Source organism: Hipposideros armiger, unplaced genomic scaffold (genome assembly GCF_001890085.2).
Source record: "Hipposideros armiger isolate ML-2016 unplaced genomic scaffold, ASM189008v1 scaffold_307, whole genome shotgun sequence".
NCBI lineage: Eukaryota > Metazoa > Chordata > Mammalia > Chiroptera > Hipposideridae > Hipposideros > Hipposideros armiger.
In genome coordinates, this window is record NW_017731657.1 from 1,707,479 (window position 1) to 1,771,260 (window position 63,782).

General features: G+C 37.6%; 2 protein-coding genes across 4 annotated transcripts in view; both read right to left on the minus strand.

Annotated features, from left to right (window-relative positions):
- Positions 1-10,718, minus strand: part of SH3GLB1 (SH3 domain containing GRB2 like, endophilin B1) — a 41,620-nt gene extending 30,902 nt beyond the window's left edge. Inside the window, exon 1 of one of the 3 annotated variants that reach the window (XM_019659921.1) lies at positions 10,351-10,718. In XM_019659921.1, coding sequence (XP_019515466.1) covers positions 10,351-10,422 — 72 coding nt within the window. In that variant the 5' untranslated portion in view covers positions 10,423-10,718. The remainder of the gene's footprint in view (positions 1-10,350) is intronic. The other 2 variants (XM_019659919.1, XM_019659920.1) reach the window with 2 other exon arrangements.
- A 23,750-nt stretch (positions 10,719-34,468) lies between these two features.
- On the minus strand, positions 34,469-56,261 carry LOC109391940 (epithelial chloride channel protein-like). Its single transcript, XM_019659915.1, has 14 exons — positions 56,017-56,261; positions 54,104-54,244; positions 53,760-53,907; positions 53,307-53,415; positions 51,025-51,202; positions 46,472-46,699; positions 45,350-45,574; positions 42,539-42,716; positions 41,466-41,566; positions 40,894-41,118; positions 40,328-40,598; positions 39,595-39,762; positions 38,392-38,631; positions 34,469-35,006 (listed from the first exon to the last, which is right to left on the minus strand). Exons 1-14 carry the CDS (start codon positions 56,173-56,175, stop codon positions 34,666-34,668), a joined length of 2,712 nt encoding a protein of 903 aa, XP_019515460.1. The 5' UTR covers positions 56,176-56,261; the 3' UTR covers positions 34,469-34,665.
- Positions 56,262-63,782: the final 7,521 nt, after the last annotated feature.

The window sequence follows — 63,782 nt, forward strand, 5'->3', positions numbered from 1 at the left end:
TTCTGCTAAAATGTATGTGTTTTATAGAAAACCTAGTATACTGCCTGATATATAAGGTTATATAAATATTTCTTACTTATAAAGGTAGATTAGTATAGTGGTAAAGAGTAAGAGCTTTGAGTCAGTTTAATTTGAATTCATATTCTGACTGCTGTGCTGTGTGACCTGAGCAAGCTTTTGAATATTTTTTTCTTAGGTATACTCTATTGTAAAAGAGACAATACATATCTTACAGTGCTTTGAGCATCAAGTAAGAGTATATATGTAAATCACTTTGTTCAGTGCCTAGTAATTATTATGAATTTAAAAAGGACTGTTTATATTTAACGTGGCTTTGTATTATTGACATTTTAATCACACCTAGTTAGACAGGCTTTTATGGGATGTTCTGGGAAACTATCATTTAAGTTGTTTCTTCAGGATATGTTCCAGCAACAGATCTGTCGACTAACTTTTATAATATATCCTATTCAAACTATGGAGGTGTCTTTTAAGGATCATAAAACATGGTTAAGCATACTCAAAGTATCTATTTTTATTATCTTGAATGTGCTGGTTTTTGAGGAAAGAAAGAATTGTTCCTACAGTAACAAATAAAAAGATTTCCATGTCGATTTTATGGAGAATTCTGGAACTTACAATTAAATACTAGAAGTGATGATGACTCAGGCTGCTTATCAGGCTTAATTTTTTTTCTAGAATATGTGGCTTTCCCCCATCATAACAGAGGTATATCACTAACACTAATTCTATGCTCATCAGTCATTTCTGGCTAACAAAATATAATGTTCACCTTACTTTCTGTTTTTCTTCTCTCATTTCTTAAAATATCTTCTGCTGCAGGGGTCGGCAAACTTTTGAGATGGAAGAGCCAATCCTGTCCCTCACAACAATTTAAAAATTATTCGAGAGCCATAAAGCAAATGAAATCACCATTATGTGAATAGCCTATAAAAATTTTATAAATGAAACTGATAGTTTTATTTTTATTTTCAATTTTACTTTAGAGCCACATGTACGTGCCCAAATAGCCGCATGTGGCTCGCGAGCCGCAGTTTGCCAACCCCTGTTCTGCTGCTTCATTTTTCTGAGTTTTATTATCTGTTTCTTCCAGCATCCTTCTTCTTCGTCTAATACTTTCAACTGATTATCAGTTAGCACTTTTAGCTGAAAGGTCCTCTAGAATGTTATTCTTAGACTTCTGGTTACAATCCCCCACCAAAGGTCTTATTTAGGGGCTAGAAATAACATTTTTAATAGTTTTTGTAAAGTCTTAGGTCTTTTTGAGACTGGCCTGTAGCCAAGACCTGACCCAATGGGTGGGACTGAGAAAAGCAGTTCCAAAGCTATTGCCTAAGCCCAGAAACCTGCAGTATACTGTAACTGAGGGTAGGAGAGGCATTGGGCACAAGATCAAAACCCTGATCCCAAGGTCAGCCGGGTAACTGCAATCTCATTCTTAAGAGAACTCTGGTCTTCTCTACTGATCCCTGAGATTCTAAACAGCAACTCCTACAGAGGTATAGATTAGAATTTTCCATGTTTGAAGTCTACTATTTCCAATGGTTCAATAGATTATCTCCCAGATAAAGTAGCCAATAGCAGGGGATAAAAAGGAAAAAACATAGACCTCGGTAAACATCATCTACGAGTATACATGGTTTCTACCAATAAAATTCTTCACTTAGCACCTCAATATGTTCATTCCATTTATTCCTTCATAAATACTTATTAAGCACCTACATATGTGCTAGACACTATTCTAAGCACGCAGGTTTCAGCAACCAGAAAAACAGATAAGGTTTCCACTCTTAGGAGCTTAAATTTTAATGAAGACAGACAATAAACAAGTACATAAATAATCTGATAATGATAGAAAGATAAAAAGATGGCAGAGATTTAGGACCAACATAGGTGGTCCTATTGTTTCTTGAGTGAGTTACTGAATGATTAACTGAGTGAATTAATGAATTCAAGTGTAGAGGAAGGAAGAATTCATTCTACAGGGGGAGGAGGGAGCAGGAGAATCAGGGAAGGCTTTAAAGTGGGGAAGGATATGCAACCTGGGCCTGGAAGAGGGAGCAGGAGTTTAAGGGTTGAGAGATATCAGTGGTTAGAAAAATGGCCTCCCTGAGCAAGTAACAACTAACCTGAGACCGAACGATAAGAAATGAGTGATATAAAGATCCAAGGGAAGAGGATAGAGTCCTCTGATGATTTATCTTCTAGTTGCATTTCTAGAGGATCATTAGTATCACCTTTATGCATATTAAATATTAATTTTTTGGTAGAAGTCCTTAATTTTATTTAATACCCAAGAACAGATTAATACAACAATCAACAGATCTATAATTTAAAAATCAGTATTTATTAGGTCAGTCTTTGTGCAAGGAACGCTGTTGAGAGCTAGAAGACGTGGCTTCTGTTATAGGAGAACTAAATGAAAAATATTATCTAAACAGTATAAACCTGCAGGCCTACTTTTTTCAGTACATAAAATCATGTTAACCTTTATCTAACAGATGTTTTGAAACACACTGGAATTAAACATATGGGCTAAAAATTACTGAACAATGTTTATAAGCAGTGATTAAAGAAATAATCACTGAGTTTATCTGATACAGTTAGGTTTCAGGGCAACTCTTCTCCCAATATTTCAGAGAACCAACAATTAGAAAGTTAATTATTTAGAAAATAAAATATTTCAATCTTCAGGTCAAAAGGCCTGTTTACTTAATTATTTAATAATATTTCCTCTGTGATTCTCATGACGCTAACCTACAGGTATCTCTCATTAAATACACTTTTTTTTTTTTTTTAGTGAAAAAAGGCAAATAAGAGTGTGAAAGTGTAATATAGCAAGGATGAATATTTGTAACAAGTCATTTATTTGCATGAGTTTGAGCAATAAAATATGTAAGCTGACTTACAAAGTAAGATTCTACAAACAAACATAGTAGGTTTTTACTATTTTAGTTCAGAAGGATAAAAACAAAAAAACAATAAGGAATGCTTAAGTATGAGTGAGCTATTATAGAGAACTTGTTTAGAAAACAGCGCTTCTGTAGAAAGGCCCACATGGACAATGTATTTAAGTACCAGTAGTAAATTCTTTGTGATGTTTCGTTATACTGTCTGAGAGTGAAAACAGTTGTAATTTTTTTACTCTACCTACATTTGTGCTTCACATTTCAGTATGTTATATATGGTCATTTTATCCTCTATTTTTTTAATGTTTTTTCCCCCCATCAATAAAACCATTTATAAGACCTTTCTCATACCTCTGCATTCTTAACAGTGTCAGGGCTTAGTATATGTTGGAAAATGCCATATACTAAGCCGTGCATTTTATATCAAACTCTCAAAAAAAACCTGTTATATAGGTAAAAATCATTCTCTTAGTGATGAAGAAGTTGAAGCTCAAAAGGTTAAACATTTTCCCCAAGGTCAGTTGAGATTCAATCTCACAGCTACGTATTTGAATCATAGTCTTTTTACACTATACTACCTACCCTTCTAGTAAATACTTGATTTCCAAAAATTAACACTTTTTATCACCATTATCAAAACATATTCTGTGCGTCCTTGCCCTGTGTCTTTGTTCATGCACTCTGGTCAGCTGTATCCTACAGTCCACATCTGCTTCCTACATGATAATGAATAATCATCAAATTAAGGATAACCTAACCTTAACCCTATGTAGAATGAACAAAAACAAGGGTGGGAGGAGACATAGACTATTGCTAATGTTATATACTTAAGTTGAAATTGTAAATTTAAATTTTATTATTTAAATGTATAATTGTAAAAGGTATATTTCCCACGATTTTATCATTGTGGGGGGGCTCTTCAGAATTTTTTCCATTGTTAATCAGAAGGTACAACTTGTTAAGATATAGTACAATATTTAATCACGTATTTTTCTCTAAAACATTTTTAAAAATGCATCTACTGCAGAAAATGATGTTATATAAAGTAAATTAAGGTTTAAATTATTAATAAAAATATTGATGGAGAATATAGTACGTATTTTCTTCTACTGTATGATCAGCATATGACATGTTCTTGCCCTCAAGGCTTTTATGATCTTAACAATACTGCCTAAACACAAACATAGAATTATAATAACAGTACTGAAGGACAAAAGGCCTATCAATTCTTTCTTTTTTTAAAAAAGATCCCTTTCCTGATTACCAAAAATTTTGAATTTTACTCTTAAAAATTTGTTTTCAACATCTTTAATTCCAAAATCATTGCTGACTTTGTAGCTTCTTGATAATAGATGTTAATTAGAAACTAAAGTTAATTTTAAGCATGCATTTTAATGAATGTACAGCAGTATCATTTAATCATTAAAAATATTTGTGAAACCTATATTGAAAGTCAGAATGCAAATAAGTCATGGAAATCCTAATCCAGTGTTCTCTAAAATGTATTTGATGTATAATTCTTTCTAATATTTCATTAGTAACACAGTAAAATGACATGAGAACAGAAAGTTTAATCCTCTCTCTTTATAAATTTTCTCTAAATACTGCTTTAAGGAAAGGACTGACTTTGAGTCAGCCACATTATGCCAGGCATTGTAATCCTTTCTTTACTACAGGATAGGAATATAGCCTACAGTATGAAATAATGAGCCCAGATGCCATGCCCTGCCTTACTAGAAAGCTCACTACAAGTAAAAAAGATTGTGTGATTAAAGACTTCTATTTGATATAAATTCTAAGCATCAATTCTTTGGGTAAAGTAATATTTTAAAAGTAACAAACTTCTTGGGGGAAAATGTGTAACAAATTCTGAATACAACATACCAGTAAACTTTAAAGCAGATCCTTCTCAACTGGTTGTCAATTTTGGCTGCTCTTTGGAATTATTTGGGGGAGCGTTCAAAAATCCCCTTTTACGTCAAATCTAACCCTAAGGATTCTAATTTAATTGGACTGGGGTGTAGCCTGTAAAGATTCCTCCGGTAATTTTAAAGCGCAGCTAAGACTGAGAACCACTGTTCTAAGCTCATACATGATTATTTTAACACCAGGTTAATAAACCATCTTCTATCTAGTGTTTACTGAATTAACGTCAATAGCATCAATGGATGTGAATAGCTTGGGGTAACACTAAATACACAGTTTTTACATAATGAGAAAACATATGGACTTGAATGTGACATGTTTTATTTATCAGAATTTGAGAGACATGGTGAAGTTATTTGTAGTTTAAATTCTATAAAGGAAATAGGGTTTCAGGAGGGCTTGAAGAATATTTGGCCAAGTTGAAATTCCACCCAGATAGCACCTGACAGGAGCTAGTTAAGGGTGGCATAATAGTCATCTTTACATCTCCAGCTTAGACACACCATTAATGCTTGCTAAATTAAATGGGAGATCAAGGCCAAGCTTGAAACTAAATTTTAAAGAATATCCTCTTCAGGAAATAGCTGGCAGTCATGAAGTTTATAGTGTAACTTTAGTAGTCAGTTCAAAGAAAATGTTAGAAATTTAAAATAAACTCTCTCTCTAAGTAATGTAATTTGACAATATATTTTTAAGAACATTTACACTTATTTTAAAGATGGTGAGCAAAGTTTTGCTTCAATATCAATTCTGAATTAAAAATGTGGCCACTTGAAAGATTTATAAAACAAAGAAAATTAATAATTCACAAAATGGATATTTACTAATAGTTAATTATGACAAACTAGGACTAGGCTATGAAGTCCTTGAGGACAGCAAGTAGGCCTCATTCATCTTAGTAGCCTTCAATGCCAAGCACCTAGCAGGTACTCAATAAATACAGGTTGAATTAAACAGTTCAATATTTTAGACTGGCATCAATCAATTTCAAGGTCAGCAAATACAATGTTAGAAAAATATTAATAAAAATAACAAAATTATTTAACATGCTAAATGATTCAAAGAGTGAAATTTGCTCATGGATACTACCTAGCCTGGCTAAAATGGCATAAAAAATGTTGTGAGAAGGGAATATGAGTTGATTCCTTAGGATATTCGATCTTATTAGAGATGTGAAAACCATCGAGTAACAGAATTTTAGAGCTCCAAGGGACCTTACATAACAACTCATTAGAAGAAAAAGCCACACAATCATACAGAATTGAAAAATGACACAGGATTTCACACCAAGCTTCTGTGGTCTGAGATGGACTTGAAATTGTATTATGAGGGAAGGAAAGACTACACAGAGGCGGCAGAGGGCATTCAAGATGAGTTTAGCTTATGAACAAAAGTCTAGAGTTGGACAAGTACAAGATATTTTTGAAATTAAAAAATAATTTGATAAGAACAGTGTTTATATGTTAAGTGAGAAAAAAGACAAGGCCAGAGGGAGTATTTAATGCTCAACTACAGACAGATTCTAAGGACTACACAAATGGCTTTTAAGACTAATAAAGGAACAACTGATCAAGGATAAATTGCCTGATGCTTTTGTATTCTATTGTTTTGAGGGAGTTAAGAACAACAAAAGCATCTCAATGGACTGTTAAGTAATGGATAATCCAAGTTATTTATATATTTTACCTTAACATTTTTTTTTTAAAGATTTTTATTGGGGAATTGGGGGATGGGAACAGTTCTGGGGAATTGGGGGAAGGGGAACAGACAAGTTGCTGTCCTTTTGGTCTTCAGTCTAGTTGTGGAGGACGTTGCTTCACTGGCCCAAGTTGGCACCATCATTGCGCTCTTCCCGGGCGAGTCAGATCAGTCACTGGCTTCTGGATGGCCGTTCACTGCAGCTGCTGGCTACACACAGTAGCCCATGGCAACCCACTGCAGCAGGGGCTGTAGCCTACGCCATTCCCAGAGACTCATGGCAGCCCAGCTCCAAGTTGAGCTGTTGTTCAGCATCTTAGCTGTGGAGGGCAGTGTCACTGGCCCTCATATGTAGGATCCGAACCGGGGCCCTCTGGTGTCCCAAGTCAGCTCTTAACCAATGCGCCACTCGGCCGGCCCAACATTCTTTTTTTTTTTTTAAAGTACCAAGGAATATAAATAAATTTTAGAAGGGTGAGAGTGGAGTGATGAGATCCATTTACATGCTTTAATAGTTTGATTTTACTTTTTTAAAATAGGGAACATGTTTAATTTTTAACTTAATGTTTAAAATAAAAATATCTAACTTAAAATGTTTAAAAATATAAAAATGTATAGCAATTGGCCAACTGAAGAATGTTCTATTCCTTAAGGTATAATTTGAATAGAAATTGTTATTTAGAAATGTGAACGCTGAATTCCATTCTTATTGTTCTTATTACTTATAATGAGGAACTGGCATAGCTCTTATGTTATTCTTAGCATGAAACTTGGCACTTTGGCACTATACTGATGTCAACTCAATTTAGAGTGGGAATTCAGTTATTGACTAAATACTGAAAAGAAAAAGCAGTGTTTTGTTGAAAATTACCACACAGCATTCCAAATTTCACGTTACATTTTGGAATCTTTTTCTCCCCCTAACATATTTTATTAAAAAATAGTATTGTGGAAAATGACAAACATATACAAAAGTATAATAGTACAATGAAACCTCATGAACCCATAACCTAGCTTCAACTATGAACATTCTGCCAATGTTGTTTCAACTACCCCTCTTTTTTCTTCTGAAATATATTAAAGCAGTTCTCAGACATGAATAGTTTATACATGTTTCAGAATGTATCTCTAACAGATACAGACTTAATATAAAAATACATATTAAAGGAGCCTGTTCTTCCTGAATTTTTTCCCTTCTTAGTAAATGGCTCATGTCAACATCTCGGAGTCATCCTTGACTCATCTTCCTCTCAAACCCCAGAGTCAATCTAACGAGCAATACTGAGTGGATTCTGAACCTTCCCTGCTATCACTCTTATGAAGTCAAATTTTGCCTGTCCTATGGCCACAGCTCCCTAACTGGTCTGCATAGTACCCCTGCAATCTCAGGGTCTTTTTGCACTTGTTCCTTCTGCCTAAAATGCTTTTCCTCCAAAAAAACAAAAAAACCCAAAAAACTGTGAACTCTGACTTCCTTGAGGTCACCTTGAATTTGATCCTATTAGAAAGGCTTGCCCTAATCATCATGTCTATACAACATGGCAACAACTGCCACCTGTGCCATTAACCTATCCCTCTGGCCTTTTTCTCCATCACCACCTGATGTATTTATTAGTTCATCTTCTGATAGACTGTAAGCTCTGGGAGGACAGATGTTTTGTTGATTTTATTCACTGCGGTATCACCAATATCCAAAATACTAGGGACAAGCAGACATGAAGTAGACACTTAAGTTTTTAAGACTGAAAATTATTTGACAGCTCACAGATTAGGACAGGATTTAAAAACGTTTTCCTAAAGAATTTGGAACAATGAGTAATTATAATTCATTTGGGAAGCAGTACATCTTGTGAGAGCTTGTGAGAGGTTTTAAAAATCGAGTCTATTGAGAATCTAAATAAAATTCTAGTATGTGTCCTGTTTAAGCAGTGTGGATTATATACCTGAAAATGTGTCTAACTGTATTTAAAAGAGGCATTATATAGTGTGGAATCTGCATTCAGCATCTAGAATCATAGGGAATCAGCACTATAGCAATACCAAAGGCTCTGACTCTTTTGCTGTCAACATTAAGTCTCACAAATCAAAATTAATTTCAGACCCTCATACACTCATTCTTCTTGTACCTGTCTCGGAACTATTAGAAGTAGGCTAATTTAAATCTAGAAATTATTTTAACAATAAGGTTCAACGTCTTTACAATATATCTTATATTTTAATAGAAGAGGGTTAAGGCTGCTAGCCTCACCATGCAGATTTTAAAACTTGGAAACGAAGACCTAGAAGGAATTTCCCTTTTCTTAATTGTTACTTGCTTAAGTGTTACTGAAATGCTTAGACTGCAGATGATCTTTAAGGTCTCTCTAAGGCTGTAACACTCTATTATTTTATATATTCTAAACCTGCAGTGTTTATCTGGAAAGGGAGAAGCGGCTTGCAATAAATAGTAGGTCAGAAAGCACTTGGCTATTTACTAGCCATGCAAGTTAAGCAAGTTACTTAACCTCTCTGAGGCTGCTTCCTTCTATATAAAAGGGGGTTAATAACATCTATCTGGCAAACTTACGAGTGGACTAGAGATAATTCATTAAATGTCTAGCGAAACGTATGACAGTTTTTTCAAAACACAGGCCGCTAGTCTCTTGTTCTAGTTCTGTCCTTCTTTTGCCAAGAATAGTGCAATGTGAGATGGACTACGCCAACAAAATTGGGGTAAAGGAGAAAATGGAAAGTAGTGAAGCAATACAACTGTTTTACATTTCAGTATCAACTTGACATGCGGATTAGAAAACTAGTTGTGTTTTCTCTTTCCAAAAGAGAACGCTGTTGCTACTGCGACTATGTCGTCAACTGAAAACACGAGATTGTTTATAACCCATGTGGTGGTGAAATTTACGTCTGTTCATAGATTTAACTGAGTTGACATAACGTGGGTGATGGAGAAAACTGTCGAAGTTCCCCATTACTGACATTTCCTTGATTGTGGAGTACCGCGCGAGATGGTTCACTTGGCCCCTTAAAGTATGTTGGGAACATGACGCTGTGACTACAGGCTCAACGTAAACCTCCCTTCTCGCTCTCCTTCCCCTGCCGCCGGTGCTTCCCATTTTGAGACCGAGTGGGAAGCCCCAAACTCCTTGTTTCCCCTTGGCCTTGGCAAAGTCTGGACGCCAACAGGCGGTCTCCATTTCTCCCGCTGACTGCCAAGCCCGGGGGCCGTCCTTTCATGGGGAGACAGGGCTGGAAGGAACTGTGTTGGCAGCTCTTTGGGTTGAAGGGCAGGAAAAGGGGGGGGAAAAAAAAAAACCAAACAAAAAAACAAACTTCCTTCTTCGACTCGGCCGCGAGGGCGAAAGAGAGGAAAGGCGAGTGGGGGTGGTGCTGTAAGAACAGTCTGTCTCGCCGCTGCCCCGCGGGACTCGCAAGGCCTCCGCCCGCCCCAGGAGGGAGGTCACACGAGCACCCGCGTCGTGGGGTCAGAAAGGCGGGCGGTGCTGTGCCCGGGCTCCAGGCCGAACTCAAGGTGTCCTCCAGGGGCGGGAGGAAACTCCAGGCCCTGTCCCCACCCCGCCTCACTTTCCGGGGAGCGGCGGTTGGGCGGGGGGGGGGGGGGGACAAAAAACGGCCGCCCAGGCCTGGAGGGGCACCAGGCCGCGCCCATCACCCGGGCCTCCGGCCGCAGCTCGCCTGCCGAGCGGTCAGCGAGACGGTGCGGAGGGCGCCGCCGCCTCGGGCTGGGCGCTCCCACGTCCCCGCCTCGTCCCCGCGGGTCCCCGCCACCCCCCAGCCCCAGTACCTGTACAGCACGGCTGAGGAAGGTGCCCGCGTCAGCCGCCAACTTCTTCACATTGAAGTCCATGATGTTCATCCTGGGCGGCAGCCGGGCGGAGCTGCCGGCTGACCTAGCCGGGAGGCGGAGGCGCCGTGGCCGGGCTGGGGCGCCGGGCGGGAGCGGCGGGGGCAGACGTGGTAGGTGGAGGGAGGCGGCGCCAGCCCCGCCGCCGCAGCTGTCGTTTCCGTCGAGGGGGAGCGAGTGGGCGGGGCGAGGGGGGGAAAGAACGAACGTCTCCGCGCCGGACGGGCGGCGGCGGCCGAGACGTAGGGCCTGTCCTGCCCCGAGGGTGGCCGCTAACGTCGCGGTCGCCGCGGTGGGCGAGCAGGAGACGAACGGACTGGCGTTCTGACCCTGTGGGGCCGGAGCCGCAACGGAGGAAGCGGGCGCCGTCCGCGGGGCGGGGCTTTTACCGAGCTCATCGGGGGAACAGCGACCCCTTCAGGGTCGCCGCGGAACAGCCGCGGGGCGCGCCGGGAGCTTGGCTCGGTGCTCCCCAGGGAGCGTCGTGTTGGCTGCGAGCGGCGCGCCGCGGCACCGCAGCAGTGCTGCGCGTTTGTAGTTAAGTCCCTGAGAACCAAGAGCAGAAACAGCTCAAATCCCCCTTTTTGTTTTAAGAGGAAATATGGAAATTGTAGCAAAGAATTACAAAATCTGTGAAATGAGAACCCACAGTTTCGTCATCTTGTTGCACCGGTGCCCAGTTGCTCTCTGACGCCTGGATGGCATTCGGATGCGCATGTTTGCAGAAGAATAGGGTTGAATTTAATGATCCCACCGAGCCTGTTGTTTGTTCGTTCTTTCAGCATTATTGATATCCATTGTGTACAGGACTGAATCTAGTGCTGGAGAGACCATGCTGAAAAAGACTGCCCCTGCCCTCAAGAAGCTCTCAGTTCCTCTACTTAACAATCTTCAGGGATTTCTCCACCCCCAATGGAAGCGCTGTAACTATTTGCTGCCACAGGACTTTGTGACTGCTTTAAGGCAGCGTGCACGCGCTGCAGTACAGGATCAACACTAGGTGCCTACTTTGTCCAGAGTATGGTGCCGCGGACACAAAGTGCCAAGTGGAAGACACAAAGAACTATAAAATGGCGAGTGAGATAGAATAACCCTTAAAGATTCAGGGTAGTGAATTTAATAACGAATGAGATTATGATGTGAAATCTGTTCAAAACCCCCTAATTCCGAATAACTTCCTAAACAGTCTTCATGATACAGCCTAGGCTTAAACTAAATGAGATCAGATGCAAGCATGGAGAAAGACGTTAGTATTTCAAGAATAAGAAAACACTGTAGTTTTTGTGTCGCTGTGCCCTTTTGTTACAATTAGGGCTGGGAAAATGCAGGCCCAGCAGCCAATGAAATGAGCTTAGGTTCATGCTTGTTTTACTGAAACAGCAGCCTTAGAAGCAGTGGCTGTTGTTAAAAGCTGAAAGATTAGTTCCTAAAGGTATTGTAAGGAACAGCAGATAACATAATATTTGTGTCATTTTATTCTTTGTGGTGGTGACAAAAACAACCACTTCTTTTTAAGATAACGCCAATAGAATGAATCTAAAGGTAAAAAACATTCCATGTGCACTGCACTGTACACCTGAAGCTGATGTTGTATAATATTGTATGTCAACTATAAGTGAATATATATATAGTTACGGGATGTGGAGTATAGTGTGGGAGTGGAGTCAAGAGAATTGTTATAGATATGTATGATATGGGGGGAAGTGGGGCGGCGGATTGGGGGAGGAGGGTTGTCATTTTGAGGAATAAAAAGTATAACTATTGCACTGTGTTGTACAGCTGAAACTAATTAAAAAATGTTTATTACACAATAAAAAACAAATTAAAAAATATTTCATGTGTCTTTCATCTAAACCTGTTTTTCCAGAAATATGGGAAAGGAAATATATAACTAGGAATCTTGTTTTTCTTTTATTGTCCATTTTAGATTTTTATGTGGAAAAGCACTCATTCTCTCTTTGCAGATATCTATCTTCACAATAAGTACACTTGCCATAATCTATGTCAATTTCTACCAAAGAATCACAGCACCACATCCACCATTATCGGAAGAAACTCTGGATCCTCTTCTTCAAAAGTGTAGATCTTCTTGACTTGAAAGAAACCTTCACATCTTCCTGTTGAGCCCACTGTAGCTGTAATACTGTTTCTCTTGTTTCACTGACAGATTCATACGACTATAGTGTATTGCCTCAATTTTCTTACCACCTGTTCCCTGCTTAATTCCATGTAGTTGACTTCCACTTCTATAACTATACCTACGCAGCATTTTTGAGGTTGCCAATTATATTCTTTAAAAAAATTTTTTTAAAGATTTTTATTAGGGGCCGGCCGAGTGGCGCAATGGTTAAGAACTGGCTTGGGACGCCAGAGGGCCCCGGTTCGGATCCCACATATGAGGGCCAGTGACACTGCCCTCTTCAGCTAAGATGCTGAACAACAGCTCAACCTGGAGCTGGGCTGCTGTGAGTCGCCGGTGACGGCGTAGGCTGCAGCCCCTGTGGCAGTGGGTTGCCATGGGCTACCGTGTGTAGTCAGCAGCCAGCGCGAGCGGCCAGCAGCCGCAGTGAGCAGCCGTCCAGAAGCCGGCGACTGATGTGCCTCACCCGGGAAGCGCGCAATGATGGTGCCAACTTGGGCCAGTGAAGCAACGTCCTCCACAACTAGACTGAAGAACAAAACGACAGCAATTTGTCTGTTCCCCTTCCCCCAATTCCCCAGCACTGTTCCCTTCCCCCCAATACCCCAATAAAAAAAATCTTAAAAAAAAAAAGATTTTTATTAAAATATGGCTAACATATAATATTATTAGTTTCAGGTGTATACCATAGTTATTCAACATTTATATACCTAAAGAAATGATCACCATAAATCCAGCAACCATCTGATACCATACCACATTATCACAATCTTATTGATTATATTCCCCAGGCTATACGTTATATCCCCATGACTTATTTGTTTTATACCTGGAAATTTGGACCTCTTATTACCCTTAACCTTTTCCCCCTTTAAAAAATTTTCAATTACAGTTGACATTTAATATTTAATATCAATTTCAGGTGTACAGTAGTTAGAAATTTGTATAATTTAAGAAATGATCTTCCTGACTAGTGCTCACCTGGCATTACACACAGGTATTACCATATTATTGACTGTACTCCCTGTGCTTTACATCTCCTTGACTGTTTTTAACTATCAGTTTGTGTTTCTTAATCCTGTCACCTTTTTCACCCTGCCCCCAACTCCCTCCCATCTATTACCCCAACAAATCTATTGGGTTGTTGGAAAAGTTATGACGTATTTTTTTCTGTTTTTCATTGCAAAACTGCGTCATGACTTTTCTTACAACCCAATAGTACCCATCTGACACCATACATAGTTATTACAATATTATTGACTACATTCCTTATGCTATACACTACATCCCCATAACTACTTTGTAAAAACCAATTTGTACTTCTTAATCCTTTCCCCTTTTTTCACTTACCCCCAACCCCCCTCCTATCTGGTAACCATCAATATGTTCTCTGTATCTATGAGTTTGTTTCTGTTTTGGTTTGTTTATTTTATTCTTTAGATTCCATATGTAAATGAAATCGCATTGCATCTGTCTTTCTCTGTCTGGCATACTCCACTCAGCACAATACTCCCCATCTCTATCCATGCCGCCGCAGATGGCAAGAACCCATTCCCTTTTTTGGCAGAGCAATATATATATATATATATATATCTCCCCTCCTCTGTATCCTTTCTTCCGTCAACAGACACCCAGGCTGTCTCCACATCTTGGCCATTGTAAACAACGCTGCAATGAACACATGGATGCACACATTACCTCGAAGGAGCATTTTGGGTTTCTTCAGGTAAATACCCTGAAGTGAGATTACCGGGTCCTTGTTTGTATCTTATTATAGACTTTGTTTTAAAGCCTATTTTGTCTGTTATGAGTATTGTTACCCTAGCTTTTTTGTTTGTTTTCATTTCCTTTTTTTTTTTCAGTTAACTTTTTTATTTAAAGGTTTTATTGGGGAATTGGGAGAGGGGAACAGCATTGGAGAATCGGGGGAAGGGGAACAGACAAGTTGCTATCCATTTGTTCTTCAGTCTAGTTGTGGAGGACGTCGCTTCACTGGCCCATGTTGGTATTGTCATTGTGCTCTTCCTGGGTGAGGCAGATCGGTCGCTGGCCTCTGGACAGCTGCTCATGGTGGCTCTTGGCAGCTCACACCAGCTGCCAGCTGCTCATGATAGCTAGTGGCAGCCCACTTCAGCAGCGGCTGCAGCCTACGCTATGGCAGGCAACTCATGGCAGCCCAGCTCCAGGTTGAGCTGCTGCTCACCATCTTAGCTGTAGAGGGTAGTGTCACTGGCCCTAATGTGGGATCCGAACTGGGGCCCTGATGCTCAGAGCTGGCATCCCAAGCCAGCTCTTAACTAATGCGCCACTTGGCCAGCCCCCACTTGTCTTTTTTTATTTTTTTATTTATGAAATATCTTTTCCCATCCCTTTACTTTCTGTGTGTGTCTTCCAATCTGAAGTGAGTCTCCTGTAGGCAGCATATGTTGTTTTCTTATCCATTCAGCCCTTCTGTGTCTTTTGATTGGAGCATTTAATCCATTTACATTGAAAGTAATTGTTAATACATATGTAGCAATTACCATTTAATTACTCATAATTTTGACACCCCCTCCCCCTGTGTCTCCTGCCCCATCTTAAAGACGTCCTTCTAAAATTCCTTGTAATACTGGTTGGGTGGTGATGAACTCCTTCAGCTTTTTCTTGTCTGGGAAGCTCTTTATCTGTCCTTTGATTCTAAATGATAGCCTTGCTGGGTAGAGTCATCTTGGTTGTAGGTCCTTGCTTTTCATCACATTGAATATTTTGTGCCAACCCCTTCTGGCCTGCAAAGTTTCTGTTGCGAAATCAGCTAACAATCTCATGGGAGCTGCCTTATAAATTACTAGTTGCCTTTCTCTTGCTGCTTTTGCGATTCTCTTTGTCTTTAACCTTTGCCATTTGAATTATGTGTCTTGGTGTGGGCCTGTTTGGGTTCATCTTTTTTGGGACTCTCTGCGCTTCCTAAACTTGTGTGTCTATTTCCTTCACCAGGTTAGGAAAGATTTCAGTCATTATTTTTTCAAATAGGTTCTCAATCCATTTCTTTCTCTCTTCTCATTCTATGATGTGAATGTTGGTGTGCTTGATGTTGTCTCAAAGGCCCCTAAACTATCATAACTATCATTTTGTTTTTCTTTTTGCTGTTCTGATTGGGTGTTTTCTGCTGCTTTATCTTCCATATCACTGATTTGATCCTCTGCTTCATCTAGTCTTATGGTGGTTCTTTCTAGTATACTAGTATAATCTTCATTTCCGTTACTGCGTTCTTTACTTCTGACTGGTTCTTTTTTTTTTTTAAAGATTTTATTGGGGAATTGGGGGAGGGGAACAGTGCTGGGGAACCAGGGGAAGGGAAACAGACAAGTTGCTGCTCTTTTGTTCTTCAGTCTAGTTGTGGAGGACATTGTTTCACTGGCCCAAGCTGGCACCATCATTGCGCTCTTCCCGGGCAAGGCAGATCAGTCGCCAGCCTCTGGATGGCTGCTCATGGTGGCTGCTGGCTACACACGGTAGCTTATGGCAACCCACTGCAGCAGGGGCTGCAGCCTACGCCATCGCCAACGACCCATGGCAGCCCAGCTCCAGGTTGAGCTGTTATTCAGCATCTTAGCTGTAGAGGGCAGTGTCACTGGCCCTCATATGTGGGATCCGAACCGGGGCACTCTGGCATCCCAAGCCAGTTCTTAACCAACGTGCCACTCGGCCGGCCCGTGACTGGTTCTTTTTTTATGCTTGCTAGCTCTTTGTTGAAGTTCTCACTAAGTTCCTTGAGAATCGTTATGACCATTGTTTTGAACTCTGTACCTGGTAGGTTCCTTGCCTCCATTTTGTTTCATTCTTTTTCTCCTGTTCTTTCATTTGGGATGTATTTCTTTGTTTCCTCATTTTGGCTGCCTCTCTGTGTTTGTTTCTATGTATTAGGTAGATCTGCTATGTCTCCCAGTCTTCGCTAGGTGGAGCCTTAGCACAGTCTCCCTGGTCACCTGTGCTGGGTGCTTCAGGAGTGTTCCTTGTGTGGGTTGTGTGTATTCTTCTGTTATAGTTGAGCCTTGATTGCTATTGGCACATAAGTGGGTGGGATTGACCCTTAGGCTGATTGGCTGTGCGGTTTGGCCATATCCACAGCTTACAGGCTGATGTGCAGGAGGCTTACCCCACTGAATGGGATTTGCCCCAGCAGGCTCTGGTACCTATTGAGGTCACCCTTAGTATGTGCCACTTATGGGGCTAATTGGATGGTGTTCTGCTGTGGTCTGAAGACATCCTCCAAGTATGTCGTCTGGGGCCTCTTGGGAGGCACTCCAGTGCAGGCTCAGGTCAGTCACTGACTGTGACTGGATAGGGACTACCTGGTAAGAGCTATAAAGTGTTCTGTTGTTGTTTGTGGCCTGTGCTAAACCTGGAAGTATGTGAGAGAGGTCATGATGCAAACTGAGGATGGTTTCCACCAGAACTGGGCCCTGGGTAGCTCCACAAAAAGCCAGGATACACTGAAGCCTGCTGCATCTTCCAGCCTCTTTAAGGTCCAGGCACTGATAAAGCCTTATGGGGAACACAAGTTGGGTGAGGCAGGGTTTCAGGGAGTCACTAGAGTGGGAAGAGTTGTGCTCACCAGGTTAATGTAGATTCTGGTCTGGTGCCAGTTCTGAGACTGGTGCTATGTAGCAAAAGTCTCAGAGCACACACCAAGGCCAGTCGCTGTTCACTTGGAGCCCACGGACTCTAATAGTTTTCCAAGGAAGAGTACAATGTGGGGTATGGGGCGGTGGGGAGTGGCTGGCTTCTCTCAGAGAAAGTGCCTCTACCTCTGCATCAGTTGGGTGCAGCAGAGTCCCAGGGAGTCATCAGGGTGGAGCAGCTGAGTTCACCAGACCAATTCAGATTCAGATTTGGCCTGTGGGGGAGGGATCAACACAGGAAAGATGATGCCCACCTGCTGGCTGCACGGAAAGAGGACACCACACAGAGAAAATGGGGACTGTCCTCTAGCCCTTGCCTGGAAGTCACACACTTCAGTTTGTCCCCTGTATGCCTATGAGGTCCTGTAATTCAACATCCCTCCTCTGGAGTCCAGGGTGAGTGCCTGTGAGTGAGTGAGTCTGTGTGAAGGCCTTGAAGAAGACATCTGAATTTCCCACAGTCTTCCCTCCCAGATGGTCAGAATTACCCACTGTTTTTCACAGCCAGGTGTTCTGGGGGGATCCTCTTTCCAGGACTAGTACTCTGGGTTGGGGAGTCTGGTGTGGGGCTAGAGTTCCTTGCTTCTCTGGGGGGAACCTTCATGGTCAAGGTATCCTTTCTGATTCTCAACTGGCACACACAGGTTAGGGGCCAGCCCATTTCACATTTCTACCCTTTCTACCAGTCTTGACATGGCTGCTTCTTTATATCCTTAGTTATAAAACTTCTGTTCAGCCAGACTTCAGATGGTTCTCCAGGTTGATTGTTCTGTAATTTAGTTGTAATTTTAATGTGTTCATGGAAGGACGCAGGCAGTGTTTCTACTCTACCATCTTGGATCTCTCTCTCATTGATTTTCTATCTGGATGACCTATCTATTAATTTAAGTGGGGTATTAAAGTCATCTACTATTATTGGATCACTGTCTATTTCTCCATTTGTGTATATTAGTATTTGCTTTATATATTTAGGTGCCTTTATATTGGGTGCATAAATAATTACAAATGTTATAGCCTCTTGTTGGATTGACCCATTTATCATTATGTAGTGCCTTCTTTGTCTTTTATTATAGTCTTTGTTTTAAAGTCTATTTTTGTCTGATATAAGTATAGCTAGCCGACATTTTTTTTGGTTTCCATTTACATGCATGGAGTATCTTTTTTCATCTCTTTACTTTCAGTCTGTGTGTGCCCTTACCTCTGAATTTTGTCTCTTATAAGCAGGAAATAGATGGGTCTTGTTTTTTTTTTTTAATCCATTTAGCCACTCTGTCTTTTGATTGGACAACTGAGTCCATTTGCATTTAAATTAATTATTGATAGATGTGTACTTATTGACATTTTGGTAATTGTTATCTAGCTGTTTTGTAATTTCTCTTTCTTTCTTCTTCCCTTACCCTTTTCATTTGATTTGATGGTTTCTTTTACTGGTATGCTTGGATTCCTTTCACTTCATCTTTTATGTATCTATTATAGTGTTTTGCTTTGTGATTATTGTGATGCTCCCACATGGCAACTTACATTTATAACAATCTAAAGTTTATAGCAACTTAAGTTTGATTTCATTCTAAAGCTCTATATTTTTGCTCTCATATCCCACCCTGTTTTCTGTTTTTGATGTCACATTTTACATCTTTTTTTTTTTAAGATTTTTATTGGGGAATGGGGGGGGGGACAGCGTTGGGGAACCGGGGAAGGGGAACAGACAAGTTGCTGTCCTTTTGTTCTTCAGTCTAGTTGTGGAGGACATTGCTTCACTGGCCCATGTTGGTATTGTGATCATTGCACTCTTCCCGGCTGAGGCAAATCAGTCACCGGCCATTGGACGGCTGCTCATGGTGGCTCACGGCAGCCCAACTCCAGATCGAGCTGTTCACCATCTTAGCTGTAGAGGGCACAGCATCACTGGCCCATGTGGGATCTAAACTGGCGGCCCTGCTGCTCAGAGCTCGTGCTCCCAAGCCAACTCTTAACCAATGAGCCACTTTGCTGACCCGACATTTTACATCATTTTTTTGGTAACATTTTTGTTTTTGTTTTTTTTTTTTGCTCAGCCATCCTGCCACTTGTTGGCAGCTCAGCGGCAGCTCAGCTTGGGTCGGGAATCGAACCGGTGACCCTGTTGCTCAGAGCTCTTATTCTTGAGTGAGCTCTTAACCAACTGAGCCACTTGGCTGGCCTTATTTTGCATCTTTTTATCATGTGTATTACTTAACTAATTATTATAATTCTAGTTATTTTTACTACTTTTGTCTTTTAACCTTCTTATTGGTTTTATAAGTGATTGGTTCACTGCTTTTACTATACATTTACTTTTCCATGAGATTTATTACTTCATATATTTTCTTGTTACTAATTAGTGCCTTCTTTTTCAGCTTAAAGAAGTCCCTTTAGCATTTCATGTAAGGCTGGTTTAGTGATGATGAACATTTAACTTTTGCTTGTCTGGACAACTCTTTATCTGGTCTTCAATTCTGAATTACAACTTTAGTGGGTAAAGTATTCTTAGTTGGAATTATTTTTTCCTTCCAGTACTTTGATTATATCATGCCACTGTGTTCTGGCCTGCAAAATTTCTGCTGAAAAATCTGTTGATAGGCTTATCAGGATTCCCTTATATGTAACAAGTTCTTTTTCTCTTGCTGTTTTTAAGATTCTCTCCTTGTCTTTAACTTTTAATGTTTTGATTATAATGTGTCTTCATGTGGATTATTTTGAGTTCTTCATTTTAGAACTCTCTGGGCTTCCTGGATCTAGATGTCTGTTTCCTTCCCCAAGTTAGGGAAGTTTTCATATATCATTTTTTTTTTAAGATTTTTATTGGGGATTGGGGGAGGGGAACAGCGCTGGGGAATTGGGGGAAGGGGAACAGACAAGTTGCTGTCCTTTTGTTCTTCAGTCTAGTTGTGGAGGACGTTGCTTCACTGGCCCAAGTTGGCACCATCATTGCGCTCTTCCCAGGCGAGGCAGATCAGTCGCCGGCTTCTGGACGGCTGCTCACTGTGGCTGCTGGCCGCTCACGCTGGCTGCTGGCTACACACGGTAGCCCATGGCAAACCACTGCAGCACGGGCTGCAGCCTATGCCATCGCCAGCGACTCACGGCAGCCCAGCTCCAGGTTGAGCTATTGTTCAGCATCTTAGCTGTAGAGGGCAGTGTTACTGGCCCGCATATGTGGGATCCAAACCAGGGCCCCCTGGCGTCCCAAGCCATCTCTTAACCAACACGTCACTCGGCCAGCCCTACAACATTAATTTTAATACTAAAAAGCTGTAAATAAATGTTAATCAGTAAGGAAATTGGTTTTTGATATATAGTGCATTCATAATGTAGAATATTATACAATTGTTAAAAGAAATATGGAGATTAAATATATACTAAAATGGAAAAATATCTCTAAATTATGTTATAAAAGGAAAAATAGCAAGGCATATAACATACCTACAGTCTGATTCTATTAATTTTTATAAAAGAATATATGTATACATATTCATACACCCACATTTGTATGGAATGGTACATACAAGTATAAAGGAGACAAAGAGAAGAAAGCGACTGGGAGGATAAAGAGGAAATTTCACATGTATACTTAAAAACTGTTTTAGTGTTTTACAAAAGGAATGTGTACATTGTATAAAAGAGAGGGAGAAAAAAAGAACTTCAGTCTATTCTCAAAAATTTAATATGTGAGAGAAAGGAATCTAATTAATTTTGTCTAGTATTTCATGTTTAAGGATTAATATAATGATTAAATCCGCATGACATTTCAAATAAAAAATCAAACAAACCAGCTTTTGACACAATCCACATGGCTTGCCATAGATATTAGCCAATAAGCTGAAACTTTCCCTCACCTCGAAGTGATATAATTTCTTTTCTATTTATGCTTAGGATTTTGGAATAATTTAGTTTACCACACCTTTGATGCTGAGTAAAAGTGCTAGGTTACTGGCAATGGTATTCTTTTTTAGTGTGTTTCTAGAAATATCTTGCTCTGTATGCTTATATTTTCACTGGGAGGACTTAATCCGCTTGAAATAAAACTTGATTATAATTTTATTTTATACTTTAGTTAGTCGTATTACTTTGTGACTTGGGATGAAGACTAGAAGAAAGAGTTAAATAATAGGTTGGCCTATATTGTTATATAATAACTTAGGTTAATACAACTCGTAATAAGCTTTCTATATTGAAAGATACATATCAGTTATTTACTGATGCTTTCAGGTATGGAAGTAAGGAGACACTATCACCAAATGAGGTAGTATAAGTTTAAACTCTTAAGTTGCCAAGGGAAATTTCTAAAAAACCCATTTACCTGTTGGTTACCAATTAGATCAACTAACAAACAACTATTATGGGCAATCCCTGTGGTAAATTCAACGGAGGACATCAACCAATATAAGATTGTCCCTTCTGTTAAAGGACAGGCACAACTGAGGTAGTATGGAAAGTCAAATCTAAGAAAGTCTACCCTTGAAGGCATTCAAGTGGTTGCAGGTGGAGTTAAAGATATCTAAAGTCTTTTTTTTTTTAAAGATTTTTATTGGGGAATTGGGGGGATGGGAACAGCGCTGGGTAGTTGGGGAAAGGGGAACAGACAAGTTGCTGTTGTTTTGTTCTTCAGTCTAGTTGTGGAGGATGTTGCCTCACTGGCCCAAGTTGGCACCATCATTGCACTCTTCCCAGGCGAGGCGGATCAGTTGCGCCACTCGGCCGACCCCAAGATATCTAAAGTCTTGCTAAGAAGCGCAAAACATAATCCTTGTGCTCTGAGGGTATATAATCTTGTTATATTCACATGAAAGAAAACCAACTGTGAGGCTGCGTATTGCCACGGGTTAATTGAGTAGAACAGATAAGTGCTATGGAAAGTAACGGAAAGGACACAATATTACTCCACTACTCATGGAGTAGTCAGGTAAACCTTACACGAGACATGAGACATTTAACGATGCCTAAAAAGCAGTTGGAAATATGTAATTAAAACTTGGGTGGGAATACTGGGTTAAAGATACAGACTTTGGAGTCATTTGCAAAGATGTGATAGATAAGCTTTCCAGGAAATATCCAGAGTGAAAAGGAAAGGAAACTTAAACCTGTCTTACTATTGTAAGACACTATGAAAATAAGAACAGACATTAAAAAATAATTGAAATGTAGTCATTAAAATAAAAATTGTGGATTGATTAATAGCTTATTAGATGCAAATGAAGAGATATTAGTGAATGGAAGATTGTTCTGAGGAAATTATAGAGAAGGAAGCATGGAGAAATAGGGAATGAAAAGTATGAATTAAGAAAAATGAGGGTAGCGTGAGAAAGTTCAATATTATCCAACAAGATTTCCAGAAAGCAAAATAAGAAAGGAGAGAAACAAATTTGATGAGGTCATGGTTGATAATTTTCCAGAATAGATGAAATAATGTCTCAAAGTCAATAAGCAAGAGTCTTAAGCAGAATAAATAAAAATAAGTATACCCTAGGCACATTGCAGTGAAATTGTAGTACTGCAAAGACAAAGATAAAATCTAGAAATGAATCAAATATAAAAGACAGATTACCTACAAGTAAATAACTATTAATATTAGATCAGCAATAGAGCAGCAACAGAGTTCTCAAGAACAATAGAAGTCAGAAGTTAATTAAACAGTATCTCCAAAGAGCTGAGGAAAAACCAATAAACTTAGAATTTAACATGTAAATAACTGTCCCTTAGGAGTGCCAAAAATAGCACTTTACAGACAAAGACTAAAAAAAATCACCTCTCACAGACAGTCATTGAAAGACTAAAATATTCACATCAATACTATACATTGTTAAAAAATATATTCACACATATTATACATGTATTAATATGTAGTCTATACATGTGATACATATGCAGTACATGTAAGTGGTAAAATTATAAAAGCAAACATGAGGAAAAAATAAAATAAAAACAAGCACAAGAATGAGAAACACCAAACTCAAAATAGTGATTATCTCTGGGAAAAGGGAAGAGAATGGATTTGGAGCTTCGTTTGTATTACTTAAGCTAGTGTACATGGGTATTCATTATATTACTTTTTAGACTTTTTTCTACTTGAAATATATTTTAAAAGAGAAGAGAGAGTTTTAAGAAAAAGAATGATTTACAATATCAAATACTGTGCCAGAAAAATGAGAACAGGAAATTCCACAGATTTGGATACTGAAAGGCCACTAAATATGCCCCAGAGAATTGTTTTTCTAGAGAAGAGAGATTGGAATAACCCTTTCCAGGCTGCCTACATCTGCGTCTATCATTTCTCCTCTCCTGTTAAGAGAAATGTCCTGCCTATCAAAGATCAGTCCTTTCCCTGTGTGTTTTGGATTCTACCTCTTCCACCTTTTTAGGACCCATATACTCATAGTTTTCCCTTTTCTTTTCTATGTATTTTTCCTTTCTTTCTACAAGTTCCTTACCAGCATTTAACATGCTTCAGTCTCTCCTATTTTCAAACTCTCTTCCCCCAAATTGCTGCATAACCAAATACTGCCTCTGTTCACTCTCAACCCTATTCCAACCGCTACCTCTTTTATCTTCTTCCCGTACCAGTCAAACATGTTAAAAGAAATATCTCCAGTAAGTGTTTCATTATCTGTACTTTCCATTTACCTCTGAAACCACTCTAATGTAGCTTGTTTCCTCCACTCCACAAAAATTATTCTCCTTAAGGTCACCAGTGATTTCTGTCTTGATTTTTACCATTACTTACTATTCTGCACTACTTCTTCCTCATCCATTATCTTAAATGCAGTATTTATTCAGCATTTACCATATGCCAGATATGTATTAAGTACTTTACGTGTGTTATTTTCTTCTTGAAACCTCTCTTTCTTTCATTTGCATGACATAACATAACACTTCTCTGATTTTCCTTCTATTTCTCAAGTAGATATTCTGGTTTCTTCGCTTATCCTTATTGCTGTGGCCTGTAATAGATGAAGCTCCTGAAGTTGTCATCTTTATTCCTCTACTCTTCTCAAAGATAATTGACCCTCTCCTCCAGGGGGTCCTCCATAGCTGAGATATCCCTCCTGATTCTCAACTACCATGCACAGGTGTGGGGCCAGCCTGTCTCATGTCTCTGACCCTCCTACCAGTCTCAGCATGGCTTCCTCTTTATAACCTAGTTAAATGATTTCTGTTCACCTAGTCTCCAGATGGTTCTCCAGGTTGATTGTTCTATAACTTAGTAGTAATTTTAATGTGGTTATGGGAGGAGGCAAGCACAGCATTAATCTACTCTGCCATCTTGACTTCCTTATTTAGTTCTTTTTCTGGAGCTTTGTTCTGTTCTTTCATCTAGGACATGTTTCTTTGTCTCCCCATTCTGGCTGCCTCCCTGTCTTTGTTTTTGTTTATTAGGTAGAGCTGTTATGTCTCCTGGTCTTAGTAGAGTGGCCTTATTGAGTAGGTGTCCTGTGGGGCACAGTGGCGCAGTCTTCCTGGTCACCTGAGCTGAGTGCTGTAGGTGTGTCCCTTGTGTGGGCTGTGTGTGCCCCCTGTTGTAGTTGAGCCTTGGTTGCTGTTTGCACATCAATGGGAGGGGTTGACCCTCAAGCTGATTGGTTGTAAGGACTGTCTGTGACTACAGTGGAGGAGTTATTGTGCATTGGCTGACCCTATGGAATAGGATTTGCATTAGCAGGTCTCTGGTGCCTGCCCAGTCTGCCCTTTTGGGGGTGTCATCCATGGAGCTGGCAGGACTGTGCTCTGGATCAGTCTTAAGCTGGCCACTGGGCTTGTTGACCCCCGGGCTTCTTGGGGAGGGTCCAGACACAGGCCAAGTTCAGCTGCAGCCTAGGGCCACCTAGCATGAGTCACAAAGCAATCCTCAGGTGTCCACTACTGAAGCTGGGCTTGGAGATTCCTAGGAGAAGCCAGTCCTTGAACTGAGGCTGGCTGCTGCCAGTGCTGAGTGTAGGGCTGTTCAGCAAGAGGTACTGGGCATGCCCAAGACAGATACTGCTTGTTTGAGGTTTCTGAACCTTTGAGATATTTTAGAAACATCCACAGCATGAGCCAAGTCAGGCCATTTATATCAAAAAGTCACTGGAAGCGGTTTGGGTAGGTTCACAAGTTGGGTGGGTCAGGGTCTCAGGGAATCACCAGGGCAGGGGGAATGGTGTTAGCTAGATTAATGGAAACTCAGATATGGTAACCACCTAAGTCTGCATTCTGGGAGGGGAGGAGGGCTTAGCAAAAGAATAATGGTTCTGCCAGCATTTCTGTCCAGGAGAAAGCTGCCCCTCCAGCCCTTGCTTTGAAGTCAGACTATTCAGTTCCTCCTAGTATGTCCTGCTGCCTTTCAATCTGCTGCTTCAGCACTGGTGATCAGAGCGAGTGAGTCCATCAGCAAGTAAGTTTGTGCAAAGGCCCTTTGAGAGGAGTTCTTGGGACTCCAGCTGCCCTTGTCTCACTCAGCCACAATCTCCACTGGTTTTCACAGCCAGAAGTTGCAGGGACTTCTCTTCCTGGCACTGGAACCCAGGGCTGGGGAGCCTGGTGTGGGACTGGGACCCCTTGCTCCTCAGGAGGGACATCCTCAACTGAGATATCCCTCCCAATTTTTAACAGTCACACGTGGGTATGGGACCAGCCCATTCTTTGCCTCTGCCCCTCCTATCAGCCTTGACATGGCTTCTTCTGTATCTTCTTATAGGACTTCTGTTCAGCTAGACTTAAGGTGGTTCTCAATGATGGTCATTCTGTAGTTTAGTTGTAATTTTGATGTGGTTGTGATAAGACAGGCACAGTGTTTACCTACTGTGCCATCTTGATGGGAAATCCCTAAATTAAACGGTCTTAAACAATTTTTTTCTCAAGTCACATATAGCTAATGCTTTCTTTTGAATTATGACAAAGGCTGCCCCTAATTGCTACAAACTATGAACATACTGGGGAAAATCATGCAAGAAACAACATGATTCCCTCAGTATAATGATATTATTTTCTTTAACAATAGCATATGATCCAACAAGAAAAAAATGCATTGCAGCAAAACAGACTGGATTGCTAATAATCAGTGCTGTTTTGAGGAATTGGGTTCCCCTAAGACCAATAAAGTGAATGAGAAACCCGGCTTAGTCCCTTGCTAGTTTGTGTGGTCATGGGCTCATAACTTAATTGTTCTGAGCCTCAATTTTTTAATCTGTAAAACCAAGATATTAACAATGCTTACTTCATATGGTTGCTGTGAGGTTAAATGAGATAATGCATGTAAATGCCTAGCACATACTCAATAAAAGTGTCAATTAGTATTTTAAAAATATGTACCTTGACAGCAACCTCTGACGTCTGAGCCCAAACCATCTATTGTTTGGACTATTGAAATACTCTCCCAATTGGTCCTAATTATTCTCCCTACATTCACATTCATCTTCTTCCATTTCATTTCCTCATAGGAGCCAAAGTATTCTTTTTATTTATTTATTTTTTTAAAATTGGGGCATTGGGGGAGGGGAACAGTGTTGGGGAATTGGGGAGGGGGACCAGCCAAGTTTTTGTTCTTCAATCTTAGTTGTGGAAGGTGCCAGTCATCATCTGGCTGCCTATCAGCAGCTCGTGGCCTCTAAGCTCAAGGTGCTGTGTTACAATCTTAGTTGCAGGTGGGCGTAGCCACCCTCCCATGCAGGAGTTGAACCAGCAGCCTTGTTGCTAAGAGTGCATGTTCTATCCCCTGAGCCATCTGGGTGGCAGCTCAGCTCAAGGTGCCGAGTTCAGTCTCAGTTGGGCAGGCATAGCCCACCATCGAACAGGCAGTCTTATTGTTAGGAGCACGTGCTCTCACCAGCTGAGCCATCCTGCCACCTGTTGGCAGCTCAACAGCAGCTCAGCTGGGGCGCAGCTCACTGGCCCATGTGGGAATTGAACCGGCGGTTTTGTTGCTCAGGGCTCACATTCTTAAGCCAACTCTTAACCAACTGAGCCACTCGGCCAGCCCCAAAGTATTCTTTTAAGACCATATTTTTCATTATATTTCTCTCCCTGTTTAAATACTTCAAATGGCTTCCATTATACCTAAGATAAAATGATAAATTCTGAATCCGTAACACTGCTTAACTCTTTCACAGAGCCCTGCTTATACCTCCCTAAGCTCATCTCGCACTACTGCCTCCCTTACGACTATAGCCCTACTGCCCTTATACTTCTTTGGGCAACAAACCTTTTCCCACCTCAGGACCTTAACACGTATTATTCCTTCTGTCTTAAATCCCTGTTGCTATTTATTCTTTAGAAGCTGACTCACACATCACTTCCTTAGGGAGTCCCTTCTTGAACTCCCTACTAAATTAAGGATTCTCTTCCAAAGTCCTTCATAGCTCTAAACACAATTAATAATTTTATTAATTTGTATAATTATTTGTTTAATAACTAATTCCCCACTAGTCTATGAACTCCAAAAGGACAGGGATCATGTCTGCTTTTTAAAAATTCTGTATAAGTGCCTAGCACATGGCAGGCACTAAGTACTTATTTTGAATAAATGACTGAGTAACATAAGGTACGTGGAAGCATTTAGTACAGTGCCTGAAAAATAGACAATACTGAAGTTGATTTTCCTTTATTATTTTAAACATTTATGTTAGATACTGGTCTTTCATTTCATGGAATGCTATTAAGTTTAAAAAAATTATTTTAAATCTTTTGGATGGTTGCTGTCATTCCACTAGATGTCAGGCTAACCTAAAAAATTAATTGCTGTAAAATTATAGTACAGTTTATGATTGCAGTATTCAGTTGAGCTGTTAGATAACTCCCATATTTTTAATTTAATGGAAAGAGATCTTTTTTTAGATACCTTTGAAATAAAGATTGTGGATGCTCCGTGATTGTACATTGAGTACGTAGGATATAATTCTGTTGTGCTGTAGAAGGTTTTAGGGATTTTGCTTTCTTTATGAAAGAATTGAATAAAATATTTATGAAATATAATAATAAGATAATAATAGCTTCTAATATTTATTTAGCATTAACTACATGCCAGACACTTTAAGTGCTTGTTTGATCTCATTTAGTCTCAATTAATTAATGTTACGACAGTAACAAAAAATACCTCAATAAAATAATCCTGTGAGATAAATTATATTACTAACCCCACATCAAAAACTGGAGTTTAAAGTGGTTCTTAAAAACTCTAGAATAGCATAGCATGTCATAATTACCAATTTTTAATAATAAATATAAAAAATAAAGATATTTTAATAATGGAGGGCTTGTCAACATTTATTGCCACTTGGAACTCAGGATTTTGTTTATGTGACAGATAAATAAATGATGATGTTTAGTAGAAAAGATTAGGATGGTAGTGGAAAAAGCATAGATTTGGAATTAGACCTTGATTTGAATCTTAGTATCACCACTTGCTAGCTTTAGTCTGATTTGGAGCAAGTTATTTCATATCTTTGAGCCTCAGTTCCCTTATAATAAAATGCCTGCCTTACAATGCTGAAGTAATGTGACTATTATAGTGACTGGCATGTGATAAGTTATAGTTCAGGAAATCATAGTTATTATTCTGTTATAAATATCTCAATCTAAGAAAAACATATTAATTTTGTGTATACTATAGGTAAAAATGCCCCCTCATATTTTGGTCATTGTAGATGAATATCAAAATAGAAATATTGAGTTCATAACTGAATAACTTAAAATTTATCTATGGACAGTTTACATACAAAGATTAACTAATTCACTTTCAAAATTATTGTGAATATTTCCATTGAGGAGTTAAGAATTAAGATCATATGTCTTGTACTCAGTCAACATTATTCAAGTACTTTTGATATTTAGGTATGATAATAAAGGTGGTAGAGAGAAGTGAGATTCACTATCTTCTTTCCATGTTTATTACTACTTCCCATTTATTAATACTAATGCATTACTTCTCTCTTTGGATTCCTTTAATAGACTCCAAAATCATTTCTCTTTTTCAGCCTCCTTTTCACAAGTTTGAAAGATGAATACCCTTGAAAGTACGAGTCAAACCATATCACAACTTGCTCGAGCGTTTGCAGTTTCCATTGCCTACCAAAGTAAGTATACACTAATTTTGGTTAGAGTCATGTTGTAGATGATTTTCCTTATTTTTACTGTATGATATGGCCCTGTATATATCCAGGGCAAGATATGTGGGCACAAAAACTAATATCCCTAAATCAAGTTAATATTTAAAGAATATTTATAAATTTATTTAATGGGATTAGAGTGAAATGTATTTTTATTTTATCCTTTAAGAAATGTTTAAAATTCAGAAAAATACAAAGAATAGTATGACAACAATCATTCTTCTGATATAGATTTAATTATTGTTAACTTTTTATCATATCTAGAATTTTTTTAAAAGGGCTGAAACATTGCTTTTTAAGTTTAAGCCCTAAGGAACTAGAGCACCACCCCTAGTCCCATTTACCCTTCTACTTCTGCTGTAGCTTCCTCTATGAAGAATTTAATGTCTCTTGCCCAAACAGTTTTAAAAATAGTTTTATTTATCTGTATTTACAAACAAGTATAGTATATTTTGTGTGGTTTTAATTTATGTACCTGATATCATTCTGTACCAATCTTCAGTTTTCCTTACTCAATATTAAATATTTGTTTAATATAGATTACAGATAGATAGTTATAATTTGTTTCTTTTAGCTGTTGTATAGGCCCATCTCATGAATACACCATATTTTATTTGTCAGGTCCCCTACTACTGGACACTTAGATTGTTGCCTGTTTTCACTCTTAAAAACCATGCAGTAGTGAATGTCTTCACATATTCTGGAACACAAATATAAGAGTTTCTCTAAGGGATCTACCTATAAGTGCATGCATATTATTTTATTTTACTAAATACAACCAAATTGCTTTCAGCAGAAAGCCCCTATTTCCTTCCATTTTCACCAAAACTTCATAGATATTATTATCTATCTAGAAATAGCATCTTCTTGTTTTTTAAATCTGCATTTCTCCGGCCTGCCGAGTGGCGCTTTGGTTAAGAGCTGGCTTGGGACGCCAGAGGGCCCCGATTCGGATCCCACATATGAGGGCCAGTGACACTGTCCTCTACAGCTAAGATGCTGAGCAACAGCTCTACCTGGAGCTGGGCTGCCGTGAGTCACTGGCAACAGAGTAGGCTGCAGCCCCTGCTGCAGTGGGTTGCCATAAGCTACCGTGTGTAGCCAGCAGCCAGCGTGGACGGCCCTCAAACCGCAGTGAGCAGCCGTCCAGAAGCCGGCGACTGATCTGCCTCGCCTGGGAAGAGTACAATGATGGTGCCAACTTGGGCCAGTGAAGCAACGTCTCTGTTCCCCTTCCCCCAATTCCCCAGCGCTGTTCCCATCCCCCAATTCCCCAATAAAAATCTTAAAAAAAAAAAAACTGCATTTCTCTGATGACCATCAAGATTGAGACCCTTTTCCTAAGGTGATTGAACTTTTCATTTTCCTTCTCTATAAATTGACTGTTTCTGTTCTTTGCCCATTTTTTTTTGTTGTTGTTGTGTTGTTAATATGGTGAATTGTGTTGGTAAGGGTACTTTTTTGTGATTATTATTAGCTTGTTCATTTCATTTGGAACTCAGGTATAGAATTCAATGAATAATTCTCCTAAATTGATGATACACTATCATTTGGTCCATGGCCCCTTTATTGTACCATTTTACTTATTTTAATTTTCACTATCCACAATCCTATTCCATTTCTCCTACCCACAAAAGCTTTTCCTTTAATGTGTTTGATGTGTCCTGGTAAGATAAAATATTATTTTGGTGTGTGTCTATGTGTTAATTTATTATAAATGTTGTTGTCTTATAGATCTTACTTTGTTTCAACATTTTTCACTCAATGTTTCACTACATGTTTAAGCTCTATTTTATTGCTGTGTATATATCTACTGTATTGTTTCTAACTGTAGTACAGTATTTCAGATTTATGTACCTATTGTATTTAGTTATCTATTTCCCTAGCGTTGGAGACCGAAAGTAACTTTCAACTTTCTGCCACTACGAAATAACACTGTGATAAATATCCTCATGTAAATTGCCTTTTGACTTGTGTGCTAGTTTCTTTGATGTGTATACCCAGGTGTGTGATTGTTGGAGCATGGGATAAGGTGTATATTGAATTCATTAACTACCATCAGATTATTTTCCACAATACTGCATCAGTTACACTCCTGCCAGTAAAGGATGAGAAATCTTGTTTCTCTACTTTCTTATCTATAATTGGTATTACTGATTTTTATTAATCTGATGGATGTTAAGGTGTATCTCAATGTTGTTGCAATCGGCATTTCTGATTCTAGTGCATTTCTCTGATTTCTACACTTATTTGCCAAAGGGCTTCCCCTTTAAATTATTTGACTACTTTTATACCCTTTGCCTTGTACCCTTTTCTGTTGAGGTTGCCTATCTTTTTGTTATACATTTGCAGCTGTTCTTTATACATGTCATATATTAATTCCTTAGTAGGTTTTAAACACTGCAGATCTCTTCTCTGGTCTGTTAACTGTTAATTTTGCCTGTGAAATTTTGTGTGAACAGAAGTTCTCAATTTTGACATATATAAACCCAGAGGAGTTGGTGGTTTTTCTTTCAACACTTTAAATGTGTCACTCCATGCTGTTCTTGCTTGCATGGTTTCTGGAAAGAAGTCTGCTATAATTCTTATTCTTGTTCCTGGAGTTTTTTACTCTCAAACTCAGCCACCCTGAATCTCTGGCAATCCATCATCTACAGCTTGTGCTCCTACTGGTACTGGCTTCAGTGGCAGGCTTGTGCTCCTGGTATCTGGGATTCTCTGTATTTGCCTTGTCCTGCCAGTTATGGGGGGCAGCAGGTTGTGGTGTGAACTTAATTATCTGATGGATGTAAGAATTGTTGACTTTTAGTTATTCATCTTTTTTACTTATTGTGAGGATGGGAGTGATGACCTCCAAACTCTTTACATATCAGACTGGCATTATTTATTTTTTATGAATTGATCTTGTGTCTGGTAACTTTGCAGCACTCTCTTATTAGTTTTAATTGTCAATTCTACTGGATTTTCTGTGTTGCCTGCAAATAATTACAGTTTTGTATCTTTCTTTCCAATTATTATATCTTTTATTCCTTTTTTTTCTTACTGCATAGGAATCTTACTTTCCTCAGTGACTGTTGAAGCTCTTGTAAATCATTTCTCAGTGTAGTGACCATATAGATGAGAATAAGTTATCTTTTGACCCTTTGAGACTTTCATAATCAAATACATACATATATATTTTGTGATTTACCGACTCTTAAGTAATTTATTTTTCTAGAAATTTAGAAATCTTCTCTGGTGTCTAATTTCTCATCCCTACTTGAAGATTTAATGCCACTTTTCTTTATTTTTAAATGATTAGGGTTTGGACATTAAGGTTCATAATATGAGGTGAATAAAGTTTTTAAATGTTTCATTTTTAATGAAAAATGATGGTTGAATTAGAATATACTTTTATGCATGTATTGAGATGATAATATAATTTTTCTTTTTAATCTGTTAATGTGGAGAATTGCATTGATTTTCTAATATTAAACCATCTTTGGATTTCTAGATAAATTCAACTTGCTCAAAATATATTATTATTTTTTATATATTCTTCTGGATTTGGTTTGCTAATGTTTTAGGATTTTTTTTCTTACTTTTCCAGGTACATCATGTAGCTTCCTCCTGTCAGACATTCAGAGTTTTTGAAATCTTCCTACCTGTAAACAAGGGTTTTCCTCTAATATAACTGTCATTCTCTGTCTCTCTCAGAAAAAAAAAAATCACATTATTGTTATGTTAATAGCTTAATTTACATTTTATTAGGTAGTTTACAAATTTTGTTGACATTAATTTCCTGAAATGTTCTCTGTTGTTTGAGATCACTGTTACTAAGTAGTTGGTTTTTGTTATATCAAGCCCTTATAATACCATGTGCACATCATATTTTGTAGATATTTTTAACGTAATGAGTCAAGTTTGGATTTCTTTGATGGTATGAAAATATTAACTTAGCAAATACTTATTGACTGTCTACTAGGTTTCAAGGACTATTCTAGATGCTGAGGATTCAGCAGTTAAAAATAAGCCCTGCCCTGATGCAGTATCTTGGTGATACTCTTAGGACCTAATTATGGTCTCAGAATATAAGTAGGACTTTATTGTGATGTTCCACAATTCATATAAAAAAGCATTTTGTTTTGTTTTTTAAGGACTTTTTTGGGGAATTGGGGAAGGGGAACAGCCAAGTTGTTGTCCTTTTGTTCTTCAGTCTAGTTGTGGAGGATGTCGCTTCACTGGCCCATGTTGGTATTATGATAATTGTGCTCTTCCCTGCTGAGGCAGTCGGTTGCCGACCATTGGACAGCCAGACTGCTCACGGTGGCTCTTGCTGGCTGACGGACACTCATGGTAGCGCACGACAGCCCACGCAGCCCACTGCAGCCTATGCTGTCGCCAGCCACTCATGGGAGGCCAGCTCCAGGTCGAGCTGTTGTTCACAATCTTAGCTGTAGAAGGTGCAGCGTCACTGGCCCATCTGGGAATTGAACTGGCTGCCCTGTTTTTCAGAGCTCATGCTCTTACCAACTGAGCCACTCGGCCGGCCCAAAGCATTCTTCCTAATAGGCATTTCATGCCTAGAGTCACAACTTTGGTATATCACTTTTAGTCAATTATAAAAAATAAATTTGACCCTCTTAGTGCTTTAGAACATTTCTCATTGAAAAACTATCCTTATAGTCCTTTTTTATTATAGTTTATTTAAGCATGAAGTATTCATTTATAATCAAGAATAAAACCTATATAATTCTACCATAAAGTTATCTCTATTGTAGATGCATAAATATTTTTCAAATGGTTTTGATAAATTCTGACTTTGTTAATATACAAAGTGAATTAGTAAGAGTCTAAAAGTGTTTCTTTAAAAGCCTATAAGTACAATAAAAAAAAGAAAGAAAAGTACAACACACAAAAAGCCTACAAGTACAAATGTGCATCTTTTTTTATATTGAGTTAATAAATGAAATTTTCAAAGATAGGAAATGGTATACTCATTGTGATATGTATTTAGCAACTAATTAGTATTAATGAGCTCAAGTAATTAGGAAATTTACTTTTGTACATTCACTTTATTTTATTTTATTTTTTAATTATTAGTTTCAGGTGTACAGAACAATGTAATAATTATACATTTCACCTCTCACAAAGTGATAACTCCCCTTCCTCAATCTATTGCCCCTCTGACGTCATATATATCTATTACAATTCCATTGACCCTGTTCCCTATACTATACTCCATATCCCGTGACTATGTGTACATTCACTTTTATCTTACAAAGAGTTTTATAACAGACGAGTACAGTAGATTAAATTCTAAACAAATGTTTATCAAATAGATATAAGATTGAATTTTAGTTCTAATAGAGTTTCTAGTTTAAAATACAGATAAAATCACAGCTAATCCCAAAATTGCCAAACGGATTCCAGAAATCTTGGTACCCAGAGCAGGGACACTGGGTTCCTGTGGAAGAATTAACTTGGTTGCTTGTGCAATGTTAGAAATTTCTGAGACGAGATTGGCTTCATTGATGGCTCGAATTGCAATGTAGAATTTGGTGCCATTTTCTATTTTAGAAAGTTCTTGTTTAAATTCAAAATTTTCTATTGAGCCAGCCCCCTTAGGTATCAGACTGGAAGTATTCACTAAAGTAGCATTGTCAAAATCTTCTTGGCGATTCAGGAAATGCTTACTTATTCTTATAATGTAGCTTTTGGCTGGAAAACAAATATAGATTTCATGTATATTAAAACCACCACACTGCCTTACATTTTGGGCTGTATCAGAAATGCACCCTAGGTTTTGGTTATGGAAATCCCAGTTGTAGTTTTTGTCTAGTTATTCCATCTTCTTTATTTTAAGAACAAATATGTGAACAGTTTCTATCTAGTTACCTAATCACAAAAAATTTAATGCAAAATTATATTGTACTAAAAAACAGGATCTAGATTTCTTTTGAGAAATATAAGAGCTGAATCCGCTTTTAACTTAGAACAAGGAACACAATAATTTTGAGAACAATAAAGACATTTAGTACCTCACATCTGTATTATTTCTCATTAAGTTGAGAGAGGGAGTAATCGGAGGAGAATGTAAGGGAGAAGATAAATAGAGTGGGAGACAGGAATAAGGATAAAGAGCAAAAGGAGGCAGAGAGCCTGGAATGTGTACTAATTACAATGTGCTCAGGAAGTAGGCAGACTTTGATTCGCACCTTAATTCTACTGTGTTCTAGCTGTGTAACAAAGAAAAATTTATTTAACCTTTTTTACCTTCAATTTCCTTATCTGTAAAATAGAGATAACAGTTATTCAATTCTTTCAACAAGTATTTATTGAATGCCTATGATTCTAGTGGTGAGGATTATATATAATAATGCAGGGAAAGTGTTTAGCACAATTTCTGGGACTTAATGTTTGAAATACTAGCTATTATAACTGTTATTTTATCAATAAAGGAAAGGAAGATGCTAACATAAATGTTTCATTCAAAAATGGCCTTAGAAATCTACCAGAGCCATCAATATAAAAATATGTTCTCACATTCCAAAATGCCATAAACCATAAAACATCAGTCTTTTTTGAAGTGATGACCTTATTTTTTAAATTAATACTAAAGGTGTTATAAATATGTGGTTAATACTTCAATTTAGTGGCTTTCAAAAAATTCAAGACCTTTGCCTTAACATGCTAGTTTTTCAATAAATAGGCCTTATCAATCCACTGTACTATTCTTCATCATATACTCTGTGTTGCATTCAGGTGGATCTGTTTATCTATCTCTCTATCTGTCACTCCCTCCCTTCCTCCCCCACTTATTTTAATTCAGCTATTCTATTGTGGAATTTTGTTTTCTTGACCATGATCATATTATTCTCTCCCTGTCATGACTCCCTGGAATGCGCCTTCTTCTCCCTATCTATGCAAATTGTACTTATTTTCCAGGCCCAATTGCTTCATAAAGTCTTGTTCATGTATTTCATCCACCCTGATGACTCTCTTCCATGCACTCTTACTGCACAAATTGTTGTTTTCCAGATTGTTTTTTGGAGTTTCAATTTATTTTTCATTCGATCATATTATTCTTGAAGGCAAAGACTATGTTTTACACTACTGTTGTATCAACTAGAGTATGTGGTACTGTTTTGGGCATGTATTTTACCTTCTTAATTACTTGTTGGCCAACAATACAGTTATTAAGTTGATGCCCAAATGACAGAATTAGAGAATCATAAAATATTAGAATTACGTCTATTATTTTAGTAATTCTAGGTCATTCAGCCTAATTTGGATATTTAACAGGTATGGGTATTGGGTCACAGAGAATTTAAGTACTTCATTTGAGATTATGTAGATACTCATTTATTCTTTGAGACACTGCTTCTACCTACTTTTGCAATACCCGAGGGCAACATTTGATAGCAACTACAACCTCTTTCTATTTGTCACAGGAAAGAAGAAGATTAGATCCCTCCTATTTTAGGCATTTGTGGTTAAAACACAGTAAAGTTCTTTCTCTCCCAGTGTCCATGTATAATGAATTCTTCCTTCTTTTAGTTTCTGTAATCAGCCTGAGGGACATTTATTATGGACCCAATCTTGAACTGAAGGGTTGGTCTTGACAGAATTGAATTTAGAACTAAACATATGGTCAGTTAATTTTATTTGTGGCTTTTCCAGTGCAATTTCTTCTCCTTCTTCTTCTTCTTCTTCTTCTTCTTCTTCTTCTTCTTCTTCTTCTTCTTCTTCTTCTTCTTCTTCTTCTTCTTCTTCTCCTCCTCCTCCTCCTCCTCCTCCTCCTCCTCCTTCTTCTTCTTATTATTATTTTATTCTGTATATTTATGGGTCATAGCATAGAAAAATAATGTATTTCAGACACTGTTATGATAAGATTTTCAACATTGAAGTAGAAAAGAGTTCTTCATGGGTATTCTATGTTTCCTTTGGCTTTAGAATGATCTTTTCCTTGTATAATGATGATAAAAAGAAATATAGCTTTGAAAAATGCTATATAGGAAATGAAATTTCAAAAAGCATTTTTTCTATTGAGAGTATACAATGAGGGGTTTATTGTACCACAGAAGAAAGAATACTGAACATGTGGCTTTTCAGCACTGACAACCCCTGAGATAGTGTATAGATAGATATTGCATATCATTTTCATTTTTCCACCTTAAAAGGAGAAATAGCAAGATTGGCTTTATATCTCAAAAGAATCTACTAGTCTATCACAATAGTAGAATGTGGTAGGCACTCAATAAATACTAATGAAATTCAGTTAAATTTAAAGCAAAAATAAAATTAATTTAAACTTTCTGGAATGAAAGCAATTTATTATTAGAAAGTTTGAATGAATGAAATATTTTGGCCTTGAACTTTATTCAAACTCCATGGCCAAATCTCTCAAACTAGTTGAGTTTCTCTGCGTGTGATACTTTCTTTCTGTATGACATGAGCACTTAACTTGGCTAACTTCTCTCATTCTTCAATACTGAGGCCAAGAATAGTCTTTTCTGGGAAGCCTTTTAAGATATACCTTATGCTCTTAACTCCCAGCCAGGAATTTGTGGCCTTCAAATGTGCTGCCATGTTATTCTGTACTCACAACAGTGTATCTCCTATCATAGTCTATAAAATTATCTATTTACTTGCATACAGGGTCTTCTGCACTCCACTGAATGTTGAGAGTAGGGATTATTTCTTAGTGTTTGAAAATTCAAAAAGGCCAATGATTGAACGAAATTGTGCAAGTACAGAAATACTTAGAAAAAAGATTCCCTGGTAGGGAGAAAAGAATGCAACAGAAACCTATTAACTGCCTTTTCAAAGTAATTTCTAAGATGGTTCATATTGTGAGAGGCAGTTTGGCACAGTAGAATCTGACAAGAGTGTGTTGGACTTGTAAGTTATTAAATATAGAAATCATTTGGGTCAGTTAATCTCTTAGAACTTCAGTTTTCATATCTTAAAAATAGGTGAGTAATGGCCCTTAGTAGACTCTCCACACGTTAATTATAAATAGGAGTTTAGAAAACTCTTAGCAAATGAAAGCCAATGGGACGGATTTCTTTTAGAATATTTAATAATATAATATGATGCTTACCTTTTCCTTCATCAAGGACATTGCCAGGGGCAGTCCATGAAAGTTGAATATGATCTTCTTTAAACTTAGCCTCGAGGTCTGTAATTTTACTGGGTGGGAACACATGAGTATTATCACCAGGAGGAGGTGCTCCTGAGACAGTAAATGACCCGCCAGAGGTTAGTCGGCTAAAGTCTTCTACTTCAGCTTCTGCCATGTCATCTTTGACTTCAGGTCTGGGTGGGTTCAGTATAATTTTATCTAACAAAAAAAGTAACATTTAATATTGCCATATAATATATATATATATATATATATATATTTATTTATTTATTTAAGAGTTTATTAGGGAATTAGGGGAGAGGAACAGCATTGGGGAATCGGGGAAGGGGAACAGACAAGTTGCTGTCCTTTTCTTCTTCAGTCTAGTTGCGGAGGATGTCGCTTTACTGGCCCATGTTGGTATTATCATTGCGCTCTTCCCGGGTGAGGCAGTCACTCACTGGCCATTGGACGGCCGCTCACGGCTGCTCACGAAAGCGCAGGCCAGCTGCCAGCCAACCCCACTGCAGCCTATGCTGTTGCCAGCAACTCACAGCAGCTGAGCTCCAGGTCGAGCTGTTGTTCAACCATCTTAGCTGCAGAGGGCGCAGTGTCACTGACCTTCATGTGGGATCCGAACTGGGGCCCTGCTGCTCAGAGCTGGCGTCCCAAGCCAACTCCTAACCAATGAGCCACTGGGCTGTTGTAATCTCATCTTGCAGCTGTTAAGGGTTAATATTGATTGATAGCAGCCATATAAAAAATAAGTTTTCAATGAAAGAAAGCTTGTTTTCCTGGTGTCCTTTTAAAATTAATAAGGAGATATTATGCAATGTTAGAAATGTTTTTTTTATCCAGCTTTCTTTACTACTTGACCGTAAATTCTTTGAGGACAAGGATGGTGTCTTATGTACCTTTATCGCTGAAGCATCTAGCACAATGCTTGCCACATAGGAGGTGCTGAGTAAATTTTTTTCCAATGTAAATGAAATGAATTGAGGGGGATGTAAACAAAACATGTTGGAAGCATAGCCCAATGATAGGTCCATTGATATAAATATGGTTTTGAGACATGCAGATGACTTCATAACTGTATACTTAGGTTTTCCATTATATTTTCAATGCTTGACACATGTAATTTACCTATACAAATGACAAGTTTCTACTTTAAAGGCCACTTACCATTGTCTATGTAGCCTGGTATATACAGAGCTTTGTTTTGTTGTCTTAAACTTAGCCTAGCCGTGCTTTTTCTTGCCTGGGCGTGTACTTTTAAACTGTATCTACCATTTCCATGGTAATGTGTAAAATATCTTGAGTAGATGCCATCATTCTTGACAATATCAGCACCTTAATATTAAAATGTAATAATTAGCCAACCAACAGAGTGAAAATGACAATCCCAACTGTGAATGAATACCAGTGATAGCAACCATTTTGGTAGGTAGTATATAGCACAGTGTTTTAAGTACATGAACCTTGGAATCAGACTGCTTAGGTTCAAAGCCTGGCTTGGCCACTTGCTAACCCTTGATTTTGTAAAAGAACAATTCATGGTAAGCATTCAATTAGTATTAGCTATTATAATTTCATAAAGGAATCTTAACAAAATAAAGAAAATATAACTAAACTGGAGAAAGCATATTGAAAATACTGCACTAATAAAAATAGAGAAAAATTCCGCTCTTAAAGTCCATGGGAAAAGTAAAGTTGTTAATAAAATTTAAAGAAGATAAAGATGTGTATATCTATGCCTACTCAAGATAACTGAGTAAAAAATTTAAAAAACAATAAAATAAAATTTAATTCATTTAAAAATATGATTCATTAGCATACATGGGAAATATTGACTTCTAAGTCATGTAACTATAATACAATTTTAAGTTCAGTGGAAGTTGATGCAGATTCTTATTACCTGCACCATTGTCCCTGAGCTCCAATATTACTTGATGTCCGTCTTCGGTTTCTATAAAGGCTGTTACATTGATTCCCAGAACAGGCAAAAACCCTTGACTGACTCGTGCATAAACAATCATTGGGCTAGGGTAATGTGCTGTATTTTGACTCATGTGAGAATTTACAATTACTGGGAGTGTGGTAGGACTTCTTGCTCGAGTGGTCACAGTCACTGTCAGCATTTGAGAGTTTTCATAATTATTGTGAAGGCTGTAAGTCCAAGTACCTGTCTGAAAATAAAAAAAATATCTATTTGAGAGCTTTTATAGTATTTTCCTACTCCGTTTGGAATATAAAATTATTTAGAAATTTAAGCAGAGTAATAACAGTAATGATTTTTAACACACGATTTTATAAGCTAGTAAGTATGGGGTATGAATCCCTAATTATTCTATTTGGCTTTTTTTTTTGACAGGTGAACTGTAACTGTTTTAATATTGACAATGTATAATAGAAGATGTTATCTGCATTTTTTTTCTCAAAATTGATTGATAAAGCTTGGAGAAAATAAAAGAATATTATTACCTCTGCAATACCTGGTATTTGAAGACGGGCAGACCGAATATTTAGTTTCTCTTCTCTGAAATCTGAGGTTTTATATTTCTTTCCTTTTGGATCTTGGAGAAGAATTTCTGGCTTTTGTATTGTCCAAGTGACAACAAAGAAAGTGTCATCTCCAACTGTACTATCCACAGGCACTGTACCAATTATCCATTTCCCTCCTGTAATATTCAAGGCTTTACTTTCCAACTGTTACATGAATAAAAACATCAAACACATAAAATTAATTTATTATTATAGTTAATAAAATTTCAGACTTTGGTCAGTTCACAATAATTCTAAACTTATTTTTAAGATTTCAATTTTATTTTAATTGTTTTGAAAAATTTTGAAAATAAAAAGCATTTATAATTATATCAAGAGAAAAGGTGGCTATAAGCTTCCCAGGAAAGCAAATTCAGTAAGGATGTTTTTCTTATGCATACCTGATATATTTTCAGGCAAAAGAGTTATGTATTAGAGGAAGAAGTTACTATAAAGATTATAGAAATTTATTATAAATGTGAAAAGGCAAGACATTTTTCTGAGATACTGACCTGAATAGCCTGCTGAGTGATGTTGCCACTTCTAGATGAAACTCTACTGAAAGCATCAATAAGGCCATTTATGTCTTTATGGGCAAAAAAACGATGTCCTCCTAAAATGGAATTTTATTTACTTTTATAATACTCATTTTAAATGGAAAAATCATATTTTTATTGGGATCTTATTAATATACTTTAAAATATATTTTAAAATGAAAATTTAAACTTACAAAACATGAATTTCCCAGAACCTTTGTTACTTTTAGTATATCAGTGTCCCAGACATATCCTATAATACCTAAAACCTTACTCACAATAAGTTAGAATGAAGAAAGTTTAGTGAACTGGCCAAATATTATTGTTTTTTTTTAAATCAGTCATTAGATGCAAGTGCCTGCCTCATTAATAAAGCTGATCTAATCACTAACATTGTAAAAATGAAATTTCAGACAATGTTTTGAACCAGCTGCTTCTTTCTAGTTGTGGCTAAGATATGCCAAAAACAAATAGAGGATGACAGTTTAGAATAAAGTAATAATTAAGTGCAGAAAATAAATAATATAAGAATTAATGAAGAGAGAGGCTACTTAGGTATAAGGAATTGGAAAACAATGGGTTGCAGAGGGCAAGAGTTAGTAATAAGGACTGTAACTACAGCCATGGGCAAGTTGTTTGTACTCTCTAGGTTTCCATTTCTTCCTTTGTGAAATAAGGCTGTCTGAATCTCTGCTGTAGGACTGAGCAGGACAGATACCGAGGCAGAACTTTGGAATCACAATTGAAAAAGGATTAGGAACCATTTGGAAAGAAGTTTCAAATTGGTGGTGTTGGTAGAAAGTGGTGAGGAATGGAGACAGCAAATTTTGACTAATGTTAAAAGAAGCTAGTATAGGTACAAATGGAGACGGGTTGGGGTGGGGTGGAGAGGAAAGATATTAATTTGAAGACCAAGAACAAGGAAAGGACAAAGATTAATTTGTAGGATAGAAAATTTTTGATTAGTTTTGTAGTTTAAGGGAAAGAGCCTCTGGAATGGGAGAAACTGGAAATATACTTTCTAGTCAAACTATATTCCAAAGGTTTACCTGTCATGTTTGAAAGGGCCTCCAGTTCTTTGGCAGCAGAAGGTCCCAGAGCAATAGTGTGGATGATCGCCCCACTTCGTTTCACCTCAGCAAAGCATGAACTGATTTTATCATCTTCCCCATCTGTTAGTAATACAATTTCAGAGCCAGAAGTGCTCTGGCCACTTTGGGTAATCACCTGATAGTGAAAAACCAGATTATTAATTATAGAACACCATACCTAAATAAATTTAAACCAAGAATAAACCTGTTCTCTAGTCTTAGAGGGGTCTTGAGGCCTCTGCATCAGAATAGGCAAAAGGAAACTTTTTGCGTTGCCATTTCAGGCTGAGTTGCCATGGAATTGAATGTAATGTACAGTGGTCTTGTAGGCTTTCAAAGATAGGGTGTTAACAGTTCTAATCTTTCAAATATACTCTCGCTACCCAAGGGAGGAAGAATAAACCACTTATTAATAGAACAATGCCGAGCACATAGTAAGTACTCAGTTAATCTTAGCTGTTATTATTATCCCAGGAGATACTTGGGGTGGAGGTATATGACTGAGGCAGTTTTAGAAGGCTTCAGACTACACGGCATCAATAAAATCATGACTAAAGGCAGGTGTGCAAGGTTAAGTGATGTGGCATGTGCCTTTTACACATTTTAGTTGATCATTGAAGAATCTCATGATTTCCTGGAAAAAAAACATTGATCTACCATGAAGGAGGAAGTTCATAAATTTATGAAGTATTACATTTTAGGGTTGTTTTTTTCTGACTTTTATCAAGGGTATTGGCTAAGACCTTTAGTAAGACAAATTGAGAGTAAATCCCAGCTCTGCCATTTGCTGAATAGAAAAGCTAGTGTTAAGTTAGTCTCTCTTTCTTACATAATAGAGTTCTATAAATAGCTTAGTGTAGTGGTTAAATGTTTGGACTTTGGAGTAAGAAAGACCAGGTTTTAAATCCTAGATTTGCCAATTACTGACTCTATGATCTTGAGAAATACATTTAATACCTTGAACCTCAGTTTCCTTCTGTGGAAAATGGGCATAGTAGTACCTGACTGAAAAAGTAATGGTAAGGATAAAATAAGATCATACATGTAAAATATCTAACAGACAATAAGGTACTATATGCTCAATGAATTTTAGCTATTACTCTTATGATTATGTAAGCAAAATGCTTATATGTTGATATGGTTTCATTATGTAAAAAGAGGTTTTTATAGCTTTGTGATTTGACGGAATCTATTCAGCAATAGACTCTGTGGTCAAAATACAAGATATATATCAAAATATGTGAAGAAAAACATGTGTGAATCAATATGTACAAATATTATGACACATTCCCAATATACAGTACTGTCATATTTTAGAAGTGAATAGACATGTATACATAATAAGAATTATGATTATAATAATAGCAATCCTTTCTTGAGCACTTACTAATTTTACCTAATTCTCACAACTAAATGAGGTAGGTACTGTTATTTCCCACATTTCCTTGGTTGAGGAAACTGAGACTTTCTGAGTTGAGTAACTTACCCAAGGTTATTTAGCTTATAAATAATTAATCCAGAATCTCAGGTTTGTCTCAATCCAGAGCCTGCATACCGTCTTTTTTTTTTTTTTTTAAGATTTTTATTGGGGAATTGGGGGATGGGAACAGCGCTGGGGAATTGGGGGAAGGGGAACAGACAAGTTGCTGTCCTTTTGTTCTCAGTCTAGTTGTGGAGGACGTTGCTTCACTGGCCCAAGTTGGCACCATCACTGCGCTCTTCCCGGCCGAGGCAGATCAGTCGCTGGCTTCTGGATGGCCGCTCACAGTGGCTTGAGGGCCGCTCACGCTGGCTGCAGGCTACACACAGTAGCCCATGGCAACCCACTGCCACAGGGGCTGCAGCCTATGCCATCACCAGTGACTCACGACTCACGGCAGCCCAGCTCCAGGTTGAGCTGTTGTTCAGCATCTTAGCTGTAGAGAGCAGTGTCACTGTCCCTCATATGTGGGATCCGAACCGGGGCCCTCTGGCGTCCCAAGCCAGTTCTTAACCATCATGCCACTCGGCCGGCCCAGGCTCATACCTTCTTAAACCAATATGATTTACAAAAAATAGACACCATGAAGAAAGATAAGAGGTGTTATTAATTAGTGGTCTGGTTAAGAGTAACAATCTCTACAGTTTAGTTGGGGCAATGAAAGGACCAGTGAAGGAAAGCAGTTTTCTATTTTTGTGACTTAAATATTGACAATAAATAAGATTAAATATAGGCTAACTTTAGATTTAGAAGAAATTCAAATGAGTGCCAGCGGCAGTTTCATTTAGTGCTCAGAATTTTCTCCCAATTTTTGATTTCACAATTTTTATTTCATTACACTTCCTATGTGTCTTGGGTTTGGTCCTATATTGCTTGAGGAACTGCCTCTATTTTTGTGATTGTTAAACGTTAACGTAACTTGATGAACTGAGGTTTTCTTTATCCATAATACAGAAATATTACCAATTTTCTTTTTCCACCATCCCCTCAATAGCATTATTTTTTGCTCATAAAAATTCAGACTGTGGGAGTGATAAAGAAAGAGAGAACTCCTTAATAAAATCAAGATGATTGCTATGTACACACTGGATTTTTCTTCCCTTAACCACTCCCCATGCAACACAGAGAGGCTCCAGCTCTAAACAAACAACACAGTAGCAGAGTCTTTAAAAAAAAATTATTTAAATGAAGGACCTATAAGCTCATGACCCCTGTTCAAAGATGGCTGGACAAAATTAAAAGCAATGGTAAATGGCAAATGATATTTAGAAAAGCATTTTTTATTTTACCTGGAATCCTGCTTTGAGTCCACTGCATATTGATGTTCCACCACCAGCTACTTGAGGCAGATTTGCAGTGATATTTTGGTAAGTATTCTCATCAGTTAATTCTATAAGATTATTTTGGATTGTAGCCGAACTTTCAAATGTGACCATCCCAACTAATGATCCCTTTTCAATAATTTGAATCAAGTATACTTCTGCTGCTTGATTCATCCGTAAGAGACGAAATTCCTGTAAGAAAAAGGTGTCTGAACAATTCCTGAGTCTCCTCAGATCTTGACAGATTGGTGAAAGACAAAATAGCTTATGGGCCAGAGAGCATGATAACAAATGATATAGTAGTTTAGAATTTAACCCCTTTATTTTATTAAAAAGAAGTAATATTAAAGAAAAATTTAAAACGTTAAAGAAGTTTAAAAAATTAAAAAATCAATTAAAAAAAGTAATATTAAAGAAAAATTTTAAAAAATCACGTTCTTGGAAAGGCCTTAAAAATCTATACCTTTTTATTTAACAATTTTATATTCAGGCATTTCTGCTAAGGAAATATTTTTAAAATGCATACAAAAATTTTCATGGCAATACAGTTTTTAATAATAAGTTGAAAATCTCCAAAATGTCCATTAACAAGAGGTTATTTGACTAAATAATGGTAAGTGCATATGATATAACCATTAAAAATTGTGGCATGGAATCATTTTTTCCAGGGGGAGTGTTTAAGGTATAGTAAGTAAAAAAAAATCATATTATAAAACATCATATAAAATATAATCACATTTTGAAAAAAATTAACTAATACATAAACAGAAAAAAGGCTGGAATGACATATACTCAATGGTGGAATTGTGGATTTTCATTCTTTCTTTAGTTATATTATTTCTAGTTTGTTAGAACTAAAAATTAAAAAAAAACCACATTATCCATAATGCAAGAACCTTAATATAACAATTATTTTTTATTTTAATATATTATGTTTTAGTAGTTGTCCATGTAAAATGACTGTACTAAACTTTATTAGAATAATAAATATATATTTTAGTTAGCTTAGTAGATCTAAATCTAAGATTCGATTATATTTCTATTAGCTTAAGGACTTAATTTAAGAGAGCTAACAAATCAATGTCTTACTGAATTCATGCTTCCAGATTTATCAAGTACCAAACAGACTACTCGCTGTTTGGCCTTGAGCAATGAAAATGTAGGAAGAGGTGGTAGATTTCTTCCTGTCATGGGAGATGCATTCTGAAAATCATCAGAGGCCATGATTACATCCCACGTACTTCTGCGATTGCACATTTTGTTTTGTAGGTTTGGAGCTTCTGTATTGTGTGTTTTTGCTGTGCAAAATTCAGTCACCTGGAAAAAAATCAATTAGAAGACGATATTATCGTGACTGGCGAGGCATTACCTTCCTTTCCAACTATGCAGCTGGCTGCCATATACATATTCCACAGATTTTAAATCCTGATAATTAAAAATTATTTCATTCTGACATCCATTTTGCATACTTGAGTAGAGAGGAAGCAAGGTAAAACCATCGATATGCATGGGAAAGTGTTTTAGTGATTCTTTTAGGCATAGGTAGATGCTATCAGTGTGGGGTGGTGGTGGCTGGCCCAACTGCTTAAGCTAACTTCTTACTTTCCCTTCTAGACTCTTGGGAGACTCAAGAGTTGAATTAAGTTTAATGGAAAAATGGACAGAGTTTGAATTAATTTCTAGCTGTCCCCTAAAAGTGGGATAAAAAAATGGCCTTCTTTAATTGCCTAAGTATTTTCTGTCTTTATAGTTGATAGAAAAACTTGAGAACAAATATTCTACTAACCAGGATTGTTATTGGCTCTGATGAACTCTGACATAAATAAAATAATACTCCTGAAAAAGTAATGAAAATGTAAGGAAAAAAACCGAGGAAATGTGATTGCTCCTCTTTCAGTTGCAAATGGTGAGTTTTATTCAGTAATTTTGTCAAATGACATTTCATTACTATAGAATCTGTGAAACTCCTAGACATTCTGAAAACTTAGTAACTTGGAAAAATGCTCCCATAAACTAGTGCAGCATTCAGAAAGGAATTCATCTTGCAGTGAACTTCAACTTATAAGTAATACTTTTCTAAGTGTCATTTCATTTTTTGAAATGTTTTCACAATACAAAGTCTAGATGTAAGCTCAGATTTAGAACTAAATTACTAAATTTGAACCCCTTTTATTTAAGTTTTAAGAGTTTGTTTTCCTTCTAATATGGTTCTGGATTACATTTCTCAGAGGGAAAAAAATACAGCTTTCAATCAAAGCAGTGATTCATAATCAAGTCTTTCTGATATGAAATGCCTATCAAGTCTGATCCCTCTTTCCTTTGCCACTGCCACTGCCTTTATACAGGGCCTTCAGGTCTCTTCTTGCCCCCTGCTGTGGCCCTCTGATTGGTCTCCCTTCCCCTCCAATTATCTCACCCCATTTTGTCCTTCACAATTAGTAGGATTATCTTCCTGAAAGAAATAAAATGATTGCATTCCTAATCTGAAGCTGATAAGATAAAATCTGAACCCCTTAGCTTTGCAGGTCCCAGTTTCTTGTTTCAATCTCATTTCTTGCTTCTTGCACACCATGTATCCTTTGCTTGTATGACACTGAACTTTTTCTTGCCCTTAAGAGTATGCTAGAAACTTTCATAAGGGTCACTGCTAAGCCAAATGAAAAAAGCGCAGGAAATTTTGTGCAAATTAGAAAAAGGTGCCCCTTTCTCATGTGTTTGTTTGTTTACTGCTATCTACCTGAAAATTGTTGTAATAAATATTGCAGTCTTTAGTGACCATGAAGGAAATAATTTGGGCAGTGCTCAACTTGTATAGTTGTAATGCATCATGGCATTGCTGTTTATTTCAATTCTGTGCTTTTGAAAACTTGTTTCTTTGCCTAGAATATCCTTCCCCTTCCTGCTTTGGCAAATTCGTACTCATTTTTTTCAAATCCCAGTTCAAAACTCATCTCTTTAGAAACCATTTTCTGACCTCCAATTATAGATGTTTGCTGTACTCTCATAGCATTTGGTTTATATCTCTTCCTATTTTGTATTCATATATATTTTTCTTTTTTTTTTTTTTTAAAGATTGTTATTGGGGAATTGGGGGAAGGGGGACAGACAAGTTGCTGTCGTTTTGTTCTCAGTCTAGTTGTGGAGGACGTTGCTTCACTGGCCCAAGTTGGCACCATCATTGCGCTCTTCCCGGGCGAGGCAGATCAGTCACCGGCTTCTGGAGGCTGNTGCTGGCCGCTCACGCTGGCTGCTGGCCGCTCACGCTGGCTGCTGGCCACACACGGTAGCCCATGGCAACCCACTGCAGCAGGGGCTGCAGCCTACGCTGTTGCCGGAGACTCACGGCAGCCCAGCCCCAGGTTGAGCTGTTGTTCAGCATCTTAGCTGTAGAGGGCAGTGTCACTGGTCCTCATATGTGGGATCCGAACCGGGGCCCTCTGGCATCCCAAGCCAGCTCTTAATCAACGTGCCACTCGGACAGCCCTCATATATATTTTTCTTGTACCTCTACCTCTGTCACTAAACTGAGTTCTTGAAGAACAGTTATATTTAATTATTTCTGTATTTCCAGCTCCTAACACAGTGCTGGACATGAAGTGGGAATAATGAAGTTTAAGGGAAGGTAATCATGGAATTAAACATTCAATATCTCAGATCATGGCTCTCCTAGGTCTGATCTTATGCCCTGGGTATAGATGATATACAATATATTTAGTCTATGTTATAATAATTAGAAGCTAGTGTTATTCTGGACAAGCTATATGGTTAAAGTACAGTATTTATCTCTGAGCCATATCTTACATAATTAGTTGCCTTCTGTATTTCAGCTACATGATATTCTGCATTATTATTTATCTCCTGGGTAAGCAGCACAAGTTATCTCCTAATAGTGAAATGGTTTGTGGATTTATAGTTTGGTACAGACAGTACATATTCCAATTATGCTCTTGTGTCATGTGACATATATACATACTAGGGGTGCCAAAAAAATGTATACAAGTGGAACTTTGGTCAACGTTGATCAAGCACCGTAATCAGAAGTGTCTGGATGCTGATGGTCACCACTTCGACTACCTCTTGTAATTGCAGAAGTCAAACGTGACTTGAATTCATCTTTTGTTATCAGTATATATTGAGTATTACAATTTTAATACAGTTTTTCTTTCTTAAAATGGGTATACATTTATTTGGCGCCATATATATACATATATACATGTATATATGTATATATGTGTATATATGTATATATGTGTGTGTGTGTATATATATCTATATATATATATATATATAGATATATATATATATTTGGATGCTAAATTCTTTGGCTAGCCTTTGCTGATCCAGATTCATCAGGTTAAAGTGAGCTTTCTTGACTCATGTTTCAAATATTTCAGGAGAGAACTTTATTAGGCTGGAAAACAATTTCTACATTAATATCTAATTGGGTTCATGTAAGAGTTTTAGAAGAAAATATGAAGTTTCTGTTTTTGCTCAAGTCCTTCATCATTAATGCCCTAGGCTTCAAAACAATTTTAAATTTTATTGGAAACAATAGGCCTTTAAAATATCCTCCTATTGAAGTGTCTGTTGCTAGTGATTTGGTATATGAAAATTTGCTTCTTTCAATAGGTTAGTCTTACTATCAAGAGGTAGTATACTTTACTTTGATTTTTTTTCTATGATTTTCACCTATTTCATATTTTAAAATATTTTTTTACATATTTAGAAACTTTTATGAGGTAATTATAATGTTTGCATTAATTAAGATTGGACTTATCCAGGGAAAGAGGCAATTGACTATTATCCAAATATTGTATAAATTTTAAAAATTAAAAATTTAAAGTTTATTTTCTACTCACCTTGTGCTAAGCACTGTGATCATACTTTACTTTTTTTTGGCTTATAAATCTAACAACAATGACACTGTGAAATGAGTATTATAATTCCATTTAAAATATGAGACAACTAAATCTCAGATTTAGCAGTTTGCTCAGAGTGACACGGGATGAAAATGACAGACTGGGTTTGGTATCAAATCTATCTGATTCCAAGGCTTATCTACTGAGTTTTATACACTTAAACGAGATATTTCAGTCCTAACATTAGCTTTGGAACTTGAATTATTGTGTTATTTTTTATTTGGTCAGATGGGTGTTTGTGAACTTTCTTCCTTAAGTCTGTTCTATAGGGACAGAACCATATATGTTTTCACAATGTCATTTGCAATAGTTTGGTATACTTTAGTGTGAAGATAATGGTACTTTCTAAAGCTACAGCATGAATTACTTTGGAAAAGTGGTATGACTGTTAGAAGAGAGAATTAAAATTAAGGTTGTAGTTCTAGACACAGATCTACAGAAGTTAGTTAAATAAGGAAAGGGATGTTATATGAAATTATGTGACACCAATGAGAAGGGTGGGTACAGTTCTACCTCTGAAGAAAGAAACAGTTTAATAATATAAAGGACAGCATATTTCCAGACATACCCTGACACATGTTGGAGAAAATGGCTGTTAGTTAATGAATAATTTCCCACATTTCTATTGGTATACATAATTTCATAGCAGAAAACCCAGTTTCCCAAATCATTTTTTTCCCCAGCAAGTTTCTTTGTGAGTGTAGAAAAAAAGAAGGTACTTACAGAATCAAGACTTTGCATAAACATTATGGACTCCCTTGCAGTCTGGGATTTTTCTGGGATGAATGTACATTTTGCTTTATACAGCCCTGTCTGTGAGTCACGTCTGCATGGCTTTGTTATACAACTGCCTCCCTGGCATTGGAAAACCATATTCTTCCCAGTAATACGAGTTGAACATCTATGACAAAAGAATTAGATTACATTTATATAATGAAGACCAGACAAATCATGAATAAAGACTAACATCCTAAAATCTTTCCCTCAGTGATAATTGCCATTGATCATGTACCAAAACAAACATTTTGATAGAAGTAGGCTCAATGTCCTAGCCCTTTTAAGCATCGATTTCAACAAGAACAATGATGTCAATTCATATTCATTAATATTTATTGCTCACTAGTGTGATTAATAAATCTATTATCCTTGCTGTGTGGGGCTAAAGATGATAACTCCTAACTCAGAAGGCTGTTGTGAAGATTAAATTAGTTAAGAGACACAGAGGAGTTGGTTCTTAGCTGGGGAAGGGGGCGGGAGTGTCAACATTATGCTTAAAAACCTCTTAAATTTCTGTGTATGGTATACATATACAAACATATATACATTGTGTGTGTGTATGTGTGTATATATATATATGTGTGTGTGTGTGTGTGTGTGTATATATATATATATATATATATATATATATATATATATATATATATATATATATATACCATACATACAAAACCATATGTGGTTTTGTATTTACAGCATTTTGCAATTTACATTTGAAAACCACTGAGCTAGAGTGAAGTAAGAAATGGAAATAAACCCTACATGGAAATGTTTGTGCATTCAGATCATTCGGTCTTTATAAGTAAGACAGATGTCAAGTACCTGGCAAGGAATAGAGGGTGGAGTATGGGTAAAAGATGCTGAAGAGTTCTGGTTTATCTGTAGGATTTAATCCCATTCTGTGTTAATATTAAATTTCATAACATTAATCCACTTTAATAAATTTATTTATATTGCAAGGATTAAAGGGGATGGTGAGTCATATTTTCCAAAAGGGTTAGCTCTAGTAGAAGCCTGAAAGTTAAACTTACACTGCTTCAAACAAAGTGCCTGACATATAGTAGGAGCTCATCAAATGTTATTTTAGCTACTTTTTTATATCTCTTTTTATGACTGATAAGAAAACTCATTCGTTTTTTCATTGAGTTATTAAAAATTTGTTGTTTGATACATTCTTTGTTTAGCTTTACTTAGTATGTGCCAGGCCCTAGGCTAGGGGATTTAAAAAAAAAAATCAGTACTGAAGTATCTTAAAATCTCTTGGAGAAAAGAAAGTACATAGAGAATTATTATCCAGTGTGAGAGAAGCCCGTGCATATTGCATTATGCACACTTTCAAGGATACCTAACCCCAAATGAAGGGAGAGGAAAGACACTTAGGGGAGAAACATTTAAACTGAGTCTTTGAAGGAGGAACAATATTGTTTGGATAAGGGAGGTAGTGCTGGGAGGAGTTGCATGGGATGACGTGAGAGCAATGAGTATCCCGGATTGAGAGCCCAGTCTAGGAGACTTGAGGCAGCTCAGTAGAGATAAAGCAAGCAACATAAAGGAGATGGGGAGAGACATTTTTTTCTATCACACCTCTTTCCTCTAATGTTTTTTTATTCCAAAGGCTTATTTTCTCTTACACTGATTTCTGTTGTTCTTTAATACTCTTTAAATACTCCATGTGCTTGATATTTTAACTTTTAATGTCATCTATTCACAAATAGGACCTGTTTTAATCAACCCAGAATTATATTTCTTAAAAAAAATCCATTTCCTTACATATCCTTATGAAAAGTACTTTTTTTTGTTTAATTTCAAGGCTAAATGAAAAGTAAAATATATTTAACATGAAGCTCTAGTAGTTTAATTGATTTTGATGAAACAGATTTCATCTTAAAAATTATGAATCCAATGGAATAAAAGATTGGGTAGGAACTTGAACACCAATTCTTAGATATCTTAAGGTTTAGGTTATAGCTTTTTCCTTTTTCTTCTGACGATAACATATTTTAGTACAATCCCCATGAATACTGAAATGATTCCCAATTCCTGATTGATCTTGATTTCAAGATGGAATTCTCAGAAGTAGTTGAACACATACATAGTGGGATAGGTTGGATATTCCAATTAACTGTATGAGCATTCAACCACTGAGATAGCCTTTGTTTGCCTAGTATAGAAAATTACAAAGTTATAGGTGAAAAAAATTTTAAATAGATTTTTCAGCACAATGATACCTTGTTGCTTCAACAGTGTTCTTGCTGGAAATATAGAATGGCCGATCCTCATTATATTCATCGAATACTCCCCATCGGAGATGGGCCCACTCATGGACAAATACTCTGCCTGTGAGAAAATATCGCCACTTACAAATTTATATTTACAGTATTTTAATTTAGTTTTATTTTTTAAGTCTCCCTGCTGAATATTCCCAACCTAATTGTGTTAAGGAGCTCTAGAAACTGACACCATTCACTAAGCCAAAAAAATTGAAATTGATTAGCATAAAAAATGACTAGTTTTATTATTAAACACACCTGGGAAAGAAATAACTAGTATGTTTCCAAACAAAGGTATTAATTAATACCTATTTTCCTCTTTCAAAAATCTTTTAAAAAATACCATTAATCACAGTGTTATATTTGTTTCCAGTGGAAATAAAAATAGGAGCATAAAATAGATATCCTTACCTCGGGACCCATAAATAGGCAAATTATTAGACAACAAGAAGTTTGGAGTAAAATGTATATATTGTCCTTTTTCTCCACATTGTCCATACTGAAGTGTATAGGGATCATCTCCATATTTTAGGTAAGGATTAGCAACTATAACATCTGCCTAAAGCAGAACAAACAAACCAAAACAGATCTCAGGAGCAATATTAGTAAGGAAATTTTCATCTAAATTAAGGCAAGTAATATTACTAATTTAATTACCAAGGTAGTGATTAGTAATTACTAAAGTATTATGAGTATTACGTTTTATAAAGCACAGGAAGAAAGAAGCAGTTTAAGAGCTAGATAAAATACCCTACCTGGTCATATGATTCTTGTTTTGGCATTAAGTACTCAGATTTTGACTTCCAGGTCATTGGAATTAAAATGTTTACAGTCCTGAAATAAACCCTTCGTTTGGTGGCATGAAACAGGTAAACAGAAGCTTCAGTTACCATTTCCTGAGAAAATTTAAAATAAGTGTGGTAACAATTTCACAATTAAATGAGCATATAAACAAGAACTAGCAAATCTAAGCTCCCTGTACCCAAATGTTTTGGCAAAGACTAAATAAACTGACTAAAAAAAAAAAATAAAAGACTAAAAAAAAAACTGAAAAATAGGTTAAAGTTTACCATCTCTCCAGTGTGTAAACTCCTCATTTTCATGTGCTCAAAAATCAGCTCTATTTTTTATCCTAACCTGCATTCATCCTTATGGGTTAGAGGGGAGTGAGGGTGCTGGGCAAGGTATAAAGGTGGGAATGGAATCAATGGAATTGTAATAGATAAGCATGATATCGGGGGTGGGAGGGCAGTAGATGGGGGAGGTGGGTTATTTGTGAGGGTGAAAAGGATAAGTATTGCATTGTTCTGTACACCTGAAACTAACAATAAAAAAATTAAAAACAAAACAAAACAAAACATGGAAGGACCTGGAAGGTATTATGCTAAGTGAAATAGGTCAAATAAGACAAATGACAATATGGTCTCACGTATAGGTGGAATCTAAAGAAAACATATGAACAAACAAAACAGAAACAGACTCATAGAGAACAAACTGATAGTTGCTGGATGGGAGGAGGTTGGGCAGATGGGTGGAAAAGGTGAAGGAATTAAGAGGTACAAATTGGCAGTTACAAAAGAGTCATGTTGTAAAGCAAAAGGAATATAGTCAATAATACTGCAATAACTATGTATAGTGCCAGGTGGATACTAGACTACTCGGGGGAATTCACTTCATAAATTATGTAAATGTCAACCCACTATGCTATACACCTGAAACTAATATAAAATAATACTGAACATCAATTGTAATTGGAAATAAATTTTTTTAAATGGGGAAAAAAAAGGTATAAAGGTGATTAAGACTGGGAGCCTGTGGCAAGTTGATTATTTAATCATCTAGAGGTGCTTATAATTGGGTTGGGAGTTTAAAGTTTTGTAGATTTTATGCTTGTTGATTAAAAAAGCATTTTGCTAGATTTGAGTTGTCTTTTCATATGGAATATATTCATGAAAGGCAATGTTTTATCAAGCAATAATGAAAATAAAAATATATATATCTCATTGGCTTCAAGTCCCAGTTTTGCCATTTATTGTATGACTTTACAAATCACTTAATTTCTCTCATTTATACAACAAGGGTAATCTCTGTTCTTGACCATCTCATAGGGGTATTGGGAGGATCAAAGAAGGTAATATATATTAAAGTTCTATACATGAAGTTTTTTTTATTCTAACCCAAATAAAATTAGAGTAAATCAGCTGAAAAAATACATATATTCTTTAAGATCAAATACAAAAGAGTTTTGAATATTTCAGAGTTGAACAACTGAAAAAATGTATAAGATAATGAACCTCTAGAGCTTCAGTATTGGTTAGATATTTAAACATTATAAAATTAACTTTATAAGGATAAAATTTGACAATAATTCTCCAGTAGCTCTAAGGTCTTTCTGTTAGCTTAACAAATTGAAAAAATATTAGTAGTTTGGCCTTTTAATAATTCATTAGGGGAATGACTAGTACTATTAATATATCATAAATCATACTTAAACTAAGCAGATATTAATCTTGACAATTTAGGTGCATATTATATAAATGATGAATATTGTCAAAGCAATTTTGGAAAGTTATAACTCTGTGTGAGTATGTGTAATGTGCCTAGGCAACATGAATTGAAAATACTTATTGAAATAAAAATAAGGTGATAGCAAAATTTTCTTTCTTACCTTTATGTTTTGAATGAGTTTTTCATCCTCTGTTACATTGGGGTTAATTGCAATGACAATGCCATCATATCCATTGTTATTCAAATTTACCATTGAGCTTTTCATTCCAGGCAAGAGATGTAAAGCTAGGAACAGAATAACTTTCAGACCAAGCAGCATTTTTCCACATTACAATAAACCTTTTGGAAATGTAAGGAGAGTATTTATGCATCTGCTTAATGTGGGAATTTGAATTTAGACCAAAATATTTGCATAGATATAACAAGTTTCTAAAATATCTTGGTGAACTTCCTTGTCTTACTCATTCTAAAGCTTTAGTTGTTAAGTAGCAGTGGGAATTATGCTGAACACATGACATTTATTATTCTTTCTAAGACAACTAAGTAATGCATTACATAGTCATTGAATTGAGCAATTCTTTTAGATTGTTTTGGTAAATATCACCCTTACTGTGGTGGCCAGTCATAGTCATCATCATCATTAGAAAATAGTGTTAGAAACCTTCCAGTCCTGTGATCTGTTTTTTTAAAAAAAAAACCACCCTGTGGAAGAATGAGGAATTGAAATGAAAAGCACCAGGAAAGAGCAGATTAAAAATGCCTGTTTAAAAAACAAAACAAAAAAAAACAAGTAAAAGGATATGGGGTGAGATTTGCAGTGAATCATAGGGTTTATATTCTTCCTTTAGATGGGAGCAGTATAAGTACAGTGCTCAGGGACAGTTATGGGTCAAGGGGAAATGTTTTTTTTTTTTTATTACATTCTGTGATGACTACTTGTGTATTTCAGTTTTTAAATAGCAATGAGTGTTTTAAGTCCTTGTGTAACTTGGAAAAAAATATGCTTCAATTAAAATTTATTTTTTGGATTGACAGAATCTGCCAATGTTTTTTAGCTGGAAACAGTTGTACATGAGGAGACAAGCTCAGTGATTGAGAGCTTGGGAATGATGAGATAAGCTTAGTGATTGATGAGCTTGGGAACCAACAAGATAAGCTTGGTGATTATCTACATCCCCAGTCAACAGGAAAGGAGGTAGAAGTTTCTCACAAACAGCTAAATGGGATGGGAAAATCCCCCATGAATTACCAGCCCCACGTCCCTGCAGGGCAAGCTTAAAGACCCAGGACACAAGGAGTTCAGGGCAGCTGTCTGCTCTAGACTCTGCCCCTGGCAACTCCTCTGCCAGTGCTTCTCTTCTTAAATAAATTTTTGACTTCTATCCCTCTGTACCTCATGAATTTCTTCTTCACAAACCATGAATGACCATGACAGTACACATAGCTCTATGAGCTGGCTTTGGAGTCAGATGAATCTAAACCTGACCCTTGCCTTGGTAGCTTAGCAGGCACATGATTCTTAGTAAGAGCTGTGTGGCTGTTTTTAGGCGTAGTTTCTCTCTTGTGATAATTGGAATAAATATGAATGTTTAAATGAGACAGTCTAAGGTAAGCACTCCATACAAGACTCCTGGCACCTAATAAGCATTCACTATTATCCATTATTACTAAGCGTGATATATGTCATGGTCGTTCGTGGGTTGTAAAGAAATTCACCAGACACAAAGGAATAGAAGTTAGAAAGTTTATTTAAGAAGAGAAGCACTGGCAGAGGAGTTGCTGGGGCAGAGTCTAGAGTAGCAGCTGCACTGAGCTTCTGTTTAGCTGGGGTTTTATATTTTTCTATGCAGGATGTAGGGTGCTTGTCAGCTCACAAGGGGTTGCCATTACAGTTGGGTTTTCTGAGACCCGTTCTGTTCCCACAGCTAGCCAGGGGATTCAGAGCCAACTGGTTAAGTTTTAAGCTCATTTCTGTTAACTCACAAGATCGTTCCTGTTAACTCTTTTCGTGTCTCATCATTCCCCCATCTCTGATCGGCAATGAAAAATCTTTGGGGACTGGGACAAGGGCCCATCTTCCATAGCTACTTCAGAGCTGGGTAGGGGCATAGAGCTGTCCCTACATATGAGATTGCTAATCAAGGATAGTGGAGCGACTGGGCCTCGGGAAATATGGGCAGTTTCATTTAGAGTCTGGACTGAGCTGGGCATGGCTGCTTTGGAGGATTAAGACCCTCCTTACTCCAGTGGTCTGGGATCCTACATCCAAAGCAGGTTCCCTTACCTGGGCTCTTCCTTTTCTGGGGTCATCAGGGTGGCCCTGAGGTGGCTTTGGCTTTGGGCTGTCTATAACAGCAACCAAAAGTTTGGCCTCTGGCCCTGTTTTTCCTTCTATCCTTGTTTTTTCTGCCTCGGTTGTTAAAGACATTTAAATAAATTCCCTGGCCTTCCTAGGGCCTGAGCCTTCTTATCAGGGATGCAATAGTAAGTCAGAATTAGTATAAACATCTTGCCAGGTTAGGAAAAATATCAGGCCAGGCTTAATGAATTTATCCTAAACTTATCTAGGTTTTTGGTAAAAACAGTTAAGTTGTTCCTTACGCTACCTTATACCTGAGATGACAAGGAACATATTTAATGTTAATAGCATTAAAAGACATGTCTATTTAAACAAAAGTTAAACTAGCCTTAGTATCAAATATTTTCTTAGATAATATGATCCTGAAAAGTACTTGGGTCAGTTTTCATTATTCAAATTTATATATGCACTTAAATTTTTATTTTAAGCCAATTAAACATTATAAACTGGTAATATCATCCAGAAGCAAAAATACTAGATATAAAATCCAGACAAACACAGATATCAGAGATCATACACATAAACAGAACTACCAACAATTGCAAAGAGGACCTAAGATCTTCTAATTGCCCCCAATAGGATAGTTTCGAAGAGGCTGGAACAAAAGGGTTTAGGTCTGGCTTGAGAGACTAGTTGCTTGTGCTTTTTGTTATTGTTGGGTTATTAATTAATTAATTTTTTTAAGTGCCTCTTTTTTGTTCAGTTACCTCAGCCTCAAGCAGTAGTGGCTGTGTTTACATTTCAGATTATCTGCAAGATCTTGAAACTTACTGAGAGTTAGAAAAAAAACCTTATAAGATTTTTACTTTTGCCAAGTTTCTGAACATAGCATTGGTGTCCAATCATTATTGAGTAACATTATAAAAGCTTGCATATAAGGAACCTTGTCCTATTTTTTCTGACCTTTGGGAAAAGAATTTTAATGGCAAAATAGTATAACAATTTGAAGACCTAATGAGAGGCTAACTTTCCTCAGAATCTAGAATGTACATGGGCCAAGCAGTGTTACAATAAAATACTATCCTTTTCTTTGTCATTTGCCTATGACCATAAGTTGATCAGTTTGCCAGTATACAACCCAGGGGGCTCTCAGAAGGTATAGACATAGAACCTCCTATTTTTAGCCTAAGACACAAATAAAACAGGAAAAAGGAGAAAGGAAAAAAAAGAGGGAAAGGGCAAACTAGAGGTGAACAAAACAAATAAGTCCCAAACAAACCAGAACTGAAACCAGATGAGTACTCACAGAACAAAATCCTCTAGAACCAGACAACCGTTTTCTTTCCATCAGCTTAAGCATTTTATAGGTAGGGTTCACTGGGAAGGGGTGAGCTGGGAAAAGTCCCCAAGAGAAAAGAATCTCAGTAGATGCTGGGCCATCCCTGCAATCGCCTCCCAAGTTTAGGCTGCCTGCAAGCAGCTGTGACCTTGGACCAGCTGCCTGCTGCTTGAAAAAGTTAAAAATCGAGAGGTGAGATTGGTGGAAAGAAAAGTAGGTTTATTCAGAATGCCGGCATTCCGGGAGGATGGTGGACTCCTGACCAAAGGCCATCTGCCTTCTAATGAGTCCCACTGCAGGTGGTCCCTGCAGGACTGAGACCGGGAATAGTGGAGTAAAGGGGAGGGTTCGCAGGAGATGAGGAGAAGGATGGGACGGAAGAATTGGAGGGAGAAGAAAAACGGGGTGACAAAGCCTGAGAAGGAGGAAAGTCCAGAGGTTGTGTTGGCTGTGGGGGACCTCAGGATAAGAGAGCATCATCAAGGCGGTCAGGGGAGGTAGACTGAGGAAATTTAGCCCAGCACATGTGGCATTGTTTCCGGAGGTCTGGGTCTTGACTTAGGCCTATGAAGGACCTCAGACTGTGTTTGTAGTCACCAGCAGAAGAGGTCTAGTTGCTTGATGGTGTTATAGTTGAGAGTTGCAGTGGCCGGCCAGATCTCCTGATCATTTAACTTATATTATGGCCAACCCATGTTACAAAAAAAAGATTATTTTGTTCTTTTTGAGAAAGGAGAGATAGAATTTGGTCTAATTCTTAAGAAGACAGCGAAGAGGAGAGTCTTGGGAATAGAGGGGCCACCTCCCATGGCTGCAGGGGTAGTGGTTTGTGATAGCTGGGTGGGAGATGGAGGGGCATACTTCTGAATCTCCGAACAACGAGTTCCTCGACTCTGGGTTATGGACTTAACCAGTCCTTTACCGTGTACCGGAGAGAAGGAGCAAATGAGAGAAACTGGCTGACTGACTGTTGGCTATGAGGGCATCCCCAGCACTACCAAGGTCGAGGGTGTTGTCGCAGGGGGACTGCTGGGGGGCTTTCTGCGGTGAGATGCCCAGGAAAAAGAAAGCACGCAGAGCCGACATGAGGACGAACCAGCTAGCTACCTCGCAGCTTTATTCAGCAATAGCAACCATTATATAGAGGTTTGCGGGGAGGAGAGCGCACAGAAGTGGCATGCTCCCTCCCGCAGCTGTGAATCATGCTTACGTAAAGGGCTTATGTTACCGGAACCTGTTGCCTACGCAGCAGGCTCTGGAGTCAAGGTTTGTTATGTCTGGGGCCAGGGTCCGTGTGTCAGTGGCCCTTGCTTGTGTGGATTCGGACTTTGTCCGGAATCAGGGTCCGCAAGTCAGCCTGCACACAACCGACTCAGCCCGGACTGTGTCAGAGGGTCATGGACTGGGCCCGTGGAATTCCCAGTGCCCCATGGATGTCTCCAGATGTATCCACGTTCTGACTAACTCCCTGGTTAGATCACTGAGAGTTCCTCATGGAACAAGAGAATGAGAGAGAGAAGGAGGAGGGGGAGGAGGAAGAGGAGGTGCAGGAGCAGGAGCAGGAACAGGAAGAGCCTCACACAGAGTTCAGCCATGGGAGCCCCCCTTGGTGAATAGGATGGGCTTTTGATTCCACTGGAAAGTAGACCCAGCCAGGAAACGACAGTTCCTGCCTAGCCCACAGGGGATCTGCCAGAGACTCATGGAAACAAGAGAGAAAGAAGACTGACTAGCGTGTGTGGGTTTGCCCTGGATGAGCTGCCGCTGCCAACTGTGCCACACGTTGAAGAACAGGTCTCGGAGGGGATTGAGCCACCAGGGAGGATTCCTGGTGGGGACAGGAGAGAACCTCCCTGTATGGGCCACCAACGTGTCATGGTCGCTCGTGGGTTGTAAAAGAATTCACAAGACACAAAAGAATAGAAGTTAGAATGTTTATTTAAGAAGAGAAGCACTGGCAGAGGAATTGTGGGGGATGGGAGGGGGGCAGAATCTAGAGTAGACAGCTGCACCGAGCTTCCGTTTAGCTGTAGGATGTTTGTCAGCTTGTAGGGGATTGCCATTATAGTTGGCTTCTGGGACCTTTCTGTACCCATCTATGATGGATGTAGGGTGCTTGTCAGCTTGCTGTGATTATCATTATGGTTGGCTTCTTCTGGGCACTGTTCTGTTTCCAGAGCTAGCCAGGGATTCAGAGCCAAGCAGTTAATTTTTAAGCTCACTCCTGTTAACTCACAACCTTGCTCCTGTTTGCTATTTAGGTATCTCATCAATATATTATGAATAGAAATCTCATTGTAAAATTTTGCCTATTATGTCCTATGTTTTCATCGGTTTCTTCTGTAAAACTTGAAATACAGTCTTCCAGTGTTCAGCTGGGGAATGAGGAGTCCCTGAGCCTGGCCCAAAGGAGGAACTGTCTGTTGGAAGTGAAGCTATAAGCTCTTTCAATGCACTTTGATTATCTGCATCCTTTGGAGTTAATCCTTTCTTGCCAAGCATAGTTTAGGTGTGGTCTCACTCATAAAAATCTTCTCAAATCTTCATGCTAAAAGTAATCTTTCTTTCTCTTGAACTCATTTGAACCACTTAGTCCATACTACCTGGATTGCATTTGTTATTGTTAATATACACACTGTACTTCCCCTATTAGATTGTGAACTCCTTGGAGGAAGAGATTATTTTTTTCTGAGCTTAACTTCTCTCAACCCGAATTTCCTTAACTGTACAATAGAGACAGTAATACCTATCTGGGAGGAATGTTGTGAAGATTAAATGAAATAACATGGTTGTGAAAACACTAATTGCAAGTGCCTGGTACATAATAGGCCCTCAGTTAATGTTGATTTTGCTTTTTCTTTTTCCTTTTTAATTTATATGAAAAAATATATGAGTGCTTCTATGTGTCAGGCTTAGAGCTCTGCTCTTTAGAGAATACAAAAATGAGTAAACACAAGCACTGCCTCCAAAAAATGTGTAGGCTCATTGCATAAATTAGATTGGAATAAAAAAGATTAAAATACATAGTAGAATAAGAAAAGTTCTGTAAGAGAGTTACAGACACAGTGCTAAGGAGCCAAAAGTTGGGGAATAGATTCTACAATATATGATGGAGGGAATCAGAATAGGTTTTAGGGGCAGACCATTCTTCAGGAAACTGAGGCATGAAGTTAATTCATTTGCCCTAGAGCACACTTTCAGGAAGGGGCAATTTAGGATTTGAACTCAGGTCATCATGTTTCACAGTCCATGTTTTTATATTGGGTTGTTGGAAAAGTCATGAGGTATTTTTTCTATGTTTTTCGTTGCAAAAATGCGTCATGACTTTTTCGACAATCCAATAGTATATGAGACATATAGTACTTTTCAAAAGTTAGTATCAACCTTTAAAATTATTGTGAAAGTAGTTTTTTTGTTTCTATTTATAGACTAGTAGTTGACAGAAGATCCAAGAAAATGTGGATTGCTATGATTAATTTGTACAAATCAATATAATTTTTTTATCTTGTTTCAATTTTAGGTTGAAGAATGGAATTTTCTTTTGTCTGTTTTGCCATGAGAACTTAGAGTTAAGAACAATACAGGATTTTCCAGATGTAATTATAAATTTTTGATAATTTTTTTTAAAGATTTTTTATTGGGGAATTTGGGGGATGGGAACAGTGGTGGGGAATTGGGGGAAGGGGAACAGACAAGTTGCTGTCCTTTTGTTCAACAACTACACACAACAATATGAATGAATTTACATGCATATTTGAGTAAAAGAAGTCAGTCACAAAAAATACGCACTTTATGATTCCACTTGTATAGAGTACATAAACAGGTAAAAACAATCTATGCTGTTAGAAGTCAAGATAATGTATATCTTTCAGGGATATAATGGCTAAAAGAGAGTAGAAAGGGGGCATCTGGGATGTACATAATGTTCTTTTCTTGATATTGGTCCTGATTCCATTGGTGTGTTTGAAAATTCATCTAGCAAATGACAAACCTAGTTTTGCATGTGTTAAACTCTAGAGAGCAGTAGGAAAAAATATAAATAAGATGTTATATCACAGAAATACTTTAACCCTGTTTGGCCTGATTCTGTGTTTTCATATGAGAGAACATACATAAAATAACTTGTCCCTCCTTCCCTTAACTCTTCATTCATTCAACAATTATTGAGAATTTACTATGTGCCAGGTCCACTTCTTTTTTTTTTTTAAAGATTTTTATTGGGGAATTGGGGGGATGGGAACAGTGCTGGGGAATTGGGGGAAGGGGAACAGACAAGTTGCTGTCGTTT

What these genes read in the sequence shown, in the direction of transcription:
- LOC109391940 (XM_019659915.1), bottom strand. Translation starts at nt 56,175, where the DNA reads ATGCTGCTTGGTCTGAAAGTTATTCTGTTCCTAGCTTTACATCTCTTG. An exon ending in AACAAGAATCATATGACCAG is followed by an intron (nt 53,908 to 54,103) that starts GTAGGGTATTTT and finishes GTTCTGCTTTAG; the next exon opens with GCAGATGTTATAGTTGCTAA. An exon ending in ACCAGGCTACATAGACAATG is followed by an intron (nt 38,632 to 39,594) that starts GTAAGTGGCCTT and finishes TTTTTTTGTTAG; the next exon opens with ATAAAATTATACTGAACCCA.